The sequence below is a fragment of the Schistocerca nitens genome, chromosome 8 (assembly GCF_023898315.1).
Source record: "Schistocerca nitens isolate TAMUIC-IGC-003100 chromosome 8, iqSchNite1.1, whole genome shotgun sequence".
Classification (NCBI taxonomy): domain Eukaryota; kingdom Metazoa; phylum Arthropoda; class Insecta; order Orthoptera; family Acrididae; genus Schistocerca; species Schistocerca nitens.
The window spans coordinates 509,366,900-509,438,988 of NC_064621.1; positions in this window are offsets into that span (position 1 = coordinate 509,366,900).

Consider the following 72,089-nt stretch of genomic DNA (forward strand, 5'->3'; position numbering starts at 1 on the left):
CTGTGGTTATCATCATATTTATAGCGATTAATATGAAGAAATTCCATCATTATAGTTACAATTTACAGATTGGGAACATGATCATTTTCATTATTTAACGGCCGGCCGAAGTGGCCGTGCGGTTCTAGGCGCTGCAGTCTGGAACCGTGAGACCGCTACGGTCGCAGGTTCGAATCCTGCCTCGGGCATGGATGTGTGTGATGTCCTTAGGTTAGTTAGGTTTAAGTAGTTCTAAGTTCTAGGGGACTAATGACCACAGAAGTTGAGTCCCATAGTGCTCAGAGCCATTTGAACCATTTTTTTTTTCATTATTTAACGTGGTTCTAAAATTGCATGTTTATATCAGGACCGGCTACTCAATCTTGCAAATACACACAAACTCACACACGAAGTCATGCACGCAAAACATAAGCGTAAAATTAATCGTTTTACCACCTTCAAAATTAACTGCTTGTACATCGAACATCATTTCCCAGAGTTATTATTATACAAATGTGTCACTCACTAGCATTCTTTTAGAGCATGTAAACATATCAGTTTAACTCAAATCAAATCTGTTTGACATCTTATGGGACTTAACTGCTAAGGATATCAGTCCCTAAGCTCACACACTACTTAACCTTAATTATCTTAAGGACAAACACACACACCCATGCCCGAGGGAGGACTCGAACCGCCGCCAGGACCAGCCGCACAGTCCATGACTGCAGCGCCCCTGACCGCTCGGCTAATCCCGCGCGGGTCAGTTTAACTATACAGCAAAGTATGACTATATTTAATATGACTCGGTCAAGTGACGAGGAGAATCTAGAGCTTCTAACACCAAAATTAATCTTTAGGCGACGTGTTATCAGCTGTTCCTTACAAAAGACTCAACATAACAATTATTTCGGTTTTTAAAACTTGTGAATGTTCTTACAGGAAACAGAATTGTTTCGACGGCAAAGAAGTCCTGAATATCTGAGAATTTACAATAGCCATAACGCCAAATACGTATTTCTAATGGGTAATTCTTCGTTGCGTGACGTTTTACGGCAATTAAACTTTCTTCGCCTGTGAGTCTTTATTGACGTACGTACTGACTACATGTAGTGAGACGGTTAATTTACACTGAACGTAAACAGTAGCGGACTGAACTCTTGTCTGTGTTCAGCGACGGTAACATTAGCAGATTTTCTGGTAAACACTTTTCTTCTCTGTTGCAAAAATGTGTTCTTCCATAAACAAAGTATGTTCTCATAAAAAAATCATAATTTTCCATGTCTTTTGTATGATTTCTTTTTGTTACATTCTTTATTGCCCAAATTTCCACGGAGATAGTTTTTCAAAGACGTCATAATCTACCTTTTTATTAACATTCTGGAAACTTCGTATGGGCAGTGATCACTTACGCTCTAAGTGCAGGGATTACGGGAAATTTACATGAATTCTTTTAAGAGAAAAGGTGTATTATAATCGTAAAGCGTTGATTACATTTAATGAATGGTCTTTCTCTACACTATCCTTCGTCAAGAAAGAATGTCGCGCCAATCTTTCAGACCCAGTTATATCTGAACCCACAAAAAATGCAACCGGATATTGTCCGCATTTGTAAATCTACATAAGTAGAATTCTATCATCGTCTTCATAAATAACATCAAGTCTGTGTTGATTGCCTCCATTTCCCACCCGCAGAAACCGAATCAGGTTCCAGTGTTTCATTCGGTGGAATTGACAATAGTTACATTCTTGGCCATTCTTTTATTTTCATTCATCAAGTGAAAAACCGCTCGTATGTCGATAGCCATAGGCAAACTACAACGGCTTACTGAAGGGAATAACAACTTACCGTCTGTCACGAAACAGTTGCCCATGCTGTTTACACCAGTACTCTTTATTTCCTCGTACCACAGTAAATGACATGATTTTATTCGTTCTGATATACTGTTCTTGCTGTAAATTGTGTAAATTTGTTCGACTTGTTAGGTTTACTTTGGCCAACACACTCGACAATAAAACGCCGGAAGGCCAACTGATGGTATCGCATTGGCATCTTCGGGCCTATCTCGGTGAATTTGATCCTTGACCGCCAAATCAGTGTGCATCAAAACCCCAGTAAGTATATGTAAGATTAAATGCAACTGAACTTGCTTGTAATTTTTGCAAAAATATGATGCAAATTCTATCTTGTATCTTTCTATTATGAAGCACCAATTAGCTGTCTAATGACAATAGAAATATTCAATATCTTATATATAAACCCCTTTAAAATCCTGTGAACTAAGCCACGTTTCCCTTCTGGAAGTCTAGACGGCCCCTTCCCCTCTTTTGTTAGACCTATGAGAGTTAACTCCTCGTTATCTTAAGTCTTCCGTGTGAATAACGGTATGTTAGGTGTTAAATTTTCTTTTCGAAATCAACAAACTTTTGATATATTGATGCTGTCCAACTCTGTCTTCGCCTCAGTTTGCAAGATGATGCAGCATTTTCAGTAATTTACACTAGCTGTTACAGAAGATTTGACCTTTCTGTGGATAGCAGGCCTACTGTTGTAGCTTTCTTCAGTACCAACTTCGCTACCTCTGAGTGTATTGAAGCGATTTACCAACACGCTTCTTTTCCAGTTGTTTCTTCATAAATCGACTTAACTTTTCAATTCTTTCTGAGCAACCGCACCTCAAAAACTTAGCAAAGTTTTTCACTATGCTTACGACGCTGTACTCAGCTTGATATTTTACCTATTTCTAGATAAATGTATAAACCTCCCGTGCTAAAAAGAAAAATTCGCTTGTTGGGTTACGTTATCTCTACTTTTGCTTTGTTCAAAAATTTCACTTTTAACAGTAAAGATAAGACCTTTTTATATTCAATCAGTGCAATTATATCACGCAAAGTAAGTTACAAGGGGAAATTCTTGTCTCAGTAAGCCCCATCAATAGACTGAAAACATCTCTTTTTGTTCAGTTACTTCCATTTTTTCACATAATTCTGTTTACGTGAATAATATCCCTTTCAGCATTGATTGCATTTTACATGTGAGACGATCGATAGTCTACGTGGAAATAGTATGTAACAGAGTTGAATCATTTAAATTTGGTAGCTGCATAACTTAAGTTTAATTATGTTCGATACATGATTGTGTAAGGAAACATATGTATAGTGGCAAACGCGAATTGTTGTTGCGTCATTTGCCAGGTTGACAATATTATATATAGATTAATATCAACCGTCTTCGTAGCATAGGTCGCTAACGCAAGCCAGAGTAGTAGAATTCGATCTAGAAGTTTCTGGCTCGGGACTCTGGTTGTGTAAGGAATTTTCATCGCTGTTATTGTATTCGGCATCATTGGGATGTTCAAATGGTTAAAATGGCTCTGTTCACTATGGGATTTAACATCTGAGGTCATCAGTCCCCTAGACTTAGAACTACCTAAACCTAACTAATCTAAGGACATCACACACATCCATGCCCGAGGCAGGATTCGAACCTGCGACCGTAGCAGCAGCGCGGTTCCGGATTGAAGCGCCTAGAACGGCTCGGTCACACAGGCCGGCCAGTGGGAAGTGGTAGCGTTCCTGATTACCAGACTGAGTCAATATCTGGAGTTACGCCCTAAAGCAGTCCGCATTCTTTCATGCAATGAAGCCAAATGGTAATTATTTGTGATCCGTTCGCCGGGCGGGGACGTCAGTTTCGACGATCTCTTTAGTTTTATTCGAGCGGATCAAGATACTTGCCAGCAGTAGTAGTACTGCATCACTTGATGCTCGTCAATAAACACACTAACTCAACATAACACTGCACAGTCACAGGATACAGGTACATAAATGATATACGTACATTTCCCTCGAATTCTTAATTTATAGGGGATAAAATAAAGCGAGTTCTCTATTGCTCGGACACATATCAGATGACAGTTTTATGAATGGAAGGACATAAAAATGAAACAATAATGGAGAAAGGAGTGAAACAGATATGTAGCTTGTTTCCAATGTTATCCAGTTTGTGCACTCAACAAACAGTAGAGAAACGCAAGTAAAAATTCGGAAAGGAAATTAAAAATCTGGGAGAAGAAATAAAGATTCTTAGGGTGGCCGATGACAATGTAATTCTGTCAGAGATAGCAGAGGACTTGGATGATAAACTGAACGGGGTGGACAGAGTCTTGAAGAGACGTTATGAAATGATCGTCATCACCAAACCAAGAACAACAGCATTTTGTCGAAGGTGAGATAACGATTAGGGGATTACATTAGGATGAGACACAAAAAGTAGTAGAAGTGTTTTAGTATTTGGGCAGCAAAATAACTGACAGTAGTAGAATAAATTAGGATGAAAAATGCGCAATGGCAACAGCAAGAAATGCTTTTTTGGAAAAGAGAAGTATGTTAACATCGAATATAAATTTAAGCGTCAGTCTTTTCTGAAAGTATATGTCTGGAGTGTGGCAACATATAGCAGCGAAAGGCTGATTGTGAACAATACAAAGGAAACAGAGGCTTTTGATATGTTGTGCTTCAGGAGCATGCTGAAGATTTGATAGTTATGGGGAACTAATGACACGGCACTGAATTTAATTAGGAAGGAAATAAATGTGTGGCATAAATTTATTAAAATAAGAGATAGTTTGTTATGACACATCTTAAGGCATTAGGGAAACGTTAATTTGGTTATGGACTGAAAGGTGGGGGACATAAAAATTGAAGAGACAGAACAGGGCTTGATTACAGTAAATAGGTTCAAATGGGTGTAGCCTACTGTAGTGACGGGGAGATGAAGAGTTTTGAGCAGGACTGACTAGTACGGAAGGAAACATGAAACCAGTTTTCAGACTGAAGGTCACAGCAGTAACAACTTATAATAATAGGTCATCAATGGCAAACTGTCTCCATAAGCACCTTGTCCAAGGCAACATTAGAGGACTCGCAAACTTACTGCGATCAGTCGTTCATCAGCCCACACCCACATTACTGCTCTGGAATTCACAATTAAGTGTTTGCTAGAGGGTTCACAGTACCACTTTCACACTATTTCTCGCCGGCCGGGGTGGCCGAACGGTTCTAGGCGCTACAGTCTGGAACCACGCGACCGCTACGGTCGCAGGTTCGAATCCTGCCTCGGGCATGGATGTGTGTGATGTCCTTAGGTTAGTTAGGTTTAAGTAGTTCTAAGTTCTAGGGGACTGATAACCTCAGAAGTTGAGTCCCATAGTGCTCAGAGCCATTTGAACCACACTATTTCTCTATCGTTCCACTGTCTAACACCACCCATGTTTTTCCGTGCGAGCTCTGATTTGTCTTACTTTATTACAGTGGTCATTTCTGCCTACGTAGGTGAGAGCCGATGAAATATTTTCACACTCGGCGGAAAACGTTGGTGATTGAAATTTTGTGAAAAGATCTAGCCGCAGCAAAAACTTCTATGTTTTAATCATTACCAGTCCGGCTAGCGTATCATATCTGTGACAACGCTCCCATATTTTGCGACAACTCAGAACGAGCTGCCGGTCTCTGAACTTGCTCGAAGTCCTTCGGCAGTCCTATCTGGTAAGGATACCGTACCGAGCGACAGTTAAAAGAAGACGAGCAAGAGCAGTGTAGGCACTCTCTTTGCTAGATATTAGCATCTTCTAAGTGTTCTGCCGTTAAAACCGTAGTTATGGTTCGCATTCGCCACAACATTTCTGTTTGACGGATCCAAAATCAATAACCTTTAAATTGTATTATTTATCGTGTAACAGTAATTTAACGGACTTTTTATTAGTCGTACAGTGGACATGACCTTTTTTTTTTTTAGGGACCACTACACCATACAGATATGTTGACTAAATAATTTTGTAAATTGTATTGCTCTCCCGACGACTTTACTAGACGGTAAACAATCCAAGGGGGTTGTTCGCATTCTCTCCCAGCATTAGACATGCTTCAATTTTGGAACAACTGAGTGACGGTAAGTGAAGAAATTATCCAAGAATATCCAAGAGAGAGGAGTCGTTCAGGTAACCAGCTGTGCTATTTTGGGTGGCATGTGAGAGAATAGAATGGAGTCTTTGGCCGCGAGGTGAGCCGCACTGTGCGTCTTTGGCCGTAGATGGCGGCAGTCGAAGCCGGGACGCCCGGGGAGCGCGGCGCGGGCGGGTGCGGTGTGGCTCCCGGAATAGAGCACCAATAGAGTGCAGGAGATTTGCGCAACGAGACGAGCGCTCATGCGCGCGCGGCCCGCATGGCGGTGGCGGCTGCCGTTGCGAGTGGTCGCTATTCCGGGATTTGAGCCCCGGCGGGGTCGCTGCAGCTGCCCACACGGGGAGGCCCTGGCCCAGGAGAAAGCGAAAGGGAAAGGGAAAGGGCAGGCAAAGGGAGAGGGACGGCGGCAGGGCGCCTGCCGCTGTGTCAACACAAGGACTCTGAAGGGCTTCCCCTGCAGCGGCTGTCAGTGGCCGCACACCTAACTGAACACGGCCACAACTCGGGCTGGTGCCTAAGGGCCTGCGAGTGGCGCTATAGATTAAGACTTCGCGATTAAGGCCACACAAAGACCGGGAGAAAAATAATGCAACACCCTTAGCGTAGTACGTGTCGAAAGCTGCTTACTGTTACTCTTTTTTTGTCACCAAACCCATGTAGGGATCGTCGAAAGAAAGTGGGGTATTAACGGGCTTGGCGAGTGTAACTGATCCACACCGAGCGGCAATACTCTAGAAGAGGACGAACACGTGCAGTGTAAGCAGTCTCTTTGATGGATTTGCTGCATCTCCTAAGGGTTCTACCAATAAGACGTCGTCTTCGGTTCGCCTTCCCCACAATTTTCTATGAGACGGTTCCAATCTATATTGGTTTTAATTATAAACCATAGGTAGTGCAAAAAAGTGAAATACTGGTTCCTCAAAGGCCAATTGTTTTTATAAAACCTTTCAGTTACAATAATCACGTCATTATCACTGCAGAAAAGACCTATAATCGAATTGAGGCAAAATTTTTGTTAATAGTTTCGATTGCTCTTCAGCTCTGCAATATGAGCCTCTTCATACTGACAGTTTCTTATTCATTTTCTGAAATACGGAGTAGAAACTCACATACATAGTAAGATAAGTAAGGATATTAGACAATGAGCGTAATCACTTGAAAGTTTGAAAGATACTGTTCTGCTGACGTAAAAAGGATTTACTATTCGATATTGCAGTGGGTGTTTTATTCCGAATTACGATGCAATGTCCCTTCAGACAAGCTTGCATGTCCGAAGGAACGGGCACTGCGGAAATTACGGCCGTTATGAAATACATGAAACATATTCGCAGTTGCGAGTATGGACAACCATTATCTGTATAATGGACTGACGACAGTGAAAATTTGTACTGGACCGGGACTTTAACGGAATTTGCGGCTTAACGCGAGCGGTCGCGTTACCATTGGGCTATCCGAGCACGAATATGTCAGACTCAAACTTCCATATGCCGTCAACCAAGTATCTACAGCCAAGGCTCCTATATCCATTACGTATATTTTCCTGCAGGTGAGACATTGTACTTGAAAATAGCTTGTCCATTGTCGGCGGATAAATATGAGATTACAGTGCCTGTGGTATTCTGGTTACGACATGTGGAAGTTTGGTCTGGATGTGAGTCCTGCTCGGATAGGTTAATAGGTTAATGACGCCGGCACGGTATCTCAGCGCGTTCAGTCAGAGAGTTAGCTACCCGATGAAAAAAAAAAAAAAAAAAAAACCACTGGGTGAACAAAAACACTGGGTGAACAGATCAGAGATGAACTGGATCGGGTATCATGTCGTCCGCCCCGAAAAATTACAACGAATAATATCGAACGAAATGAGATTTTTTAAAAAAAGGCAAGGCGACCGCTCGCGGCAAGCAGAAATTCGGGTTCGAGCCCTGGTCCAGCACAAATATTCATTATCGTTATTTCATTATACAGCTGATGGTTGTCCACATTCGCAACTGCGAATACATTTCACGAATTAGCATTCTCTTCTTTGCCAGTAAAGTAAGAAACTAACGTAGTCAACACCTGTTGGGATACAGTAGTCAAAATGGATGACAACGTGAGCTGAACGCCCACACGAATAATCCCTGAATTAAGCTAAATAAACTATCCATATGGATGAAAATTGCTGAACCATTATCAGGCTTGGCAAGGCTCCTAGCAATTCGTATTTGTAACTAGAATCCCGTGTTATCAAAACAGATAGTATCCACGTGCTCTGAAGTGGTGCGGATTGAGGAAGAGAGCGACAGATGTCATCGTAAAAGCCGGCCGCTGTGACCGAGCGGTTGTAGGCGCTTCAGTCTGGAACCGCGCTGCTGCTACGGTCGCAGGTTCGAATCCTGCCTCGGTCATGGATGTGTGTGATGTCCTTAGGTTAGTTAGGTTTAAGTAGCCCTAAGTCTAGGGGACTGATGACCTCAGAAGTTAAGTCCCTTAGTGCTTAGAGCCGTTTGAACCGTCATCGTAAAATTAGCTCATTATCGCTCGAGTACAAATGCGTTAAACTTCATTTGCAATATCACGTATTTGATCTGGATGCAAACAGATGACCTGTGTGAAGTGCTACGTGAAGCCAACTACATGCTGCATTATTGTGTCCGAACCTTGGAACAAGTCACGAGCAAATGACAAGTATCGTATCTCGTTCAAATCTCTTTGTTTCGCGGGCGGAACCCTCGAGACATCGTAACCAACGATCAAAGCGTAGGCCCAATTTTTTTTGTGTACTATAAGCTTTGCAAAAGCATATGTCCTTGCTGCGGCAGACGTTCTGACAAGGCAGAGGAGTGGCAGAGATATACGCGCAGAAGACCAACGGACCACCGCTTGCTGCAGGACGAACGAAATAATGAAAGGTAGCGAAGTGTACAGCCACCTTCCAAAGTTTTCTTATTAATACGGAGCTGCACAACGCTTCAAACAAAAGCTTGGATCCATTTCAACATCTTGCCAACAGAGAGTCAATGACCATACACATTGTTTAACCCTAGAGCACTAAAGGGAGGAAAATATTACATTGTTACTAAACCATGGTAAATTTCACTACTCCAAATTTTATTGAAATAAAGTTGTATTTTACAGATTACGCACTAGTCAATTACAAGTACTAGATCTTCATTGGTACGTTACGTATCAAATAAGTACAAAATGTCCTTTTCATGCCCTATAATAAAAACTTTTACTACTCCAAATATTGTCGAAAAGAAGGTCAGAATTTATGTTATGCACTAGCCCCAAGAGTTTATACACACAAAATGAATAGAGAGTCTTCTGTTTTAGGTACTATTATTACAGTCTAAGCAAGGCCTAGCTCGGTGTTCAGCACACCTCTTTAGCAGTGGTTAAAAAAGGTCTTCGCCATTCTTCGTTTGATCGAAGGACAAAATGAGCATACTCCCTTGAAGTTGTTGTTGTCTTCACAAAATTCTGCATTGTCTGTGTCTTTATCACACGCTTCAACCAAATCACCCTGCATTTTAGTGAGAAAATCAAAGTCTGTTAATTTCAGTAGTACACGACGAGATTAGCATTGCAAATATGATATAAACTACCACTCATCTAATTGTGACTTCTTTATATTTCACCTAAGATGCCACACTAACATAAATTCTCAGCAATAAAAACAAATATGCCGACTATTATAAAACAGGCACAACATTACTAAACATTCGTAATATTTAGAAGAAGAGGGCCAGCATTAGCAAATCGCTGGAGTCAGGCAATAAATAATTGAACCTTTGTTAATAACGAGGTACCCAGGAGTATGTGTCGTTCATGTGTCAATACTGGCGGGATCCACAGAGAGATACCAAGTGCAATCGTAAATTTTACAAAGGTCTAGTAATCTTGGGTTAAGCTGGAGCTGCGTGGCCTTGTAGAAAGAAACATCTTATCTGAACACCATAATGCGCGTTTTAAACTGTTATATACTTTAATCTTAACTGTTCTTGGCACATGGTATTAAATTTCCAGGTGGTATAATGAATGGCAGCTTTCACTTTAAATGTGGATAAATGCAAGACATTGCCCTAATGGCCAATATCCGCACCATATCACATACTTTAAATATTTAAGGGTTATACGAGTAGACGATATGCAATCAAAAATGGTTCAAATGGCTCTGAGCACCATGGGACTTAACAGCTATGGTCATCAGTCCCCTAGAACTTAGAACTACTTAAACCTAACTAACCTAAGGACATCACACAACACCCAGTCATCACGAGGATATGCAATCGGACAACCGTGTAAAAACAGTATTACAAAACGTCAATGGCAGATATGTTGGAAGGATTCTGAGAAAACGCAGTACACCTGTAAATGAATGTGCATTAGAGCAACAAATTCTACAGGGTGAGCCCGTACCCGACCGACCGTATTTCGGAGGTCTTCCACGGAAATTTTCTGAGCATTTTGGTATCACGCACCCGTGGTGGCCAGTGGCTCTTTGCAGAGTGATAATTTGTTTATAGTTTATTCTGTTATCCAAATTGCCTGTATGTCTCTGAAAATCATCAGAACAATGGAAAACCCTATCACATGCAATTGCTTCATAACAGTGAAAAATTCTGTAATACCCAATCGCAAAAAACTACAACACAAAACTCGAAGTAACGCAACAACTATCAGATGGATGAAACAATGATGCAATATGATCGCTGTCATTGCGGGAACAACTCAACATAGCGTCGTTGCACTGCTGTTACATTGCATTCGGGGAACGTATACTCGAGATGCATATCGGCCAACTCTCCATTAGTACACCTGTCCACATTGCTGTTTATCACTATTAACGTTCAACTAACACTGCCGGAAAAACAAACCCAAGAGAGAACGGAGCAGTACTGAAAGCAGGCGTGAGGGCGAAGAGTATAGTCGGCATTAGTGCTGTCAACAGCAAGTACCGTGAATGAATGGCACAAGTTTGTTTCCAAATACGACACGCAGCGCATACCGTAGATATTTGCACTGTCGTGCAGATATTTTCTCTGCAATACAGATAAGTGGAGAGCAATAAATCAAATATAATGTAATTACTCTGTGACCAGCCATCAGAGACTACGGGGCGCTCATACCGAAGCACTCAGAAAACGTAAACCCTACAACGTCGGAAAAGTTTTCTGTGGACTTCGGGTTCAAGAGTCGGGAGGAAAGATACATGTTTCGAGGAGTGATAGTATATGTTATTCTGAACAAAAAACTTCAAATGAATATATGCCCTTTTCTTAACCGTATCCGACATAGAGAGATTTGAAATCACGAGTATCAGTCGCGTATCCTTTTTCACCAACACTCACATGCGAATATAACCAAAGCGACATTAGGCTATGTAGGTAACTTTTCTGAAACCACGCGTTTTTCCCACATACATATTGGCTTAGTGGGCCCGCTGCTTCCAGCAGTAGGGTTCCAATATGTCTTCACGGTAACTGTCTTGTACACCAGTTGAGCTGATGCTATTCCACTTACGGACATTAACGCCACGTAGCGCTCTGTATGAAAATCACTGGCTGTGCTCTGTGCAGTCAGTGGCTGGTTGGCATTGTTGTAATACTCGCCATTGTAGTGTTGGGCGCTGGATGTTAACAGCGCGTAGCGTTGCGCAGTTGGAGGTGAGCCGCCATCAGTGGTGGATGTGGGGAGAGAAATGGCGGAGTTTTGAAATTTGTAAGACTGGATGTCATGAACTGCTACATATATTATGAATTTTGATGACTATTAAGGTAAATACATTGTTTGTTCTCTATTAAAATCTTTCATTTGCTAACTATGCCTATCAGTAGTTAGTGCCTTCCGCAGTTTGAATCTTTTATTTAGCTGACAGTAGTGGCGCTCGCTGTATTGCAGTAGTTTGAGTAACCAAGATTTTTGTGAGGTAAGTGATTTGTGAAACGTATAGGTTAATGTTAGTCAGGGCCATTCTCTTGTAGGGATTTTTGAAAGTCAGATTGCGTTGCGCTAAAAATATTGTGTGTCAGTTTAAGCACAGTCATGTATAATTTTTCTAAGGGAACGTTTCATAACATTTTGTCGGAAACATCAGCCAAAAGACTCCTTACTATATGAAACTTTTCGCTCGCAATTTACAGGGTGACAATAATTGAACTATATGAAAAGGAACGTAAATTAGTTACAACCTACGGCATGCACACACTTATTCGATATGTAAACCTCATCACAGATATTCGGATTTAGGTTATGACATGTCCGATATGATAGCTATCAATGGCAATGATGTGGCGCACACGAATAGCGAAATTTGTATGACCCGCTGAAGTGTCGGAACATCGACTTGTCGATTACCTTCTGAATGGCTGCTTCCAGCTCAGCAGCGATTTTGGGGTTATTACTGTACACCTTGTCTTTAATAAAGCCCCACAAAAAGGAGTCGGATGTGTTCAAATCCGGAGAATATGGCGGCCAATCGATGCCCATGCCAGTGACCTCTGGGTACCCCAGAGCCAGAATGCGTTCCCCAAAGTGCTCCTCCAGGACAACAAACACTCGCTTGCTTCGATGGGGTCGAGCTCCGTCTTGCATGAACCACATCTTGTCGAAATCCAGGTCAATTTGGATAACGGGGATGACATCATCTTACAAAGCCTTCAAGTACTGTCCGTTAGTCGCTGTGCCATAAAGGAATATCGCACCGATGATTCTGTGACTGGACGTTGCACACCACATAGTCATCCGTTGACGGTGAAGAGACTTCTCGACTGCGAAATGTGGATTCTCAGTCGCCCAAATGCGCCAGTTTTGCTTATTGACGAACTCATCCAAGTGGGCTTCGTTTGTAAACCAAACCATACATGCGCATACTAATTTCCATATGCCCCGCCGCAAGCCGTTCAGTTTGAACGTCTTAATGCAAACTGTTTATAAGTTATGACGATTTTATTTCATATAATTCAATAATTGTCACCCTGTACATACGTGTGTTCCAGTAACGGACCGTACGTATGAGCTCATATGAGCAGCACAGACGCTGTTTGCAAGAGCTGCAGAATGCACTGCAGTTGTCTGTGGACTTTCTGAACATATTGTATGAGGAAATATACAAAATTAAGCCAAACATTACATCACAACGTAGCATTTATCCTGTACCCCACTGTTTTCATCAGTTTTCATATCACGTTTTTTTCTTCAGAATCGCTATACTACCATCCCTCCTAGGTGTACCCTTCTATCTGATTTACCTCGTATTTTTTTTAATCATTATGCACTGAGGTGACAAAAGCACGTATAAGATGACGCTAGCATCGTGAGGGCAGTGCACTAGCGCAGTTCCCGAGCACGGGATCCCGGGTTCGATTCCCGGCGGGGTCAGGGATTTTCTCTGCCTCGTGATGACTGGGTGTTGTGTGTTGTCCTTTGGTTAGTTAGGTTTAAGTAGTTCTAAGTTGTAGGGGACTGATGACATAGCTGTTAAGTCCCATAGTGCTCAGAGCCACTAGCGCAGCCGTCATTTTCCCTCAGGTGAGTCATGTGAAAAGGTTTCCGACGTGATTATGGCCGCACCACGGGAATTAATAGGTTTTGAGCGCGGAACGGTAGTTCTAGCAGGGCGCGTGGGACACTCCATTCCGGTAATCGTTGGAGAATTCAGTGTTCCGAGGTCCATAGTGTCGAAAGTGTGCAAAGAATACCAAATGTCAGGCATTACTGCTCACCACGGACAACGCAGTAGCCGACGGCCTAACAACCGAGAGCAGCGGCGTTACTGAAGAGTTGTTAGTGCTAATAGACAAGCAACAGTACGTGAAATAACAGCAGAAATCAATTTGGACGTTCGACGAACGTATCCGTTACGGAAATTCGGCGAAATTTGGCGTTAATGGCGTAGCAGCGGACGACCGACGCGAGCGCCTTGGTTAAACTCCATGACATCGCCTGCAGCCCCTCTCCTGGGCTCATGACCATATCGGTTTGATCCTTGACGACTGGTAAACCGTGGCTAAGTCAGATGAATCCCGATTTCGGTTGGTAAGAGCTGATGCTAGGGTCGAGTGTGGCACAGACCTCACGAAGCTGTGGACGCAAGTTGTCAACAAGGCACTGTGCAAGCTGGCGGTGGCTCGGTACGGTGTGCGCTGTCTGTAGACGGAATAGATTGGGTTATCCGGTCTTTTCAGCTACTTGAAGCCATTCATGGACTTCATGTTACCAAACAGCAATGGAATTTTTGTGGATGACACTGTGCCATGTCATCGGTCCACAAATGTTGGCGATTGGTTTGAAGACCATTCTGGATAGTTCGAGCGAATGATTTGGCCACGCATATCAACCGACACGAATCCCATCAAACATTTATGGGACTTGTGCACAAAGTCCTGCACCAGCAACACTTTAACAGTTATGAACGGCTATTGAGACAGTATGGCTCAATATTTCTGCAGGGGACTTCCAACAACTTGTTCTTTCCAAGCCAGTTCGAGTTGCTGCACTACAGCGCGGAAATGAAAACGCGACACGATATTAGGAGGTATTTCACGACTTTTGTCACCTCTATATAATGTGCCTGGAAGCGTATGCTTTTTATAGTGCTGTACATTTTTATCTCTTCTCTTCCTGACGGACGGTATTAAATTTCGACTCAGTGAAATCATGGCAGCTGTCTTTAAATATAGGTAAATATAAGACAATGCCCTCAGGCCTAACGGCCAACTTTTAGAGGACATCACATTGTTTAAATTTTTTAAAGTACTACTAAGATGTGACATGTAATGGAATGAACACCTCAAATCAAAGTTCGCTAAGGTGAATTGCAAATTTAGATAAGCTGGAGGAGTTCTCGCAGAGTGCAGTTCATCTGTAAAGGAAATTGACTAAAAAGAGGTAGTATGGTCAATTCCAGAGCATAGTTCCAGTCTTTGTAGTCCTTATCGAGTTGGCGTGACGAAAGACGTCGAAAGAATTCAAAAGCGTGCTGCCAGGGCCGTAACGGATACGTAACGTCCATGAGAATGGGTAACAAGTGTGCTCGGGGAAATTAAACTGGAATCTTTTGAAAAACTGCGACGTTATTATCGTGAAACCAAGTTGGGTAAATGCAAAGAACCGGTATTTGACGAAGACTGCGTGACAGTTCTGCCGCCACTATCAAGTATCTCGCATACTGATTACGAGAAAGAAAAAAAAAGTAAGGACGCCTACAGACGCACACAAACAGTCGATTTCCCACTAGTCGTTACGTATCTGGGATGAGACAGAAAAGCCGGCCGAAGTGGCCGTGCGGTTAAAGGCGCTGCAGTCTGGAACCGCAAGACCGCTACGGTCGCAGGTTCGAATCCTGCCTCGGGCATGGATGTTTGTGATGTCCTTAGGTTAGTTAGGTTTAACTAGTTCTAAGTTCTAGGGGACTAATGACCTCAGCAGTTGAGTCCCATAGTGCTCAGAGCCATTTGAACCATTTGAGACAGAAAAGCGCTAAAAATGGTACGAAGTACCGTCCGCGAAGCACTACAGTGACTTCCAAGGCATGTGCCTAGATTTAGATCTAGATAACTGAAAAATATACATCTACTCTGAATATCGGTTCTTGTGACTTTCTTGCTAGATTTTCCTAAGATATTAGGCGACTCCATTTCGAGCGGTTGTCAGTGCGTATTCTTCAGCTTTGAGCGACACTCTTTCGTGAGGCACAAAGTCCTATACACATCAGCGCTACTCCTCCGTGGATACTCCAGATAACATCTGTTAGTGCAACTAGCTGTTGATCCGACGCTAGTGTGGATCTCACAGCTCTACAGGCTACTTCGAATATTTACGAAGCAGTACTTTTTTGAAGCAATATTATTTTTAAGGAGAAGCAGTACTTTTTTGAAGCAGTATTATTTTTAAGGAGATAGTCCCTCGCTATGGATATAAGAGTTGCGGATGGATGCCGGAATACTGCCTTGCCGTCTTGGGCAAGGTCTAGCGCAGGGGGTTTGCCATTGCCTTCCTCCGACCTCGCATAAGCTATCAGGTTTTTATTCGTGTTTTGTGAATAACGGATGACTGCTATCACATTGCATTAGTGCAATGAACAAAGTAAAACCCGGTGCCACCAAGTAACCTGCTCCTTTCCAGTAGCACCAAAGGGTTCGCCTACATTTCCCCATTTGACACAATCATCTCTAACCATGCAATTACCATGATTTCACGAGTCACCATTCAGAAGTTTGTATTGTAACTCAGGATGTTGCTGCAAAAACTGGTGATCAGAAAGTAGACGCCACCACCTCTCTTGTCCTCCGCTTGCCGGCCAACACTGACAGTGAAAATTTGTTCGATCAGCAGAATTCAATCGGGCTACTTCCGATTCGGATGCTACTTCACGATCTTCACTGCGGACTTGGGTTCTACTAAATAAATTACGCTTCCAGTGATGCAAAAACACTTGAAGAACGTTAAATGGGATGACCGCACACCCGTTTTAAACGACGTTTCTTTCCTGATGCAACTCTCAAATCTTCTCGAGGAAATCAACTTTGAAAATTTTCGCGTGTCAGTATCATCGTAAAGTAAGGTCTGTTTTTCAACAGGCTGTTCCGCTCTGCGGTAGGATGCTTGTCTGCCAAGTGGGCAGAATGATTTCGAATTATGGACAGTGTAAATTTTTAAGCAAAGTTGCATGTTCTGCGATCATTTCTGTACATAGTAAAATACATGAATACGAAAGAAATTACTTTATAACGTTTTTTCTATTAATTTTAACAATCTTTTATAAAAGATCGATAGTTAAGAATTTATGTTTGCAGTGAATACTAGATTTTTTATGTGATGTATAATTATAAATAATAAGATGTGTGTCTTTCATAAAAATTACGATATGTTTGATTAATTTTATGTTCAAATGACGTAGGTATTCGAACTGAAGTACAAACAAACAAAAATAATGGCCAAAATGTGACTTGAACCAGTGATCCAGCGATTACCAGTCTCGAACGCTACCAATTTTTTTCCATCTTTTTGTATTTTCGTTTCACGGAAATGCTCGTAAAACATGAGCCTTTGTTTTAAGATTCACATTGGCCGGGAATAGAACCCAGGCTGCCCTCTTGGCAGGCAAGCAAGCGTTCTACCGTCAAAAAAATCAATCTCACTTAACAATGTTAAACACGCACAGAAAATTTAAAAATCGAATTTATCGAGGATTTTTTAGAGTTGCGTTGAACAGCTGTATGAGATTGGTGTTCAAAATCCAGGCTTCACGTACCATAAATAAAAAAAATTCCATTGCCATAGTGTCTCCTTGTCAGTCACACTGTGATAAGTGTTGCTGGGATATGATCGAGAACATTGGCGCATAGCTCTTAGAAAGTAAGTCATACTTGAGCAGTTATAAATGTCTTTCCAATCGTAGTAGACAAGACTCCATCGCTTACAACAGAGAAAAGGAGTCCGTAGGATATACTGTACTTCTCCGAACATTCTGTATACGTAAACCATTCTCATTACTAACGGTAAGGTGGGACAGCTAATCACACCAATTCTTCTGTAATCATTACAGTACGTATTTCATTCTCCATGCAGAATTTCTTTTGCCCAGGAAGACATAACTCTACACTGAGATACCTGTATTTTTCAGTCCTGTCCTAGGTCTTGAATTTATAGAGCTCTCCTCTGGTTGTCTCGAGAAACCTGGCGGAGCTCCACTAGAACAGTACTGTTTATCATTTGTTGTGCTTATTGACTCAAAATTTGGCGATACATGTCTCATAAGTATTTCACGCAGCGTAAACTAGCAGTCCGTAGCGTGCTGTTACTGGCATAAAGTAAGACATTGTGTCTTGGTGCACTGAAGAGTATTCCAGTATTTGTAAAGAAAATTCCAGTTAGACGCATCAAGTTATGTGAAGGTTCACGTTCCATAACGACCTCAAAGGATGTGCTCCACACTATAGCCACAAATTCATTGCATAGAGCAGTAAATATCGGACTAAACATTTTTAACAGTTTATGTTATTCTATAATATTAAGCAAAGGATATTTGCACTAAACATGTGAATTGCAATGCTGAGTTTTTTCTAGATTAAACATGTGAATTGCAATGCTGAGTTTTTTCTAGATACATTACCGTCAAATAAATGGGATTCAAACAATTCATTTTTAGGAAATTTGATCGATTCAGGAGTGTCAGAATAAGAGTACGATATCAATGATTGTTTACGGACCGGTCGCGATACTGTAGGGCAACGCCGGTTTCGTCACTGAGAGGAGAACGTCATGTTTTACGTAAACGGTTGTTTCGTTAAATCTCCTTAGCCGAATTCTGAAATGTTTCAGAGGACACTACCACGCTTTATTCTTTCCCTTCCCTTCATGTAGCAGTGCTGCGTGAATACATTCCTTACACTTTCATAACTGCGAGTGACTTAGAGCCATTAAAAAAATTAACGTTTATTAATGATATTTTTTTATCTAGCGCGTATGGTGGTGTTTGTCAGTTCTGAAAATTTTATACAATATTTAGTTAAAAGCTTTGTTTAGTCAGGTGGCTAAATGGCCAATGCCATTAATCGCACAGTCTTTCGTAAAAGATATCATTATTACCAACTAGGCGTCATTATCATCACTGCCGGCTTCTTATCCTCTGTATGCTGCACTTCCACTCGCGAAATTTCGTTTGTCATTTCCTGTGAAACACGATACTTCTCTAGATGTCAGGGCTTCGAATTCAGCAAAGCAAAGACAACTTTAATTTAGCTGCATTTGTTGATATCAGATATGTACGCGCAACAAATTTGATTGATGACACACTGAAAATAGTTTTTTCTCATTCAATCAGACACCACAAAGGTCACCACGTGTCATTAAAGGCCACCTCGCTAACTGCGTACTTTCTAACTACGAATGACCAGAAAATATGGCACAAAGTGTTTGCTTGCTGCCTGTTATCTAGATTTTCGTGTAACAATGTCTGTAGCTACAAGTGTTGAATTTTTCGAAGATTCAGTGTTATCGTTAAATGAAGTAATATTATTGTCAACAGGTAGTCAATTTTCAGAATGAAAATTTCAATTTTTGGGACGAAAACTTTCTTAATTCTGTCGTACGCAAACGAATGTAACTAAACAGAACATTATCTAAAAATACAGAAGCATGGGAATTAAACTTATTTATCGTTAATAAATCATTCAGCAAGTGTAGCAAAATGGGTAACGAAATATAAAACAGACACAAAGCAGATCTAAATTCAGAAGTATTCCCATGATGTTAAACAAGCAGGAACAAAACCATACTTTGAAACCACACATTTAGCTGTCGCGTTCTTTTTCACAGTTCGGTTTTCGTGACTGTGGACCACTACGATACTGCCGCATCAAATATATTTTGCAGTGTTTGAAAATTGTATTGTAAAAAGTACTACTTTCTGTTGTTCGCTTTAGTGCTCGTAGACACACAAAACTGCAGACAAGATTACAAAATTATTCTAAATTTTGTTCCACTGCATCACTGGAGGACCATAAAATTAAAATCGAATGATGTACTTCATCTTGATTATCGTCATGTCATTGATCATCTATAGCTCTCGTTTTATCCACAATTTATTCGTATGAACGTGAAATGTTACAAGAGCAAGGCGGATATTTTTCAATATAAAGCGCAGAGTCTGGTTCCACTCAACGCCGAACAAGCATTCTTCCAAAGTAGCTCTCCGGGAGCGGTTTGCAGGTCTATATCATTTACAACGCGAATACAAGGGGCTCCATTTTACCCAGGCATATTATGACAGCTACACAATTAGAAGCGTTCAGCTACTGCGTTATTACTGTCTCGGTTACCGTGTACTACAACTATAAATACATCCAAATATTTCGTCGTCAGTTGAAGTCTAGCAACAAGTACTGAAAGTCTCTTTTCTTGAATGAATTCACTTCGCTTCCGCTGCTTGAAAATGACCTCTCGCAGCAACAGGTATTCTCCAGAAAAAGCTTCAAGGACTATCACGAACATACGCCGTTATTCTAATTGCTAATTACTGTCCGTAAGAAAAGATAGCTCACACCAGCTACACGTAGTTTCATACATTAATCGCCCATTTTTTGAATGACACACGAAGAATTAAAGTGGCGAAAGTAATTAATCCAAGAAAGTTAAGTGGCCAATCTAAATCTCTTAGAAAATGAATATTAATGACAATAAAGTTATTTTTAGTACCTATGCTGGACTGTTTCGACACCTTGTCAACAATTACACAATAACATTACCATCAATCCCTATTTTCCCCTTTTGTCTCTGCGTTATCAGACCGATAGTACTTCTATTCGTGTTCAGGCACATGTTATTCCATGCTTGATACAATTTCGCATCCATTTTTCTCAGTAGTTAGCGCTCACCAAGATGTTTAGCAGCACATATGATATTTCTGTTACCGTAGTTACAAGATGAACTATAAAAGACCCCAACAGAACGCACTAGGAGTCTGAATACGTCTTTCTTTTTCAAAATAGTAAAAAATACTATAATTCAATACGTGTATTCAACAACCTTCACTCAACTTCCTCAATTTCTGATCAAATTTCGTTTATGCTGCCTGCTTGGTACATTTTCGTGTCCTAGTCATGTCATCAGACACCACTGCCTAGACAGCAGGGTACCTCAGAACACCATATGTCGTCTCTTCATACACTATAGACTATTTTTCTCGTTTATCACGTTGTAGACCCGCTTAGTTTTTAACAACCATCAAGGACTTGGCATTTCAGATACTTCTCGCCTCTCACCTTGCGTTACTGATAATTGAGATTTGAGTTTCGTACAGCTCTAAGAAAGAGCTATACAAACAAGTTGTTTAATGCGGACCATGCCATGAATTTTTAGAATAAAGGCTGCCATCAGTTTTTTACAAGTTATTTATTTGCAAATAGCAGATTTCTTGTACAGTTAATGCTGTGTTATCTCAGACTTCAATCATTATCTGCGTGCCATTCTTATTCATATTGCTCGTAGCGACATTTACCCCTGCAGAGAATTGTTACCTAAGCAACATGTTCAAAGCACCCAGCATTTTGTCAAGAATATGCGTACAGTTCTCTAGAAACGAACAAACTTTCTATGTACTTCGCTCCAATGTGTGTATTCCATTCCGCATTTTAATCCCTCACGGTACAAATTAAAGAGGGGATATACATGAGATTTCAGTTGTATCACTTAAAGGATATTTGTGATCGCTACAAGGGAATCATATATACTGGCCATAATGTACAATGTCACCAGACGTAATAACATGTTAAGCGTTAACAATCAAAATCTCAGACAATTATTTTACCCTAAACATTTATATTCTTAAAATAACGTCGGAGCTATTTACGTGAAATTCCTGTATGTCATTTATCGACGCACTGACTTAGTTAAAATTGAGGACGAAGAGTAACTGCATGAGAACCATATGATCACCTGAGTAAATTTGCTTACTCGGTCCTAGCAGCAACTGACATTAATTGAAGATACATGGGTAACCTAGTAATTATATAAATATAATGTGAGATATAGCAAAGTGGTACCCCGAACGACAGAACATGTGCTAGGGATCGTATGTTGAGTAGTATTTCAATCGAGACAGTTCTTACAGCGGTTAAGACGTTTAAACCCCGTTAGCCTATCCTGTGTTGGGTTATCCATGGCTTCCGTAAATCAGGTGAGCTCGAAAGGTTCTTGCAACAAAACGTCGCGCTGCTAACCTACCTCCGCTTGTTATAATTTAGATTCCTCGGAGACTTGATAACCAACTTCAGGCGGATAACAGGAAGGAGCCGTAATCGAGGCCACAGTCTATGCGACCACGACACATACCGGCTCTAAGGTCCCGTCTCCAGTGACCTCGCTACCTACATGAAAACAAGGAAGCGATGGCCACCAGGCATTTCATTAATGTTTACATGGCCGAAATCCTGAGATATAACTATTATTGGTACAGACGAAACGGACGACTAGAGGTGAATGAACCAAGCAACAAGTAAATAATTCTAATAAGCGTAAGCCCGGAATTTTAGAACATGTATTTTGCTCGCGTATCATGTCATTTCTGGAAACCCAGAATCTACTCTGTAGGAATCAACATGGATTCCGGAAACAGCGATCGTGTGAGACCCAACTCGCTTTATTTGTTCATGAGACCCAGAAAATATTAGATACAGGCTCCCAGGTAGATGCCATTTTCCTTGACTTCCGGAAGGCGTTCGATAGAGCCTACGGAATATCAGACTAGCTGTGTAGCTGGATTGAAGAGTTTATAGCAAACAGAACACAGCATGTTGTTCTCAATGGAGAGACGTCTACAGACGTTAAACTAACCTCTGGCGTGCCACAGGGGAGTGTTACGGGACCATTGCTTTTCACAATATATATAAATGGCCTAATAGATAGTGCCGGAAGTTCTATGCGGCTTTTCGCGGATGATTCTGTAGTATACAGAGAAGTTGCAGCATTAGAAAATTGCAGCGAAATGAAGGAAGATCTACATCGGATACGCACTTGGTGCCAGGAGTGGCGACTGACCCTTAACATAGACAAATGTCATGTATTGCGAATAGATAGAAAGAAGGATCCTTTATTGTATGATTATATGATAGCGCAACAAACACTGGTAGCAGTTACTTCTGTAAAATATCTGGGAGTATGCGTGCGGAACGATCTGAAGTGGAATGATCATATAAAATTAATTGTTGGTAAGGCGGGTGTCAGGTTGAGATTCATTGGGAGAGTTCTTAGAAAATGTAGTCCATCAACAAAGGAGGTGGCTTACAAAACACTCGTTCGACCTATACTTGAGTATTGCTCATCAGTGTGAGATCCGTACCAGGTCGGGTTGACAGAGGAGATACAGAATATCCAAAGTAGAGCGGCGCGTTTCGTCACAGGGTTATTTGGTAAGCGTGATAGCGTTACGGAGATGTTTAGCAAACTCAAGTGGCAGACTCTGCAAGAGAGGCGCTCTGCATCGCGGTGTAGCTTGCTGTCCAGGTCTCGAGAGGGTGCGTTTCTGGATGAGGTATCGAATATATCGCTTCCCCGTACTTATACCTCCCGAGGAGATCTCGAATGAAAAATTAGAGGGATTCGAGCGCGCACGGAGGCTTTCCGGCAGTCGTTCTTCCCGCGAACCATACGCGAGTAGAACAGGAAAGGGCGGTAATGACAGTGGCACGTAAAGTGCCCTCCGCCACGCACCGTTGGGTGGCTTGCGGAGTATAAATGTAGAACGTAGATGTAGATGGAACCAGATGGTAGGCGCTTCTGACCACATCAAGAAACTTATTATCTAGATTTCAGCATTTGTGGTTTTTCTAAACCACTTCACATTTGTTGCAGGATGATTCCGTCAAGAGGGTGCATAACGATTTCCTTCTGCATCCTTGCCAAAAGTGCTGGCGCTCTAAAATGACCCCGTAGTGGGCGTGATGTTATGTTCCGTCATTCCTGTCTTTCACGGAAGGAGAGGGATATATGCTGACCGTAAGAGGAATCTCTGGAGAATGGTGAGAGCGTGCAGACCGCTTTTGCGGCTGGAGGCGCCAATGACGAGCGCGTTAAGGTTCCGGCATGGGAGAAGTACTGGAACTCAATTTGCTGTTAACTAGCAGAGGCTGCGGGACGGATGAAGTCAGCGCGCCCTTCTGACAATTCCGGGCGCCATCTCTTTAAGCTAATACGCCGTTCATCTTCGGTTCGCCGCGGCCGCAGTATTGCCGACTTGTGCCCGGTAACTGGAACGTAATATCTTTTAATTGGAAACGGTAACGACCGCGGTATTTCACGTCTGCATAAATGGGCCAGAACCTCCTCCTCTCCCTCTTTCTTTATTTTGTGGGAGCGGGAATAATGTCGGCGGCGCCAGGTCTGCAGACGCCGGCGTCGCCGCAGCTTCCGGCGCCGGCCGCCCGCTTCCCAGAAACGCGATCGGGCCGGCCCGCGGTCCACGCTAATGCGCCCTAATTAATAAGCTAATTAATCCGTTAATGAGACGCAATCAGGAAATTGAATCTTTGTGTGTATCCGCGGTCCCTCCGCTCGCTCTATCTCGGGCACGGGGCGAGACGTGGCCGCGATACCATCGCTTTATTTCCAAACACACGGCTAATAAGTTGCGCGGGCAGAGGGGAGTCCGCGCGGCGGCGGTAGGGCCCGTAACGAGGGCGGCGATAGCGGCGCTAGTTTCACGCCGGATTGCGGCCTCCGCGTTTCCGAAAAAGATGCTGCGCCGCGTAATGGCGCGTGGCTAAGCGGGGCTCGCTTTCATTCCGGCCGCAGAGCTGGCCGCGTCGCGATTGCCGTTAAGATTGGCCTGCCGGCGCCGCTGCAGTCTTCGTCTGCCTGCCGTGCGTGCCCGGCCAGCGGGGCAAACGCCTGCCTGCTCCCGGCAGCACGCGATGCGCTCCCGCCGCGCTACCGTGCCTCTACACTGCCACTGCTCCGGAGGTCGACTCCACCCCCCCCCCCTCACCACGGCACGGCTCCCACTTGTCGACTCCTACCTTGCCCCTGATACGTACTCACAAATGATGTACGATGTACGTCAATCTAAAGCCGTCGGTATTCGAACGTCATCGTTGAACGGGAACGTACCGAGTCCACTGTACTGCTGAACGATCAGAACTGATGTCGGTATACGGTCAACCGAAGTGTTCCGTGTTGGATTAGCCGAGCGGTCTGAGGCGCTGCAGTGATGCACTGTGCGGCTGGTCCCGGCGGAGTTTCCAGTCCTCCCTAGGGCATGGGTGTGTTTTTGTCCTTAGGATAATTTTAGATTAAGTAGTGTGTAAGCTTAGGGACTGATGACCTTAGCAGTTAAATGGTTCAAATGGCTCTGAGCACTATGGGACTTAACTTCTGAGGTCATCAGTGCCCTAGAACTTAGAACTACTTAAACCTAACTAACCTAAGGACATCACACACATCCATGCCCGAGGCAGGATTCGAACCTGCGACCGTAGCGGTCTCGCGGTTCCAGAATGTAGCGCCTAGAACCGCACGGCCACCCCGGCCGGCTTAGCAGTTAGATCCCATAAGATTTCACACACATTTGAACATTTTTTTTTTTTTCGTTCCGTGTTCGATACCCGGTCGGGTCAAGTTTTGTCCGCTCTGGGACTAAGTGTTGTGTTGTCCTTACGTAACTGACAAGGAAATCGTCTCCAATACGCTATCGTATCGTTACTGAGATGGCTAAATGGGTACAACGCGAAAGACAATACACTGAAATAGGAATAAAAACGCGGTATACCTGATCACAGCACGCTTCAGTTGCAGCTGTCGGTTGTATATAGGGTTGTCAGGTTGCGAGGTGCCGGGGCTAGTAGTGTATTTATCACTAAATTCTACTAGAATCCACATGTGTAAATCATGCTCTAAGCCCCCCCTATTCTAACTCCGACTTTTGCTGTTGCACAAGGATAAAAAAAATACGCGAACTGACTCTAATCAACCCTGCTAGTGGAGTAGAAGAGAGTTTGGCACCTGCAGTAATTTAATTTGATACATAAGTTAAATAAACAAAGGTTTCATTAGCATAGTGAGGAATGATAGGGTTGCTCTATTGATTAACAGAATGAAAGTTCTGTTCAAAATAACAATATGATTTATTAAGATTAAACACAGAATAGTAAAAGAAACACAGCAAATTTATAAAACATCAAATTGGCTAAAATTGGAGATTCATACAAACACTATAAAGGTGAAGTTGTCCCTAACTTAGATCGTGAGGTTTAAGACGAAGTGGTATGTGGAGCCAATTCCTTTCCACTCAAATCTCAAGAGAGACACACAGCTAACCCAATGGTAATTGCTGTTACTCGAAACTGAACAAAGTTAGAAAAGGATGAACAGGCGCGCTCTGCTGAGCTCTGATTATCACCTAGGAAAATCCCTATCTGCCGGTGCTGCGGACGTACATTACCAACAGTCTTCTTTTCTCCCAGAACACGATCTGGCGTACCGCAGGCGAGGGCTGGCTGCTTTGACGTCCTCGACCGAAAAAGCGACTGCTGACCCCTCAGAGCACCCGTACAGGCCGAACACCGAACATTCCCGCCCCCACGACAGTGGCCGTGGTTACGTTCCAATCAGCAACTCGAAAACCGGCGGAAATTCCACTCCATTGCCGGAGCACTACCATTCCACCAATGGAGATTCTTGGCGCCAATTTCTGTGCTGATTTTGCAGAAAGTGCGGGAATTTTCCCGCCACAACTGCGTGGGTACACAAGTCATTCCCACGCCTCGCTGGTAGCCCGCCAGAAAGTGTTTTCGCTAAGCTTCTGCGAAGCAACGGAACCACCAGCCCAGCCGCCACTTCCGGCTTTCGCGGCCGCGTCTCCTGACAATGTCGGCGTCCGGAGAGTATTCACTCGGCCCCCACACCTGTCAGCCTACCCTTTCAAAGTGAGAAGAGCCCGCCTGTCACTGGACCACCCGGGTGGCGAGAGACGCTACATGGGAAGTCCGCGTGTGAAGGAACAACGGAACCTCCACCGCATGCAACTAGAGAGGAGAATCGTAAGATAGAAATATGAGAGGGGGCTCATGCCACCTCTCATTGCCCCTACGCCATTTTAGATTGTAATTGGTGAGCGGTTGGCTCACTTAGGAGCAAGGTAGTGAGTCAATCGCCCAAGAACAATCTTACAAAGTGACTCCACATGCCGCACTCTATAAAGAAAATTACTGCAACTGAAAAATGCAGCTCATAGAGGGAGGATTATTTATGATGTAGCCAACTTCACCTTCTTAATATGGAACACTAACACTCACATCACACATCCATACCCAGGGAGCCCCTTCCAAACACCGATTCACGCAGACATTCACGCTCTAAACATGGCCCGGGCATCTGAGCCAAATATGGAGCAGTTTATTCTTTACAATCAGAGTTGGAGTGCTCCGCAATTAAATGCCCAAGATGTTACAACAATTTTAATCATTAAACTAACCTGACCTCACTCACACATGGTAATATTTAAGTTAACAATCTCTTTGTGAGTTTTCCGAATCTAGTTACAACCTCCGATTCATTCTGTCTCCCTGCAGCAAGAATAACCTTTACAAAATGTTCCCTGAACTGATGGTCCATTCACAATGACAGTGGTGGTATCTGCTTCAGTTTATGGGGACTTCAGGCACACTGTTAGCATACACACAACAATAAACACAAAATACAAAAAAAACATGATGTGGAGAACAATACAGTAATCTGTAATAAGAATTACAGTGTAAAACACAAACGCATACAAGGTATAACATACATTACAGAAACAACATAAGAGAAAGAAATTTAAGAAAAACAAAAAAAACAAGGTTCATGGGGCATCAAATTGTGCGTGCACATTGCACAAAGTTCACGACTGTGCTGAGAATGAGGCACTAAATCACATTGTTAGAAATATCCGTGGCACTTCACTGATTCCACTGTACTGACATCACATAAGGCTAAACGTCGGTTGTAGTTGCTACGTTGTGGCAACAGCAATAGGGAGTTCTGGAGTGTCTGCAGTACGCTGTTGAGATTGTAGTCAGACCCACGCATATGATCACGGCCGTATGGTAGGAAGACACAGTGATAGGCTCTCCTCACGTCGATTAATTGTCTCTGAGGTCTACTCGTTGGGATACATCACTAGTCTAGGTCTCTTCTCTCGCTGGACAGAACTTTATGTTTCCCAATATTGCAGTTCGACGAGGGATGATGGCACGTGGAGTGACTCCACAAGTGTGTGAGGTCATCCATACAGGATCGAACTAGGAGCGACTATTGTTAAAAACTGCTCTCTAATAGAGAGGAGAAGTAAGACATGAGACCATACATTTGTTAGTGTGGCACGATACTGCTTTGTGTATGCAGATCGGCCAATGCTAGTGAGTTGTAAAAACCCAAACAGGTGAGTATAGAGCGTCCCTTTCTGTTCTGAGGCACATGAGGCGCAGGTTCTGACACGATATGTGATCTTCTTCGTGTACTCACGACAACGTGGTCTGCCGCAGGGAATCCCTCCAAGCGGCTGCCGCGTCCGGAGAGCTAGCAGGCTGTCGCGTGTCAGGGTCAACGGCCAGCCCCACTTTCGCTTGTAGCGGGGCGAGGGTCCCGTGTAATCCCTCAGGTAGGCAGCCGGGTGACTGTCAGCGTGTAGGACGGGACGCTCGCCCTCTAGCAGGTAGCCCAAGACCTCTTGTTTTTGCGCTGGCTGGCCTCTGCATTGCCACGATACCCGTCATCTGCACAGTTCTGACAAAAATCTTAAGCCTAACTTTTTCCCATGACCTTCTATGTTATAATAAATTTACATAGTGATACATTGATGGTCTGTCATTTCAGACACTCTTATTTCACTTTTATAGTTATTAATCTATGGCAATCATTATAACATCTAATCTAGACATGGAAATAATTTATTTTGATATATGTGTAGAGACTGATCTCAGTATGTACATGGTGTGTGATAACTGATGCTTTATAATGGATGAACAACTAAATGTGCGGGCCCGCACTAATATTACTATTAATTATATAGATCGACAGTAGACATGCTTCAAGAATTAACTACCATATCCCAACGATCTACATTCTACGTCTTTTAATTAAATTATGTTGTTATGCAGGTCTAAGTTTTACTGTGCTATAAAGAACATGCAACTACGCTACTTTCGCTCGCCCGTCGTCCCTCCATCTCGGGTCTGTGGTTTGGTGACCTGAAAAATAGCAACTCAACAGGCGCGCGCCACACTTGTGGTAGAAAACCCCCACAATATTAATCTAGTTATTGCTAAATCCTACAGTTAACTTATCCTAGTATCGTACTTTCCCTTTTATTTATTTATTTATTTATTTTATTTATTTATTTATTTATTTATTTATTTTTTTTTTATTTACCTTATACAATACCCTTACATAGTTCCTGTTACGCTGAGATGTCTTGCTGCTCGCCGCTATTGACGACAGTGATGTGCGCGCCGTACGACATGACCTCCGAGTTTTCATTACGCCTCACTGAAACTCCAGAGACTGGGTTAGCCATGGCTATACACGACAATAAATTTATAGTTGCAACTTCCTTCTCTACGTGAAGCGGTTTTCGTGATCAAAGTACACCTTTCCAGAAGCAATGTAATATGACCAAGCCAGGACTGGTTCCTGTTGAGGATTCAGACACCCAACACACGCCAGCTACACAGTATGTCACGAATATCCAAGTACAATTCCTTGGTGATTCATCTGTGACAAAAACGAGCAGCACGCTAAATCCCCAACCAGCACATTAGCATGGTAGGCTTTTATGCCCTCATTTCTCTCGTCTAGGGCACCATTAGAGTCAAATGCTCACAGGTTCACCCCGACTTGCAAGACAACGATACCGGCGCAGCTCTGCAAAAACTATACTGCCCATATTCACCCTCGAAATCGCGCAATATACCACAATCGTGCAGTGCACTGACGCGTGCCTGCAAGCATTGGTATGAACGTCTCACGAACTGGTTGTGGCCGCTATGGAGCGTATCACGACCTCTCAGAACGCTTCTAAGAGCACGTTCTTGTATGCGCCCGTTTGTGCGACGTCTCGTCACTCATCCTTATCCCTTAACATGGACACCAGATAGGAAAGGACTAAAACATTGCTCATGGAAAGGTAGTGTCTCCTACTCCATCGACATTGGAGATCGCAAACATAAACAAAAAGAGGATAGCAGCAGTAAATTCTTATGCAAGACAACGCAGCGTGTTAACACTTTAGCAATCTTAATCTATTAATGCAACGGTTATTGTTCCCCGAAAAAAGGTTCATATCTTTGCCTATTCTACTATGTACATTTCTTACACTACTACTATTCCACGAACTTCTTTGTGTGAGAGAAGTGGTGGAGTCCTATGGACTAGCGTCAATCCCTTCTTAGACTCCCCCTCCTCTGACGTGTATTAGGATTTGGAGGTCTAATTTCTATCTCCCGGTTCTCCTGTTGTCCTTGATTTCGCTCTCTCCAATTACGGTCGCTTTGCCGTTCGTCATTCCTCCTGTCCCAGATTCCTTGTCTAGATTGACCTTGTTCCCTAACGTTCTCGTTTCCGTGTCTCTGGTTTCCATAACCTTGACTTGCGTAACCTTGATTTCCGTAACCCCGGTTTCCTAACCGACGAGCGCGATTATGCGATCTGTTGTCGTCTGCCCTTGCTGGCCCGTGGTATTTGTTATTTTGCGCCTTCTTCCTGTCCTTTGCGTCTTGTTTATCGAAGACTACTTCGAGTTCGCGCAATAGACTCTTGAATGCTTCTATGTCAGATCCACACTTCCCGACAAGTGTCTGTTGATACCTAATAGGCAATTTGGAAAAGCAAAATTTAATGATTTCTCCGTTGCTATATGGACTATCTAAAAACTGATTCTTCTTGAGTAAATCATCAAAAAATTTGGTTGCGTTCCTATGCCCGGACACTTCCAGTTCAGGACAAAATATTATTTCCTCTTTAATCCTGTCTTGCGTTTCCTTTGACCAGTAGGTACGCAGGAATGCACCAACAAATTCCTGATAGGTCCGACACGTCGCTGCCACACCCCGCATCTTTTCCGCGGCTTGGCCTTCGATGTGTCCACACATGAATTCTAATTTTGCGTGGGTTGGCCATGATGACGGTAATGAATTAGTGAACTGCGTCACCCAGCTCTTCGGATGCATCGACCCTCCATTATCTCTGAACTTCTGGAATTTTAGTATCGACAGGAAGTGATTGTGATCAAAATCCTGTCTGATCCTCGCACTGGTGTTGTCACTCGTTTCCGATACTTGCACGTCTGCTGAGTGTCCTGTTCTATCTTGCTGATAACTGTGATGTGCTACCTCTGTATCACAGTGGAAGTGGCTCTCAGAATTCACTCTCCTAGGTGGGCTATAATTATTGGAGCTATTACTCGCTGTTTCTGCGTGTGCATTATTAGTTCCGCACTCTGTCACTGGGCTAGAGCACGGCGGGCTTTTCCTCGGAGACACACTCCTGTGTACTCCATCATTGGTATCCGAACGCGCAGTGCTCGTGTGCCCGTTTCGCTCTAGTTTCGCTATCCGACTCACTACTTCTTTCATTCGTTTCGTGATGTTCGTAACCGCAATATTACCTTGAGTTTTTAAGAATGCTAGGGATTTTGAGTGGGATTGTGTTGTACGTCGCAAGCGCCCTGCGAGTTTAGAAGTTGCTTCCGCGACTTTCATTGCCCCTATTGCTGTTGTTTTGGCCAGGCCTGCTACTTTTTGTGCAGCCATTGACATTTGTTTTGCTTCTCTACATTCTTTCTTTATTGTTATTAATTCCCCACGAATTTCCTCTATATGCGAAATTATTGCCTGAGTGTCCTTCTTACGCTGTTCGTCAGCTTCTTCCTTCTCCTTCTTACGTTGTTCGTCAGCTTCTTCTTTCATTGATCGTAGGAAGCTCAGTATTGGGTTAATGTCATCAATTTGATCCTCGTCACACATGGGTGATGTAACTCTGGACACCTGGGCGCTAGAGCTCTGACGTGGCCGAGCTGGCCCCTGTCTGCTCTCGTTCGTTTGATTATAAACTTCTGCTACCGTCTCGACCTGTGTGACTGTCTTTGTTTCATCCTCTACCTCACTATCATAATCACGGCCGCAACGCTGCTCTAAGATCGCGTCCAAATCACCTTCCTCATCAATGACCCTGGCGTCCTGTCCTGCTAAAAATGTGCCCATCTCATCTCCGAACCTATTCCCGTCAGTAAACTGCCACTTATCCATTATGCTATTCTCTTTTGTTTTAGTTTCGCTCGCTGATAGTCGTGCCTTACTTCTCGTGATCATTCATAAAAAAAAAACAAATTTATCTAAAATTCACAATAAAATCATCTACTCCCAATATTTTTCGACATAGACACAAAATTTTAACAACGCTGTTGCAACGCTGTAATTACAAGCACAATTTGATGTGGTCCAGAAACCGCACACAAATCCGACAAAGTGCGATGTGGTACGGACACCACATCAACGAAACACAAAAAACAATGAACAAAAAAAATATACACTGAAAACAAAAACTGTAATCATGCGCCGCTACTTAAAACTAAACGCGGAACTACCAGAAAAACTTGGGTATTAATCAATAAAAAAATTAGAGAAAAAAAATTTGAATGTTCGTACTAAGAATACTGTTTGTTAATCAGTGATTCTCAGGAAAGATCCGAGGCTAAGGGTCGCCATATTATGCGAGGTGCCGGGGCTAGTAGTGTATTTATCACTAAATTCTACTAGAATCCACATGTGTAAATCATGCTCTAAGCCCCCCCTATTCTAACTCCGACTTTTGCTGTTGCACAAGGATAAAAAAAATACGCGAACTGACTCTAATCAACCCTGCTAGTGGAGTAGAAGAGAGTTTGGCACCTGCAGTAATTTAATTTGATACATAAGTTAAATAAACAAAGGTTTCATTAGCATAGTGAGGAATGAAAGTTCTGTTCAAAATAACAATATGATTTATTAAGATTAAACACAGAATAGTAAAAGAAACACAGCAAATTTATAAAACATCAAATTGGCTAAAATTGGAGATTCATACAAACACTATAAAGGTGAAGTTGTCCCTAACTTAGATCGTGAGGTTTAAGACGAAGTGGTATGTGGAGCCAATTCCTTTCCACTCAAATCTCAAGAGAGACACACAGCTAACCCAATGGTAATTGCTGTTACTCGAAACTGAACAAAGTTAGGAAAGGATGAACAGGCGCGCTCTGCTGAGCTCTGATTATCACCTAGGAAAATCCCTATCTGCCGGTGCTGCGGACGTACATTACCAACAGTCTTCTTTTCTCCCAGAACACGATCTGGCGTACCGCAGGCGAGGGCTGGCTGCTTTGACGTCCTCGACCGAAAAAGCGACTGCTGACCCCTCAGAGCACCCGTACAGGCCGAACACCGAACATTCCCGCCCCCACGACAGTGGCCGTGGTTACGTTCCAATCAGCAACTCGAAAACCGGCGGAAATTCCACTCCATTGCCGGAGCACTACCATTCCACCAATGGAGATTCTTGGCGCCAATTTCTGTGCTGATTTTGCAGAAAGTGCGGGAATTTTCCCGCCACAACTGCGTGGGTACACAAGTCATTCCCACGCCTCGCTGGTAGCCCGCCAGAAAGTGTTTTCGCTAAGCTTCTGCGAAGCAACGGAACCACCAGCCCAGCCGCCACTTCCGGCTTTCGCGGCCGCGTCTCCTGACAATGTCGGCGTCCGGAGAGTATTCACTCGGCCCCCACACCTGTCAGCCTACCCTTTCAAAGTGAGAAGAGCCCGCCTGTCACTGGACCACCCGGGTGGCGAGAGACGCTACATGGGAAGTCCGCGTGTGAAGGAACAACGGAACCTCCACCGCATGCAACTAGAGAGGAGAATCGTAAGATAGAAATATGAGAGGGGGCTCATGCCACCTCTCAAGGTCCAACAGAGAAAATCCCGACTAAGCGCTATGTATAGCCGGACATTTTACCCTAAAACCCGGACTACCAATTTTAAATATAAATACAGTTCCGTGCGGTTAAAGGCGCTGCAGTCTGGAGCCGCAAGACCGCTACGGTCGCAGGTTCGAATCCTGCCTCGGGCATGGATGTTTGTGATGTCCTTAGGTTAGTTAGGTTTAACTAGTTCTAAGTTCTAGGGGACTAATGACCTCAGCAGTTGAGTCCCATAGTGCTCAGAGCCATTTGAAATACAGTTAGTTCGGTATTTCCAATCGTTTATTAATAATCAATTACAGTCAATATTTTGCTGGAGATCAACCTTAAACATGCTTCAACTAAAAAACAATTAGTAAACGGACTTACAATATGTCAGTAACGATACCGACTATGTCTTCTTTCTAAGACACCCGTGTTATTGTTGTGGTCCTCAGTCCGAAGACTGGTCTTGTTGTGTCGGCAGAAGAGCCAACACCGTGTTACGAGAGGAGGCCGAAATGCACGCGTTTTAGCTCACGCAGGCTGGCGTGAGGAGGGAAGAACTATACTAACGTGAGGTCTGGAACATCACAAGGAATGAGAATTCAGAAAGCGGACGTAATTAGTTTGATACTTAACTTTAATCCATTAATGATGAACGTCGCTCTTGACGGTACATGATTCGCAATATTATCTGTTCAGAATACATTCTAGTAACTGAATATGGCGCCTTGCTAGGTCGTAGCAAATGACGTAGCTGAAGGCTGTGCTAAACTGTCGTCTCTGCAAATGAGAGCGTAAGTAGCCAGTGAACCATCGCTAGCAAAGTCGGCTGTACAACTGGGGCGAGTGCTAGTGAGTCTCTCTTGACCTGCCGTGTGGCGGCGCTCGGTCTGCAATCACTGATAGTGGTGACACGCGGGTCCGGCGTATACTAACGGACCGCGGCCGATTTAAAGGCTACCACCTAGCAAGTGTGGTGTCTGGCGGTGACACCACAGCTCTGATGCAGCTCAAATGGTTCAAATGTCTCCAAGCACAATGGGACTTAACATCTGATGTCATTAGTCCCCTAGATTTAGAACTACTTAAACCTAACTAACCTAAGGACATCACACACATCCATGCCCGAGGCAGGATTCGAACCTGCGATCGTAGCAGCAGCGCGGTTCCGGACTGAAGCGCCTAGAATCGCTCGGCCACAGCGGCCGGCTCTGATGCAGCTCTCCATGCTACTCTATCCTGTACGAGCCTCTTCATCCCCGAATAACTGTTGCAACCTACATCCTTCTGAATCAACTTACTGATATCTCTTGGTGACCTTCCGCGATTTTTACCCCCGACATTTCCCTCCAGCAATAATTCGATGATTCCTTGATGTCTCGGAATGTGTTCTCTTAACCGCTCCCATCTTATTGATAAGTTGTGCCACAAATTTCTTGTCTGTCCAATTCTATTCAGTACCTCCTCATTAGTTACGTGATGCCATCTAAGCTTCAGCATTCTTCTAAACTAAAAGTTCTTCATTAAACAAAACAAACAATTATCTATTGTTTTGGTACGGAAAATGAAAGGACATTCAGTAACTTCCGTCATTTAAATCGCATCTATAAAGAACTACCAACAATCTGTAGTCGAGTAGTAACATTTCTCATTTTTTTTCGTGGCTCTCTTCAGATGACAATTTTAAATTACACAACAACAACAACTACTACATTTTTGTGGCTATCTCAGTTTGCACTATATTACACTCTGTTATCCACTAGACATCTATGAAAGAAAACACTGTTTCGATATTGGTATAAATGATCTGGAATTGCAAAGCAATACGCTGCTAATGTCAATAGTTTCGAATAAAATTCTTCAGAACGATGTGATTTGAAATAAACTGTCCACACTTCTCCGAAGCCAAGAGCATTTCAAATCCACTGTCATCATTTTTCTTTTTTTCTTTTTTTTGCCCCACAAATTTCGTGAAATTTTGCCATTGATCACGGAATTTACTGTCACTTATTTTTCTAGAATGCCATCGGATGGTATATCGAGATACAGGGTGAAGAAACATTCGTGCACTCGCAGCACTACTCCTCACATATTAGCAATACAAAATTGTCTCTCACATAATTTCGTCCTGCGCGTATTTTGGGCAGTAAATGGATGTTAAAGATTGGCAATCCGGTAACGTTGTAATAACGTGTACGGTAAGTATCTCTCTCAGGACATAGAAGTACTGCTGTGCATTTGGTGCAGTAGATAGTGTTTTGGGTTAGCATGCAGGAAGTCGAGGGTTTGAGTCTGGGTCGAAGCTTATTTTTTTATTTTTTTTTATTTGCTTAAATTAGTCTGCTTGGTGCGGTATCTGGCGTCTTAATCGTCAAACAGCGATTACAGCGGGGCCTTCTACAAAACAGTGTCAATTACGTACAACGAAAACAGAAATGAAAATACAATCGTCTATCATTGGACAGCTTTTAAAGAAACCTTTCGCACGTCGTGGACGCGAATTGTTTCGCACCACTACATCTACTAGATACCAAACTTGTTTTCCATATACCCTCCCCCAAAGGTCCCATCGATTAACCTCCAATATAATTCTTGCCATGTTCACGTCCATTATATTCCGTCCAGTAGAGTTAGCAACGTGATCTGCAAATAATTTCAATGGTACCATTGGGGAAGGGTACACAAAAAACAGGTGTGGAATCTAGTAAGTGTAGTGGCGCGAAACAATTCGCATCCACGACATGCAAAAGGCTTTTTCAAACGCTGACCAATGAAAAGGATAGTACTTCCATTTCTGTGTTTGTAAAACGTAACTGCAAATGTTTTCTAGAAGACCCACTGTAATCGCTGTATGACGATTAAGACGCCAGATATTGTACCACGCGGACCACTTAGCAAATAAAAACAAATAAGCCTCGATCCAGAATCAGACCCTCGACCTACTGCTTGCTAAACCAAAGCGCTATCCACTGCACAGCACTCTACTAACTGCTGACAGAAGTAGTTACCATATCTGTGATCACAGTGTTGCCAGATTGTCAGTCCTTACGTCCATTTGCTACCCAGATTATGCGCAGGATCGAATTTTGTGAGAGACATTTTTTTATTGGCATTGTGTGAGGAATCGCGTTTCGAAGTCCGAGTGAGAGAATTTTTCATCGCCTGTATATTTAAGGTATATCTCCTTACTCCTCTATACACTTATTCCTCGTTCTTATTTCATGACGCAGTTGTGCGTTCTCTGCTTGATCGCGAAAAAGTTTAACAAATGCGGGACAAGCCGGAATTACACGTACTTGGCCGGGCACGACCGTGAAAATCTGGAGATGTCCGTCTAAAGCCGAACGCGTTGTAACGCCATCGGTACAGGGCTCGCATATCACACTACTAGTCATGTTGTTGTATCCATAGTATACATAAATAGAAACTTCAATACCCATGGACATGTTAAATGGCAGGAAAGTATAATGTCCAGTCAGTAAGGACATCGGCTTATAAAAGATCTATTACAAATAGAGCAATACAAATTTATAATAGTCCTCCACATAAGATAAATATTATTTCATCATTCTCAGTTTTTTGGAAAATACTGAGGCCATTCTTACTTGAGCATCATTCCTGTTCAGCAGCGGAAACATTACAATATGTGAACTAAAAACTTGAAACATGAAAGAACAAAATATGCAACTGCAAGAAGCGCTAGCTGTCTCGTAGATCAAGCCAATCGAACAAACTCACTCCTCAAAACGAGAGCACTTATATTTACATAACATCGAATATTATGAAATATACTTTTTATTAAACTTGTAAGAAAGTTTCAGTATCATGTAGAAAACGCAAAAGCTAGTAAAACAAGTTATGAGTGTAGTGAGCCGGGTACCAGCAACAGGTCACCCAATACTTTACATTTATACAACTCTACATATTGCACTATACCGATCACGACTGTTATATGACCGTCCTTTGCATCTTACAATCTCCTGAAAGCTTTAGTCGTAGATATGTTAACTGAAAGATTTAAATCTAGATATGTTATTAACTGATATTTAATTACAACAAATTGTTTTAAGAACATTGCATTTCTTATGGATCCTGAGTGTGCCGTCGTCTTGAAACGGCATACTTTCATAATACGCAACTTACAATAATCCTTTAACCACCAATATGACGTTTTCCATCATTTTATTACAGCGAATCAGACAATTAACACTGGGTTTTCGAGATACCGTCAATCTGCTGACTCTTAGAAACGACATATGTACATATGGGCTTCAATTGAAAGCCAATATGGCGTCCCGCGACGCTGTACTGAAGAGAGATGATACATAGGCCTATGTGGCGTAGGTGGCGTTCTTGTACCTCACTAGTCAATGGTGAAATGCATGTTCAGAGTACCTGTCATGCTAGATATTGCTCTAAATTGTCGGAAAGACTCCCCATCATGCTTTTTTCACACTATGACGTCAGAAACTTGGCACGCTAAATACTCAATGTTTGAATGCACGGTCCTTGTTCCGACACCTTCAACTCTACTGATACGTTGACTGCCGCACGCTTAATCCGTCATCACACGGGGCGAGGCAACTAACGTAGGCTTGCTCGCTGACGGGATATACAACACCTAGAGAGAGAGAGGGGGGGGAGAGGGAGGGGGAGAGGGAGAACGCCATCGGCACACTGGACGAGCTAGTTAACGTGATTTTGCGCTGTCAGCGCTCTCCATCGCCAGTAGTCGGCTTCACATATTATAGACGTTATTTCTACTAATTTAATAAAAAAGTCTCACAACCTTTTTACAAAATGCGATAGTGAAAAAAAGTCTAGATATGGTGGGATATGAACTCGTTTTTCGGGGTTTCGTAACATCGCACTCTACCAATTACTCTATGCTGGAGTTCTGCAGAGAGCGATCTTGTGTTTCATATTACGGCCTTCTCAAGGCTGATACGCTATTAATCGACTTTTAATTACAACGAATCTTCCAACGTCGACACGGTCTTGACAGTCTTCAATGTGCTATCGCTTTAAAACGGCGTACTTTCGCAATGCACAAGTTATAACACGAAAAGAACTAAATCAGAAAAATTTTTAAGCACCCATATGACGTTTCCCGTCATTTTACAGCAAATGGTACTAGTAACACACGTTCTCGACAGATTCGGTGTGCTGGTGCGTCGAAACAACATATATTCATAGGGTGCAAGCAATAACATGAAAATCGCCAAATATGGGCTTCAACTGAACACGACAAAAGAGCATATGGCGTTTCGAAAGTTCTGCGTGTGACGCGGAGAGCGTTCTTGCTTCTTATTGTTTCTCCTTTACATAGAGCGTTGCCGAAATATCGCAGAACTTATTTTGTGTTTCACGTGCCGGAATGGCTCCTCAACGTGAAACAGCGGAAAGCGACGTCACAAAACTCGTAAAGCGCACGTCAACGTTGGCTAACTCGTCCAGTGGACAAAGTCTTAAGGACGCAGAATTGTTCGCAGAACTTGACACGTGCGGTGCCAGCTTCACGGGTACAGAGGCTTAAACCGTCCTCGACACGTGCAACGTAACTAGACGAGGAGCTAGTGACGTCACAGCGTGCATTTACATCATACACTACATAGCGAAGCATCAAATGAAGGATCTTCCATGTAAGAATTTTGCCTCGTGGAGAGGAACCTGGCCAGTGAGATGCGGCATCTGTTTTACATCACAAGCAGACGGCATACAGTCTGGAATTAAACGCCGTAGTTTTTGTGTCTTTTGTTATTTTAGAGGGTGGGATGAATAAACCGCTCGGATAGCCTTGTGTGTTAAATGGTCGCTTCTGAGGCGGGAGGTGTGTCAGCCTGCATCGAATCCACCTTGAGGGTTAAAGGCGAACCTAGATTTGGTTTTTAGAAGTTTTCTACATTCCTGAAGGTGAATGCTGGGCTGGTACCCAAGCTCCGCCTCACTTGCACGGTTCGCAAATCTTTAGAAAACGTCTATTCTCTTTGAGATATATGACGCTACACGCAGACACATATTCCGTCCCATATGATAATGTGGTGGCGACGGGAAGTGCATCCGGCCACCATTAAGCAAGCGAAGCCAAATCTGTAAATATACTTATACGGATATGGCATCTGTTCTTTCGGATATGTCCGAAAGAACAGACACCACTGATGACCTGCAGCCGTCTAGAACGAAATTAGAATTATATGTTAATACCTTAAGCTGCTGACGGGCGTTGATATACATGAACGGGGACAGGTGAAAGTGTGTGCCCCGACCGGGACTCAAACCCGGGATCTCCCGCTTACATGGCAGACGCTCTATCCATCTGAGCCACGGAGGACACAGAGAATAGTACGACTGCAGGGACTATCCCGCGCACGCCTCCCGCGAGACCCACAGTCTCACCTTATATGAACACACACTACATTCGTAGTGTTCTAGACGGCTGCAGGTCATCAATGGTGTCTGTTCTTTCGGAAATGTATGTAAGTATATAGTTCTGGCAGTTCCGGCCATGACCTTCCTCTTCTGAGCGGATGCACACGTATTACCCGAACTCTTACGAGACTTGGTAAGAATCTCATCCAGGAGTAATGAGTGTGTTGGGTAGAGACACTACGAATGTAGTGTGTGGACGTATCAGGTGAGTGTGTGGGTCTCGCGGGAGAGGTGCGCGAGATAGTCCCTGCAGTCGCGCTATCCTCTGTGCCCTCGGTGGCTCAGATGGATAGAGCGTCTGCCATGTAAGCAGGAGATCCTGGGATCGAGTCCGGTCGGGGCACATATTTTCACCTCTCCCCGTTGATATATATCAACGCCCGTCAGCAGCTGAAGGTATTAATATATAATTCTAAATCTGTTAATAGCCGTACCTACCCTGCGCCGTTGCCAGACAAAAGCACAAAAGAAAGACAAACTGTATGAATATAAACTGTCTGAAGGCATCAATACATTGAGAATCTCACGAAAATGCGACGTTTCAGCAATTAAAATGACAGGATACTAGATTTTGGTGGTTAAACATTTCCCTAGTTGTTGCTTTTAATGTTGTAACTTGTATGCTATGAAAGTATATAGATCAGTGCTATGATACAATGATAGTCTATTAAAAGCGCGTCGTTTTTGGTACAGTTTGTCATAGTTAAACATCAGATAAGAAAATTTTTAGATAGAGTCTTTAGACAGGGTATACCGCATGCGAAGGTCTGGTTGCCATGTTGCAGCTGTAGCGTCGTAAGCTGTGAAGAGGAAGGTACCACCTTAGCGTACACCACCTTCCAACTTTTTGTTTATCTTGTGTTTGGACCTTTCTTATTAATTTAATAGAAGTATTGTCTGCAATATTCGGTGTTATTTATTATAAATAATGCATTTGCTGCAGTTCTTGTCTCAGATGCCAGCAACTGGACTATTTCCCTAATGGCCAGAAATCCTAACGTGACCGCTAGTCAATGTCAGAAAGTTAACCCCAGTTAGGCACTGGAAGTTTTTGCTATTGTGTAAAATACATATACCTATCTCTTGGTTTTGTGTACTGCCCCAGGTTTGTATTATTCCGATAAATATCTTTTTCAGTTGTGGTCAGCAGCTTCGAATAAATCTCCTCATCCATTCAAATGAAATAACGAAGCGAATCTCGGTCTTGAGTTCTCTGTGATGAAATACGTTACTTCACAGTGACGTTAGTCAACGCAACATCGAGAAAAGGATATTATGCATCCACACTATACTTCACTCCGTCCGAACAGGCCATGAAGGCCCAACGGTACCGACCGGCCGCCGTCTCATCCTCAGCCCACAGGCATCACTGGATGCGGATATGGAGGGGCATTGGGTCAGCACACCGCTCACCCGGCCATACTTTAACTATACTCAATTTAAAACCGAAATTAGATGGGGATTCGATAGAGTTAACGAATAACTTCTAGTGTGCGTCTCGATCGTTGAGCAACTTTATGTAGTGTTCCTCTGCCAGCAATTTGCTGTTCAAGCCATCGACAAGTCCAGAATTGTCTTCGCGATTTTCTCCGCTCAACTTCGACGATCGTTAGCAGAGTGAACACAGCTATTTTACTTGCGAAGATTTTCGTAAAGAAACTGTGCGACTTTCAGGCGATATGCAGCCGAGAACTGTCGGTGGGGAGCGCTGCGATCGCAAACCACGATGAGTAGTACGTTCTGTGAGAAGTAGCAGGCCGTTTCGAACTGTGCAGGAGTCACGCCGGACACCACGTCTGAAGTGCTTCGCGATGATAACCACGTCTCGTGTGAGGACGGCTTTAGAGACATGCAGGCTCACTTTCGACGTGAGAACGTCTATTCACCGTCGGTCGGACCATCTTGTGTGACAAAGCACCGTCAGATTTGAATCTCTAATAACTACGAGACTAGTGATCCGTAAACAGTGATTGAGTCGACAACGGGTGGATCACGTCTGTACGTGCTTCTCGCCCGTTATTTGTTTGGCGTCTGACGTCGTCGTACCAGTGTAGACGCATGCGCTTGATGGTTACGAATTAGTTTTGTGTTACGTTATAAATTGGTGTAGCGTGGAAACGAGCCTTTCTCGGACAATGATTCGGACCTCGTTGTGAACAGATTCCGAAGAACTACCAGGGCCGAAAATGAGACGATAAGAATCTTCTCCAGAATATGAGTGAAAATCGGAATTACGCAGAAAATTATAGAAAATGAAAGATAACGTCTCGTATGACCCTTAAATATACTCGGAACTATAGAGAACGCAACTCAGAGGGGAACTCGCACCAAAAGAAATCTAAAAGGTCTAAAAAGTCCAGTGTTGAGAGAATGTGAGAGCTACGAAAAGGTCCGGATCTATCGGCCGTATGAGTGCACAGTACGCCTATTACATCGAGCCCACAGAAGCTCATGTCACGTGCGTCTGTAATCCGCTTCAGGTGCTTGTCCATTTCATGAAAGACGAATGTGCTGAGCGTACCGTCTTCATCGATGATACTGCGCACCGCTAAACATCCCTCAATACACTGGTTCGACCTCACTAGCTCACAGACCCTTGTTACATGCGATTGAATAGTGATTCTCCGTAACCACTGTATTAAATATATTGATAATTAAATTACATATTAATGCGAAACACTTGTTGTGATTTTATCCCGACGCGGACGCGAACTGCGCGTACAGAATTTTGGCGCTTCTCCTTCTTTCCTCTGAGGTGGGAAGAGCGGGCTATTGCTATTCTATAGTCTGTTTTGTTCCTTTTAGCCACTGGGTTACATTTAACATTTATTTAATGTTTATTGGAATTTTATTTTTATTGTGATTGCATACAGTCCTAATTTATTCACTTTAAGGTAATACAATATAACCACTTTATATAAAAAGATTATGAGAAAGGTAAGCGAATAACCAAATGTTTTTACAGAGCTAAACAATTACAAATAAATATAAGTTACAAATTGATATATATAATTTATACTTATATTATCTGTTGGATGTATTCCAGTCTCTGTCTTTCCCTATAGTTTTTACTCTGTACAGTTCGCTCTAGAGCATATCGCTCACAGATTGGGTACACAGTATTCCACCGCCTAGATAAAATGACACTCTGCTGTTAGACGGAGCACGTGGCTATAAAACATGGACCGTATCAGTGGTGAGTAGAGCCCCTGCAATTGATAGGATAGCGTCTAGAAAAAGATGGAAGAAAAAACGCACAGAATTGTAAGCGCTCATATAGAACAGTCCCAAATAATGTCGAAACACAATTTTTTTATAAACAGCAAATATACCAAACTAAATTTTTCCAGTAGGTGAGAGTACGCTGAACGGGTTTTTGTTATGCGGGTATACTGCAATTTTTTTATCTACCAGTATACTGAAGCTACCAACAGTCTACTAAAAGAAACGCGTAGCAAATTTTCTTGATATTGAGATTTTTATATTGTAAAATGTGCTGCTGTCTTCAAACTTAAGGTAGAATAGAACAACGTATAGTATTAGTAGAGGTTATATGCCCTTGTCTTCTTCCGACCTTTTAACATACTTACCCAGTCAGTTATGGGAGGGACTTATAGTTTAACGAGGACACCAAAGCACAGTGTTCCTTACTATTTTTCACGCACGACATCTTTGTTAAGGGTGAAAAAAGCAATAAGTAAGAGAAAAAAATCCCAGGGCCTGCTTAGGATTGTGGTCGGACAGTTTTTCACTAAGCCACCGAGCAGCATATTTTGAAACAATGTTTGTAGTGATACTTTTACCCATTAAATGAGGTGCTGTACCAAATCCTAAAATCAAGAATGCAGGTGAAGTACAGTTAAGTCCCCACTTGTAATCCAAGCGGATCTTTGACGTCCTGGAAGTGTGATTCTTCTAGTTTACTATAATGTGATAAGTTTCACTGGTAACATTGCGTTATACTTCTGCAGAGCTCTCAAATGCTGTTGAATAAGTTCATAGTTCATTCTAAACAAACCATAGTTGCCCCAATACCTTTCTAGGAATAAAGTTAGGAGTAACACCTACGCATTAAAATAGTAAAAAAATTTGAATCGATGTGTTCAACCCTTTATGATATGTGGAGAATGCCCTCATTTTTTCACACAACACTCACTTTAAGAAATGAATCGATATTTAAATACACGACTTGTAAAGTACATGGGTAACTTGAGGAAATGACACATTAATGAAGTTTCTAGAATATCACAATTATTCCGATTCAATTAGAGAAGGGTATGTTCACCTCCAAGTAGTGGTAGCTTAATAATGAATCAGTATAAGTGGGGTAATTATTCGATGGTCCTAGTCGGTTATCTATATTTAAATTGCGCTTCAAATTTTCTGGTTACTAAAGCCAATGATTCAAAACGTCTGGTCTATATTCCTCAGCAAAATCACGTTTTTCGTGCTCTGCTAGAAAATATTATCTCGTTACTGGTCTGCATGCTATTATACTTGTCTCTAAAGTAAGTCTTAAACCTACATTACAGTAACGAGTTTGTTTGCGTGGCCATACTCCGCAGCAAGTACAGAAACACGTGTTTTGTAAATAAAAAAGCCCTTTCTTGCTGTCTTTCTGCAGCAAACAAAAGTGGTTTTTATTTACAAAACAAGTACTACTTTACAGTTCCTGCTCTATAACACCATACTTTTTTTAGCATCCCTCCTATCAAGTAGTCAGAAAAGAAACAGATGCAAAAGATACAGCAACAATGATTGTCTCATTTTGCATATGTACGTTGTTATCGAGTTTTTCAATAAACCAATACTCCGTTTACAAAAGTAGTTACATCAAAATTTAAACGTTACTTATTATGTCATAACTAGACAAATTAAATAAACCATACTTACGTACAATTTCTATATAGTCACAGGAAATAAGTGATCGGTCCCAGGCTGTTAAAACCGTCCCTTGTTTTCTACCAAATGTACGCAATCAATTTACAGACCAGTGTACCGATAGCATAGACTAATATGTTCGAAACAGTACCACAAAAACAAAAAACTCTTTTAAAGCTTGATCCTAATGCCAGAAGAAGATCGTCATACAAGTTGCAAAGCGTTAACAGAAATGAGCATCAGTACCACAGAGAAATTCCTTTAAATGAAGCTTCTGGACGATCCTTTTGAAAACTAGAGCACTACCCTTAAAAAATCAGGGTTGTTTCTCATACGCAAATCACTACACTCGGGCTTATTTCTGAAGAACATGCTTTGTTATAGTCACAAGGACGACTTGTCAGCTGATATAAACTGCTTGGTCTATTAAACTATAACTATAGATGAAACGCTTGAAGAAATGGGAAATCAGGTCATGATATACGAGTAGGTTCGTGCCAGTAGATCACAGTGCAGGAGAAGTCACGTGACACTGCAAATATTTTAAAATTCTCTTTATTCTGGAGTACATTACTGAATGTGCCTTTAAACCCACACGAGGAATACTGTTCGGTTAATATCTCACTAATCTGCTAATGGAGCATTATGCTATGATAAACAGTACTACTGCCACTGATTGTATTCCACTGGATCACTAGGATTATGAACTAGTGACCTCAATATCATTTTTTCCTGTGGGATGTTTTTATGACATTAGATAACAGGCACGAGAAGTACAGTCCATTCCTCACGCGCAACATGGTAATTAGTGAGAATCAGGAGGATTATAGTTTAATATCCTATAGACAACTATTCATTTGAAACTGTAAACACGTAACACAAACTGAATTGGAGATAGATACGGCCGTAGGAAACATGCAGGTGTTATTTAAATAATTTAAGGGAAAATGAAGGTGTGGATGGTTAGACGGATATTTCAGTGCAGTAAGGTGATGGAAGAAATCCTTCAAGGGCGACTAATGGGAGACGCAGGTGGTTCAGTATTCATGCTTAATATCCTAGTGATCATAAATTATCGGGAAATTAACATACTTTTTAAAGCACTTATATTAGGCAACCGAGGCTATTGGAGTTAGAATTAAGAAAAACGGAAAATATGTGTCGGGTTTACACTTAAATCGAAGCAGAAAGGTAAATTACATAATCAACTGTCCGAACGCACAGGGCATAGCGGCAAAATGTAACCAATTAGATTCTAAAATATTACAGTTGCAATGCAGCATTAGCAATTGTTTAAACCAAGTATTCTGATATATTCTGCTTTAGAACTATTTCATAATACCTGCTCGGGGTAACGCTTTTTCGTTATATTCTGTAAATTTTGGAAAGCTGTAAATACATATATTTACATCGTAACGTGAAACAGTCCACATAGCATACGTCAGCTCCATATGTACGTTCTTTTGTGCGGCCATTTTTAATTTTAGCGAAGCCGCTACCACGACGATGATTTTTTTTTATCATGTTTCCGATTATATGGGAATAGCACGTGGAACACTATTCCAGTAATGACCGGTGAACAATCATACAGGAAACTTTAATCGTGTTAACAATATCAGCAAATACGGCGGAATGTTTAGGAAATATACCACTCATTTAGCGTTTCTATGAAAGCGAGGACGACAAAATAGCATTTAAGTGGAATTTAACAAATCAGTTCAGACTTACTTAAAAGAATGCGCATCAGTTTTCTCCCTTTCTGTAAGAAAATCAAGTCGTTCTTTTTTGTTACTTTGTTTCTTCCGTAGTCCTTATGCATAAGAGTTTCTGTAAATGGACAGATATCTTCAACTGGCCACAGAGTTTTTAATACTTCGCCAAAAAGTTGCCCTCTTTTTCTGTAATCATGGGATTCATTTGCGCTCAGCAGGTGAAAAATGTATCAATACACTTACAGCAACAATTATGAAATAACTGTTTCTCGCGATACACTAAAAGATGAACTCAATAAATACATTGGAAATTGGTTAGAAATGTAAAGAAATTTCGTTTAAAAGATTAAGAAAATTATTAAACAAGGGCGCGTTCATATTTGCCTCTACGGAAGGCTGTATGGAGTGCATAGGGCCTAACAGTTCAGCTTAATACGCATGTTAAAATAAAATGTATTGGCGATGAATAAAAATGTAGATTTTTTTTAAACGTGCTGAAGTAAGACGATAATACTAACAACGCTGTAAATGTATGTTTAGTGCCCTACATGATTTCAAAGCAAAGTGATAAACTTTGTGAAAGCTGTTAAAATTGTTTTCTCTGCCTATTAATTTGGAATACGAAAGAAACAATGTTTTACGAATTACTTTATTATACAAACGTCACAATAAGTGATTGTTTTAATGGTATCAGAATTGCAGTCCAGTCTAAATCGCGTGTCGCGAACCAATCACGGTAAGAACCAGGTAGATGCTGACCCATTAGTAGCCGTGTAGCTTGAATTCCCAGGAGCTGCTCCATCTCTTCTTCACTAATGACCTCTCGTTAATATTCAGACGAGATTCTGATTTTAAAACTATTTATTCTTCCAATTTAAATTTCCGGCAACTCTTGTTTTTCCGTGGCTCCACTAAGGACACTGCTTAGACGAGCTTTTGTCTTATCTGGAGCAGTGTATCTCCTGAGACATGCGACTGGTTTAGGACTGTCATTAAACAAACTGACGCGACACTATTCGTCAGACTAAGGTGTGGACGCATTTAGACCGGCGTTTCCACTGCTCGAAAGATCGTCGTAGTTAGATTTCTGCTGGCTGTGTAACAACGTGAACAAGAATAACTTTCATTACCAGATCACAAATAAGGGTACAGAAGCAGTAGAATCAGCATTCTTTATACATCAGTGTCTAACATTAAACTAATAGTTAAATATTATTGTATCATTCAGTATCTCATTCAATGAAGTTTGTTTTTGCAACATAGAATAAATAGTGGTATAACAACACCATCTACGTATTATGACACGTACATTCCCTGCTAATTTTTGTCAGACGCGTTAATTTATCATGAAAACTATCTACGGCAAATGTATTGTGATATATCGGTGGATTTTACCGGGTTTATTTTCTTGAAATGGATTGTACTGCCTGCAAGTTGCGACAACTGCTATTTGCTCATACGCTCACGACATTTCAACATGATACGGACACACTGCTTCAGCGCCATGGCGTAAGACATCTACATACTGGCTGTACATTACACGCTGTTTGTCACGCCCAGAGAACATGCTGCTTGTCATTAGCCCAATGCTTAGACCAATAGTAAGTAAACTCAGTAGCGAACCGCAAGAAGCACAATACAAAACATGCTGCTTGTCATTAGCCCAATGCTTAGACCAATAGTAAGTAAACTCAGTAGCGAACCGCAAGAAGCACAATACAAAACGCCCCTCTTGTACCCGCATAGCACTGGATACCAATACGAGTCTTGCCACTTTGATCGAGACTTCACGTGATGTACCCAAATCATTTTACTCAAATATTGCCACGATTCCTTGAACAAACGTATATTTCTTTCTCAATTCGACCTTGTCCAGTTCGGTAACTGCCACGTTTTAACGGGCCCAGACTACACGGAATGTCAAATAGAAAGAAAGACCAGTTTTATATTGAAGGAGACAGAAGTTTAGATTTAAAATTTAATTTAAATTGTGAACCGCAACGGCTGGGTTCTCAGAGTCATTTTGAACAATACCTTATATCACAGACCTCTATCCCAGTAATCTCACCATAAACTTCAGGAACTTGATTGCCTTCACTTGTTCGGGGAAATGTGAGAATTTTAAAATGATGGTGTAAAAACATAATGAACTCGACAGTGGCAGTTTTTTACGCTTAGTACTCGAATAGGTGTGTTCTTAACATATGAAAAGTTTACCTAGACAAGTACTTCGGGACACAGGTTTTAGTGTCAACTAAGGCATTTACTTTTATATTTTGTTTTTTCTTGATTTCCATACCTTTACCATAAACAATGCACCTTGTAAAGAATTTACGTCTTCGCAGAAACTGGAGTGTCACTTTCCTATAATTACTTCTACAATTATCTCAGGCGCGATCAGAAAGTTTCCACTGGAAGGCCGTATAGTCCACCGTCCGTACACCAATCAGGTACTGAGGCTATCATCCCATCGACTTACCAGGGTGAAGATACCCGTTTGGTAAGGCACCGTGTCCACCTGTGTGAAGAAGTCCGTAAGTGCCTGCTACACGTCGTCATCCGACAGGAATCGTTGACCCATGAAGGCCTTTTGTAAGGAACCGAAGGCGTGATAATCGGAAGGGGTGGAGATCGGGACAATAGGGCGGGTACTGGAGTGTCTCCCATTGGAGGTGGCATAATTTATGCTTTACAACATTTGCAACATGGGGAGGTGCGATGCAACAAATTCGGCGCACCGTTCCACAACGGTGGTTTACCAATGTATGTCTACCGGTGTTTGTCCTCCGGCAGCCAAGAAAGGAATAACAACACGCTGGTCCCATTTGGACGCATCTGATAATAACTACGGCGTAGTTCACCTTTCCCCAATTATCGCTCCCACGTCGGACAGACACGAATGCTACATTAATCCCTTGCCCACATTTTGGTGCTTATATACCCCCATCGGAGTCGCGTTCACTGCATATACATTGCAGCAACGACCCCAAAGGAAAACCTTTTGATTGCCTCTTATAGTTACTGGAGAGCAGCACAAAATACACGACAGTAATCGGTACTCAACTTCTAAATCGGCTTCTTCAACATTAGTTTACTGGCAAGTTTCCAAATGTTCGGAATAGCACGATGTTAGATTTGCGTTACTACTGGTTCATGAATTATGTGGAATGGAATACATACCGCAGTCTGATAATATCCGCAATACAGTACCAATTTCACATTCTATCAGAGAAACATTCAAAAGTTATTTTTTTATATGTAACAGTTCCTTTTCTAATAATATGTTCAGTTGCAATCGTTTAAACGTATACGGAGTATAATTTTTCTGTAAAATGAAAACATTAACTATTGCTCTTTTTGGTCTGCATTAGCGCGCTACTTTTGACAGCTGTTATACAACTTCGCCTTACATACTGTTAGTACTATCCTACACGAAGAGAATACACCGTCTGTGTGTGTGTGTGTGTGTGTGTGTGTGTGTGTGTGTGTGTGTGTACGCGTGCAGGCAGTCAAATCGTTGTGCTATGTTTGTGAATTTGTGGCGTTGTACGCTTACGCTGCTCGTAAAGTGATAATGCATGTTGCAGTACTTGCGAGAAAGATGATCTCAGTCTTTCCGTCCTGCAGCCCATAAATCCCTCTTCCTCTCTGACAAGATGGCTGGGCTTGTGGCGTCAGATGCTTTACGGGGCGAGCGCTTGAGCTGTGACACAAACATATCAGAGTAATACTGTTCTGCCAGATTGATGCAATTGCCAATCCCTGACAGGGTCATATGAAAAGAGCGAGTAATATAAATGACGTCAAGAGAGCAGATGCATACATAAAAACCCTGATGAAAGTTTTACTGACTACGGCAGGAGAAGATATCGTAAGGTACTTGAGACCTCAACAAAAAGAAAAATCCACGTAGTGGCAACGTCATTCCTTCGGCGGGAAGTGTGTGTCTTAACCCGTAAAAGTCTTTGTTGAATGTAATCTAGGCGGCTGTGATGGCTGCGTGAGAAGTTTTACGCCCGTGTCTGTGCTGAGTTTTTGTTCCAGTTAGTAGGCTGTACGGGAGGATTTTAAAATAAAAAATGGAGAAGATTGTAAATGAAGTGGAAGAACAGAGAGGTAATGCTAAGACAGATCATGCAGAAGAGACTGGAAAGAAACTTGATGTTCATAGACCTTGAACAAGCATTTGACACAGTGCTAACACAGCTATTGTTAGCGGCGCTGTGATTAGAGCAACTGCCAAAAATTTTTGTAAGAAGTATCGTAAATCTCTACAAATCGCCATAAAGTGTCATTAAAGTTAGGAACTAAATTTCTAGAGAGCCCTTCAGAATAATTATTGAGCTGACGCAAGGATGGTGTCTGTCTTCCACTCTCTTTAAGATGTACACACATCAAAAAATGTTTTGCATCACCCCAGTTGCCAGAACTCCTGAAGACAGACGTTGTCTGTGGATACTGTATCACAGACACAGACCCTTTGGCTGTTTAGATATGTCACTAAACCCGCCCAAGCCGGCCGCTGTGGCCGAGCAGTTTTAGGCGCTTCAGTCCGGAACCGCGCTTCTGCTACGGTCGCAAGTTCGAATCCTGCCTCGGGCATGGATCTGTGTGATGTCCTTAGGTTAGTTAGGTTTAAGTAGTTCTGAACAGTCAAAGGGTCTGTGTCTGTGATACAGTATCCACAGTCAACGTCTATCTTCAGGAGTTCTGGCAACTGGGGTGATGCAAAACATTTTTTGATGTGTGTACATCTTAAAGAGAGTGGAAGACAGACAGCATCCTTGCTTCAGCTCAATAATTATTCTGAAGGGCTCTCCAGAAGAAAGGATCGGTTGGTAGGACATAATCTGAGGCATCACTAATTTAGTATTAGAGGGCATCGTGGAGGGTAAAAATCGTAGAGGGAGACCAAGAGATGAATACACTAAACAGATTCAGAAGTATGTAGGTTGCAGTAGGTACTGGGAGTTCAAAAAGCTTGCACAGGATAGAGTAGCATGGAGAGCTGAATCAAACCAGTCTCTGGACTCAAGACCACAACAACAACAACAAATGGTTCAAATGGCTGAGCACTATGGGACTTAACTTCTGAGGTCATCAGTCCCCTAGAACTTAAAACTACTTAAACCTAACTAACCTAAGGACATCACACACATCCATGCCCAAGGCAGGATTCGAACCTGCGACCGTAGCTGTCACGCGGTTCCAGACTGTAGCGCCTAGAACCGCACGGCCACTTCGGACGGCCAACAACAACAACAACAACAACAACATGTCTAGGGAACTGATGACCTCAGATGTTAAGTCCCATAGTGCTTAGAGCCAACTGAACCATTTGAAAACCGCCCAAAGATGTAAACAACCATGCATGACCAGCACCTATTAGATGGAGGGGGTCCGACAGCCGATCAGTTCCAGTCATTCCACCAGAAGAAGATACACAGCTCGTGTTGTCTGTAGTTCAACCATGCCTAGACGGTCAATGCCACGGTTCGATTGCGTCCTCATTGTTACTTTGTGCCAGAAAGAGCTCTCAACAAGGGAAGTGTCCAGGAGTCTCAGAGTGAACCAAAGCGATGTTGTTCTGATATGGAGGAGATACAGTGGCAGGAACTGTCGATGACATGCCTCGCTCAAGCCGCCCAAAGGCTTGGATGACCGCTAGCTACGGATTATGGCCCGGAGGAACACTGACAGCATGCAGCGCGGTAAAGATGGGCCCAACAACATACCGAATGGGCCGCTCAGTACTGGCATCACCATCTCTTCAGCGAGGAGTGTCGCATATGCCTTCAACCAGACAATCGTCGGAAACGTGTTTGGACGCAACCCGGTCGAGCTGAACGCGTTAGACACACCGTCCAGCGCGTGCTGCAAGGTGGAGAGGCCCTGCTTTTTGGGTGGCATTATGTGGGGCCGACGTACACCGCAGGTGGTCATGGAAAGCTCCGTAACGGCAGTACGATACGTGAATGCCATCCTCCGACCGATAGTGCAACGATATCCGCAGCATATTGGTGAGGCATTCGTCTTCATGGACGACAATTCGCGCCCCCATTGTGCACATCTCGTGAATGACTTCCTTCAGGATATCATCGCTCGGATAGAGCGGCCAACATGCTCTCCAGACATGAACCCTGTCGAACATGCCTGGGATAGGGCTGTTTAAGGACGACGTGACGCACCAACCACTCTGAAGGATCTACGTCGAATCGCCGTAAAGGAGTGAGACAATCTGTACTAACAGTAGCTTGATGAACTTGTAGAAAGTATGCGACGACGAATAGAGGCATGTATCAATGCAAGAGGACGTGCTACTGGGTATTAGAAGTACTGCTGCATACAACAATTGACCACCACATCTGAAGGTCTCGCTGTGTGGTGGTACAACATGCAATGGTGGTTTTCATTAGCAGTAAAAAGGGCTGAAATGATGTTTATGTTGACCTCTATTCCAGTTTTCTGTCCAGGTGCCGGAACTCTCGGAACCGAAGTGATGCAAAACTTTTTTTGATGTGTGTATGTGCAGAAGGCAAAGAGCTTACGTACATGGTTAGTATCCTATGACACCTTCCAAGATGTGATTGAGATTTACAACAACGTGCAAGGCAGAGAAGGGCAGCTTCCAAAAATTAAATCCTGTACATTGGTCCTCATACATGAGTTTAAATGCTAAAATACATTTGCAAAAGTCGAGTGTGGATGCAATAACAAGGTATGGGAGCGAGTGCTGTGAACTCACAGAAAGAAATGGAAAGAAACTTTGAACTTTAGAAATGGACCACCTCGAAGAGGATGTAGAATTCACCGACTCGACCACGTAAAAAAGGAGGAAATAAGAGAATTGACACAGATTGATAATATAATTACGTATAGAGTAAAAGAAAGACAGCTAGGGTGGCATGGGCATGTCAAAAGAAGGAATGAAGGCAGGTGGTCCAAGAGTGTGTTTTCCTGGCAACCTCCTGGAAGGAGAGGAAGAGGAAGACCGTGGACAGTGTGGGTAAGTGGTATCCAAGAAAGCAACGGAGAGAAGGGGAACAGAAGAGGATGAGGAAGCATGGCGAGATCGAGGCGTCTGGAGATCGAGATGCCGAACGCGGCGATAGCTGTTAAGACCCTCGCAACAACAGGTGGTAGTTTGCGTTGTAGCTGAAAGAGACTGGAGAGGATGAAACCCAATGGCGGCACATAATTCGCTCCTTTCGAATAGCGTCAAGAAAGTCTGACATACGGATCGTCATGAACAGTATCATGCATCCTTAATCCAAGAGAAGCTGCTGAGGGATCTGGAATTTTATATAGCGGAGTGACGCTAATAAAGGAAGAAATGGAACAAAAAATATCTTATGTGGACATATGGCGAGAATTGCGTTCTTAGGTAGGTACACCCACCTGAAGATAGAGATCAAACATCTTTGACAGTGTATGTTTGCTGACTGAAAGCACACATGAGAACAGACCGAGGACGTGGAATTATTCTGCCTGTTCTACTGTTTTAGCTCCACATTCAAAAGCGCATGCATGGTGCATACGCTATAGGGTCGCCGTACGGGGGCGAGTATGTGTCAGGGAAGGTCAATAAGTAATGCAATACATTTTTTGTCGGCCAATTTCGGTTGGAAAAATGCGGAATTTGCTGTGGGATATCGTGGAATATTCTTGTTTCAGTGACTGTAGCCTACAAAACGGCGTGTGTAACGGAGGTGGTTCCAGGCAGAGAGCTGTCATTGACTGCCTTTCGATGGAAAACGAGAGCATCACAGATATTCAGAGCCGCTTGCAGAAAGTCTACGGAGAACTGGCAGTGAACACGGTGAGTCGTTGGGTGTGGCGTCTGTCATCATCGCAAGAACGTCGCGGAAATCTGTCTGAACTCCAGCGCGCCGGTCGGCCACACACAGTTGTGACTCCTGCATTTCTGAAAAGTGTAGACGAACTCATTCGAGTAGTGTGACACACTCGTACACCAGTTGTGGTGTGTGTATTGTGTACTGAACCGGGGACCTAGAAACGACGGAGAGGCTTCGTCACGCTGTAGCCCTCAGTGTTTCACATCCCCACAACAGTCCACCCACCTCACCGCCGACCTACACAACCCAGGGTTATTGTGCGGTTCGACCTCCAGTGGACTGCTTCCCCCCCCCCCCCCCCCTTGGGGAACGTGTCATACCATATCTGCGTAACCCCAAATGTTTCCGTCGTAGAGTAATTACGGTGTACGCGTACGTGGAGACAGTGTTTGCGCAGCAATCGCCAACATTGTGTAACTGCGTAACCGGACTTTTACAGTAATCCGCCGGGCGGATTCGTGCCGTGGACCGGCACACCTTCCCGATCGGGAAGCAGCGCGTTAGATCGCGCGGATAGCCGGGCGGGCCTAGTTGTGGTACTCAAAGCTGTGTGCCCGCTGGTTTCCTCGCCGCCCTAACGGAGGATCATAAATAATAAACAGCAACAAAGGACCATCGTGGCGGAATCACTTGCGCGTTACAAGGCTGATCGTGACAATTTTTTGGTGTTCATTGTCACAGGCGATGAACCATGCGTTCATCACTTCGAACCGGAAAAAAATGGTTCAGATGGCTCTGAGCACTATGGGACTTAACATCTTAGGTCATCAGTCCCCTAGAACTTAGAACTAGTTAAACCTAACCAACCTAAGGACATCATACACATCCATGCCCGTGGCAGGATTCGAACCTGCGACCGTAGCAGTCGCGCGGTTCCGGACTGCGCGCCTAGAACCGCGAGACCACCGCGGCCGGCTGCTTCGAACCGGAAACAAAACTGCAATCCAGGGAGTGCCTTCAGAGCAGTTCACCTGGTGAAAAATGGAGTTTTGTGGCCAAAAGAGTGGACAATAATACCGTGCTTTGGAATCATGAATAAAACCAACTAGCTTTCAGAAAAAAAGTGTTGCATTAATTTGAACACCACTCGTAGGTAATAAGGCCTGCATGCGTTGTGATATGGAGAGCGGCAGTTGTCATGGACAACATCACTGCCCTGCTGAGAGTGAAGCTAAAAGTCTAGTGTAGACAGAAATTCCCACTTGTCTAGTGAGTTCTCAGGTGTGCCCCCAATCATTGAAATCTACAATGTCAAAGCTCGCTTATCCCCGCAAGTCGGTGTACTTCCCTTGGAACGGATTCCCAGCCATGTGTCCACATGAAAATTTTTTGCTCCTTATCTTGTCAGAGATGGTTCCTGCAGTTTGTCCCGTGTTAGGCTAGGTGCTTCAGTCCGGAACCAAGCGGCTGCTACGGTTGCGGGTTCGAATCCTGCATCGGGCATGAATGTGTGTGATATCCTTAGATTAGTTAGGTTTAAGTAATTCTAAGTCTAGGGGATTGGCTCTGAGCACTATGGGACTCAACTGCTGAGGTCATAAGTCCCCTAGAACTTAGAACTACTTAAACCTAACTAACCTAAGGACAACACACACATCCATGCCCGAGGCAGGATTCGAACCTGCGACCGTAGCGGTCGCGCGGTTCCAGACTGTAGCGCCAGAACCACTCGGCCACCAGCGGCCGGCTAGGGGATTGATGACCTCAGATGTTAAGTCCCATAGTGCTTAGAGCCATTTGAACCCGTGTTAGGAAAATCAACCCGTATAATCACAATGTAATACTGTCTAACCGGTGTCCGTGTTCATTCCTGATATCTACTAGGTTAGAACATATTTAACAGTGCCGTTAACAGAAAGTGGAGTATTTGCTTTCAGACGTCGGCTCGTATATGGCACTACACAATTTGCAATTTTCTGTAGATTTTCTCTAAATAGCACTGTCCTTTTTTATGTATTGATTACTTCACTGCTGTCGCCACTTCGCACTGACTGGTTCGGGTAAACGGCAGTTACAAGGCGTTTATAAATTAGTTACACAAAAGTAACCTTTAATTCTTATAAGGGCAAATAACTTACAGAAATGTTTGATAGAGCGTTGAAGCAGCGTACCTTCTAGTTTTATTCCCTCCTAACACTGGTAATTCCCGACGTTCCCGCTAAGTGAGATGCGCGAATGACTTACAACAACAGTCATCATGAAGTCACATAACGGTACAGAGCTTGAGCAGTGTTGTTTACGGTTTCGTGAAGGCAAATCCGTTTCTACAGTTCAGACATTATTCATACTAAGTATCGCAAGCCACCACCTCAAAAACATAATCTAATGCCTCCACTGCAACAGATATGCGCACAGAATTTACAATGGTGTGCCACCACATTATCATCGTGAAGTTGTCTCGTATCTCTGTCGGAGTGTGCCGACTTGGAATAATATCCTTGTGACCACGATCAGCTGATTTAACCCCAATGGACATCTGTGCATAGGGTTATATTAAAGACAGAGTACTGGTTTCTCCGCTTCCGGGAAACGTCGACGAACTGCGACAACAGATAACACAAGCAGCTGCCACCATACATAAAAACTTGCTTCAGAGGATTTGGTAGGAAATTAATTACAGGTGGGACACTTGTAGTGTTACAAAAGATAGCTGCATTGAAAATTTATAAATAAAACTTGAAGGTATACGGCATATATCGCTGAATCAAACATTTCTGTGAGTTATTTACCTTTTTCCCAATTAAAGGTTGCTGTGGTATAACTGACTTATAGACACCCTGTATATTGCTCTTCATTAGCGTAATGTAATTTAAAATACTGTTAAGAAGCATGAACGGCAATTTCTGTTGATGACATTTCGATAAAAAGCGTAGACAGCGATGACGTGGCTGGTGCTGTGATATCGATGTAACAGATGGCTGTTGTTACACTTGATGGTCGAATCCCGGCAAGGGTAACGGTGGGGGGGGGGGGGGGCGAGAGTTAGGGAGAGGGAGGGATGAAGAACCAAATGAATGGCACTCACACCGAGTAAGATTAATAGCAAAGATAGTCAAGATCCTTCGAAGAGCGGTGCGTTAATTCACGAGATCGTTTATATTGTGCTCAACAAACTCCAGCGGCAGACGCTACAAGTGAGGCGTTGAGCATCAGATAGCAGTAACTCCGAGGGAATGCGACCTGAAAAGAGTCGGACAACATATTACTTCCTCCCACACACGTCTAGCGAAGTAGCGACAACGAAAAAATACGAGAAATTAGAGCTAATACGGCTGTTTACCGACCACCGTTCAAATGGTTCAAATGGCTCTGAGCACTATGGGACTCCACTGCTGTGGTCATAAGTCCCCTAGAACTTAGAACTACTTAAACCTAACTAACCTAAGGACAGCACACAACACCCAGCCATCACGAGGCAGAGAAAATCCCTGACCCCGCCGGGAATCGAACCCGAGCGTGGGAAGCGAGAACGCTATCGCACGACCACGAGATACGGGCGACCACCGTTCTTCCGCCCGCTAATTGAACAAGTAAGGTAGCGGTACAAGATGTACCCTCCGCCACACGCTGTCGGGCGGCTTGCGGAATATAAATGTAAACGTAGACACTGTGCCGGTGGGTGGAGGTGGATTTTGAATATTAGGGAATGTGCGAGAAGAAGGAGGGAGCTTCAATAGGGTGGCGTCAGGATCATGGTTTTTTTTTGGAAGGGTGGGTAGGACATTGGAGCCCTGACGTAGGGACAGAGTAAAGGACAAAGGATTACCAGTGGAAAAACGCTCCTATCGGAGTACAAAAAGGCAAATATGCTATTCTTTATTATAAGACTGAAAAGTGGGGTACCAGCTGCCTCATACTACCTTCCTCAGTACCTTTAAGATCTTTCCCAAAAATTTTGCCATACGAACATATTCGCGGTCTTTTTAACATGCAGCTCACCCCTCACTGCCACAAGCTCCCCTAACTGTAACTCAGTAACAGTCCCTAGTTCACCGCTGTAAGCTGCTCATACTCATTCACTTCCACTAGTCCATTCTCACTCACTCATTCAGTCTAACTCATTGGCATTGTTTCTCAGCGTGTCACTGTTCCCTGTCTCACAGCCACAATCGTTCTGTCCTACAAATGCTCTCTCACTGTCACTGTCTCCCTCTTGCTCTCTCTTACTGCTACTATCTCACTCATTCCTTAGCGTTGCTGTTGTCTCTTCTCGCTGTCACTATCTCACTCTTCCTCATTTTCAAAGACTGTCTCTCATTATCACTAGCTCTCACCCATTTCGACCTTCTCCTCTTTATTCCTCTCACTAGCAATGTCTCCTTCACTCTTTCCTAGCACTGTTCTGTCACTGTCAAGTACGTTCCATTGTCACTGTATCCGTCCACTGTCTTCCACTATTCACTACTCTTCCACCTCTTTCCCATTGCCCCTGCCTTCTTGTCTCTCAACATAAAAAGTGCGAATATATTTTGCGTGGCAAAATATTTGGGAAAAATTTTAATGGTGCTGAGGAAGGTAGAACGAAGCAGCCGGTAATCCCACTTCTCAGTCAGAGTCTTTTACTAAACAGGAGCATATCCGCTGGTTTCATTCTTTTCCCTGCTACAGCTCGGCATGTTACTAATATGAAAGAACTTTGTGGGACGGTAAAATTTTGACAGTTTATTTATGTGAAATTGAAATAACGCAGAGCTATATATAATTTTGCACCTCAGATCGGATTTTATTTGCATGTGCTTCGGTAGTACAAAACATGGAGTTCTCAGAACCCTTCTGGTGATAATGGAGACACTTTACAGCATATTTTTCCGTGGCGGATTACGTGCTTATTTTACATGTACAAGTAGGGTAAATTGTAACCTCTTTATCTCGTAAACTGATAATTATGTCCAGAAAATTTTCAGGATTGTTCGAGATTGCGATCTTAGGGACATATCTAAAAAATTTCAGCCATTTGCTGTGCGTAGGTGTCTTAGAATCCGCGGCTCGGTTTAGGTACCCGAAAACTTATTTTTTTGGCTTTTCTCACAACGGCCGATGAAGTACGTGGTGCCTCCATAAGCCCCTTAAGGCACACCGTAAACCACACCTAATCTAAAAAGAATCACCTGATTTACTGCATTTCCCTAAGCTGGAGGAAGTATGTAGTATTCAGACTTTTACCCTATACTGAAGGATAGTTGCAGTAAGACGATCCTTCTATTGGGTATACGAATGATCTCTGTCTAGCCATAATACTTGATCTTACGTTTCTGTCGCCAATAGAACCCGAGATATGTGCTACGACTATTGATAGTTTAAAAAAATATCGGGAATCCGATGTATCGATATTAAAAAAACATCAGTATCGGCTCTAAATATATCATATATATACCGAAGATCGATATATCACCGGAAAAATATCGACGTACCATCATATAAAAAATCGGCTACATATTGTAAATACTGCCAGTTTCAGAGCTGTATATTTAAGTATTGATTTATTGTTAGATATTTCGTACATCGACAAGCTAGCTGCCTTCTTATCCCACTTAGAGTAAGTATTGAAAGGAAAACGTACATGTTCACCCTTGGCCATTACACTTTTCTCACAATGGTAACTGCATGTAAGTGGCAAATAAAAGGTGACCGATGGGTCCGTCGTTCGGTTTCGTCATATATCCAATTTGACCAGAACATCTCATGTCGATTTCCCTGTTTTTTTTTCCATTTCTGGAAGCGCCAGGAATCTAGCAATTGTGTCAAAATTGCGTGGTGAAGTTAAACGTTGCAGTTTTTGTTAGTAGCGCCGAGCGCCGAGCGCCGAGCGCCTATTACGTCATTTCCCCTTTCAAGTCTGCACCCACCGCAGAGACCAGTCTTGTCATTTAGATTTTGGTTCATCATTTCCAGCAACTGTTTTCGAAGAACGCCGATGTGAAGAACTAGCACATTAGTTGCATTAAACTTTTTTTTTTTTTTTACACAAATGTTGTGGTATTTATTCACATCGGAAATCTTGTTACTCTATTCACACCTACATTCCCCAATGCAATCGGACTACTTCTCTGTGTCACCTATACTTGCTTCAGACAGTCAAAGAGAAAGACTGGAAGTGATGAAAGCTCAAAAAGATTATGACTCCTTCACACAATAAAAGGAAAATTATGGTTCAAATGGCTCTGAGCACTATGGGACTCAACTGCTGTGGTCATAAGTCCCCTAGAACTTAGAACTACTTAAACCTAACTAACCTAAGGACAGCACACAACACCCATCCATCACGAAGCAGAGAAAATCCCTGACCCCGCCGGGAATCGAACCCGGGAACCCGGGCGTGGGAAGCGAGAACGCTACCGCACGACCACGAGATGCGGGCGGAAAATTATGTTCTACTGCAGTTTCAAAACAACAATTTCAAATATTTACCAAAAATTGAGAAGAAAGGTACAATATAAAATAAAAACGTCAGCACTCGACATTGCCCTTTCGATATCGATATATTGATATTTGCGAAACCCGCCAGGGTAGCCGAGAGCGCTAACGCGCTGCTTCCTGGACTCGGCTAAGCGCGCCGGCCCCGGATCGAATGCGCCCGACGGATTAACGACGGGGGCTGATGTGCCGGCCAGCCTGGATGTGGTTTTTAGACGGTTTTCCACATCCCGCTAGGTGAATACCGGGCTGGTCCCCATGTTCCACCTCAGGCGCGCAGACATCTGAACACATTCGCACTATTCCGTGGATTACACTCGACGCAGACAGTTGGGGTACACTAATTCAGCCCCGGGGGGTACGGGGTGGCGGCAGGAAGGGCACCCGGCGGCCACTCCTTAACCATTAATATGCCAAATCTGATTAACGATGGCTGACCCTGCGTAACTGCGGGACAATGCTCAAGCGATAGAGATAGAATAGAGAATATCCCGAATCCCCGATACATATCGATGTTTTTCGTATAATATCGATATAAGACATTTTATCAACAGTCGTACTATGAGCCCCGAAAAAAATCCCGTTTTTTTATGTGTCACGTACCGATAGTTGGTAGGATGGATAGACACCAGTACAGAATACTGAGTCAGGAAGGATAAGCCTTTAAAAGTTTCCTTGACACAGGTGGCAGAGGGTCTGCAGGTGGATGGAGAGGCTGATTGTAAACTAGTGACGGAACAGTAGTGTTTTAGTTTCGAATTCCCGAGATGTGTAAGGTTTAAGGAGATGTTGCTGGAAAACAAGGAGTGGAAGGAATCTAATCAGTAGGCAGTCTTTTTTTTTTTTTCAGCCGATTTGCGAAACTGCTGAGGAAAAACCACTGCGTAGAGCACCACCGAGCTCTGGTGCCTCCTTTCGATCAGTGTTTGCTCCTGTCTGATCTTTTGCGAAGAGGAGAGAGCCTGTCGCTGCGGGCAGACAGGCAGACTTTGCAGCTGAGGGAGGTGTAATTAGGAACAGCAGACGTGGCTGAGCGGGCGCTGCGGCCGGCAGCGTGCAGTGCCGTGCGGTGGCTGGTGGTGGCGTGCGGCAGACAAAGGCGGCGGGCGGACCTGTGGGTGAGAGAGAGGCCGGCCGGCGGCTGGTGGCTGGCGTCGCGCTGCCGGTGTTGCGGGTCGCCGTAATAAATACTAATTAGAAGGGCAGCGGCGGCCGCGGCGGTAGCCGTGAGGGAGGGGGCGGGTCACGTGCTTAGCCGCCGGGGACGGGGCACCGGCCGTAACTCGTCCGTCGCCGGCCGATGCCTCCAGCTCCACCGCTGTGGGTGCCGGGGGCGCCCATCCAGTAGGAAGCTCACATTTCCATTTCCTTATCGCGACTCCAATAAGAGTAAAACACTATATGAAGACGTAATAACTTCTTTTCGGAACATCCATAACTGCTGCAAGAATTTTTCATTATGAATAAATCCGCTCCAGTTGTAATTGACTAATCATTTATTTGGATAAATCAGGATGTAAATCCCATCTTCAGGCGTAATCAAGTGCCTGAAGAGGGATTTCCATCATGAAACCCGCGTCGTGTGGACGATTTTAACCAAATAAATACGATTTTATCCAAATTAATGATTAGTCAAATAAATGATTAATCAAGTACATCTGGAGCAGATTTATTTATCATGTACAGTATGAAGACTTATCTCATTTAAATAAGCGCCTGAAGATGGGATTTTCATCCTGAAACCCGTGTCGTGTGTACGATTTTATCCAAATAAATAGGATTTTATTCAAATAAATGATTAGTCAAGTGCCGGCCGTGGTGGACGAGCGGTTCTAGGCGCTTCAGTCCGGAACCGCGCGACTGCTACGGTCGCAGGTTCGAATCCTGCCTCGGGCATGGATGTGTGTGATGTCCTTAGGTTAATTAGGTTCAAGTAGTTCTAAGTTCTAGGCGACTGATGACCTCAGATGTCAAGTCCCATAGTGCTCAGAGCCATTTGAACCATTTTCTTTAAACTTCCTGGCAGATTAAAACTGTATGCCAGACCGAGACTCGAACTCGGGACCTTTCCCTTTGGGCAAGTGCTCTAGAGGAAGTGACAGAGCACTTGCTCGCGAAAGGCAGAGGTCCCGAGTTCTTCGAGTCTCGGTCCGGCACACAGTTTTAAGCTGCTAGGAAGTTTCATATCAGCGCACACTTCGCTGCAGAGTGAAAATATCAATCTGCATTTCTTTTATTGGTTAGTCACGTACAGCTGGGGTGGATTTATTGATCATGAACAGCATGAAGACATAGTTAAATCTTCCTCATAACAATAAAAACCCCGGTGAGATATAGGTTATGCAAGACAGCTGACTTCGAACAAATTTGGCATAGCAATGCTAACAAGGGAACCTCACATATTGGCTCCCTTCCATTTCCTTCATACTTACACAACGTGAAGGTCAGTTCCCAGACATCGATTTTCTAAAGCAGTAATATGCAATTTAAAAAACAAAGCGCCTTTGAAGGTTACAATATTTCCGAACGCCATAGACTAACAACATTTCTACCGCGAACATTCTTAGAAGAGTGAACCAATGCATTGATTCCTCCTACGAATATCTCGCTAAAATAACATGAAGGGAAAGTAGAGAGATTCCAGCTGAGACGCAGGCTTGCCAAGAATTGTTATCCCCGTGGGTAATTCACGACTGGAATAGGAAAGGCTGGAAGTGACAGTAGGAAACAAAGGACCCTCTGTCACACACCGCAGTGCAGCTTGCGAAGTACAGATACAGAGGATATTTCGAAGTATGTTAAACTAAAAAAACGGTAGTGAAGAAATTAGTGAGATTACTTGCACAAGAAAAGTTTTCGAATATAAAATAGTGTACATTAAAAGTTTTATCTAGCTGTAATATACGTTCAGCAATTTTTCTACCCGAAGCTTCCCATCGACTCTTCACTTTACTTACTCCGTTTAATGTCTTTGCGCCTTCCTGTCCGAATCTCAATAAAGGAATGAATTTTATGATGTCACTGTTGTCGTGCTTAACAGAGCTGAAGAAATAAACAAGGCAAGTCAAATTCAGTCACTTACTCAGGAAATGAGCGTTGGGGACAGAGGTGGAAATTCCGCACCGCCATCCAGGCAAACATCCCAGTAGAAGTAACTTGCCGTTCCCTTCCTCCAACTTGTTATGAAGTGTCGTGTGTATCTCGTGTAGTGTAGATGACTGTGACAGCCGTAACTGTATTTACAGCACAGCGTCATGTCTTACCTTTACGCAGCCTACTGCTCTCGGATAGTAGCAAAGAGAGCCGCCGAGCCTAGCGTCCGTCTGTCGGACGGATCACCGTCAACATGTCACATGTGGCTGGCTCTGAGCACTATGGGACTTAACATCTGAGGTCATCAGTCCCCTAGAACTTAGAACTACTTAAACCTAACTAACCTAAGGACATCATACACATCCATGCCCGAGGCAGGATTCGAACCTGCGACCATAGCGGTCGCGCGGTTCCAGACTGAAGCGCCTAGAACCGCTCGGCCACACAGGCCGGCCATGTCACATGTCATGATTCCATGAGATTGAGTGCAGCCTTTAGAAATTTAGTCCATGAATTTGATGCAGAAAATGATGACTAGTATCCTGACGCATCCAACTCTACTCCTGCAGGTCAAATAATGACAGTGGAAATTGTTCCAGTATAAGGTCAGAAACCTGCTACCCCGAAATCGATCACCGCTACATAGACGTGCGTTTACTCCCTCGGCTACAAGTATTCTTCTTATTTTTGGTTTTTAGTGCCTCCTATCTTTCCTACAGTTGTGCCTCGCGCTCGTCATAAGCACGCCTTCGTCGAACTAAGGGTGTACTTGTGAAAATTTTCCTCGCGGAAATTCTCCAAAACCGTCGTAGGCACTAAGCTACATATTCGAAAACTCGACTTCGTCGTGAAAAGAAAGTAACCTCTTCAATCACAAAATATTTTTGTTGAAAAATAATGGTCTTGTTGGAGAACAATAAAACTATTCATTGATAGACAATGAATCCGATCGTTGGACCAATAAATAAATAAAAAATAAACCTGAAAGGTTATATATACAGTTGTTCATTGACAGAAAACATGTATATGATCTATTGCTGAAGATGACTAGAAATTAACACTAAATTCTCTTCTTTGATACAGCAAAACAAGTTTCTAGTCACGGCTGTCACTTAAGTCATCCTAATTTGAATTTCCTTCGGTTTGATTTTCAAGGAAAGTCACCTCTCCGATTCTAAAAAATTCCAAGTACGTAGAGGTGAGCAAGGAAGAATGTTATATTCATTACTTGGCACAAGAAAAACCAGTGTTACGTAATCTCTCGAAGACGTCCCGTTTGCGTTGTTTATTTGCATGTTGTGATGCCGATTTTTAACTGTCAATTTTTACTGCTGTAGACACAAATAGAAGTTATTCTCACAGACGTCAGACGACTTCTTCCTCTAACTCGCTTCTTGCAATATGCTCGACTATCCTGTGTTCAGTCAAAACGCTTCATTGTTCCACTCCTCAGAACGCTGCAGAAATGGTAATTTCCTTTCTTAATTTCCACGGGAGAAGCGCTGACTGATCGACGTAGTCGAGCTAGCTTACACACTAAAGCGTTAGCATAATATTTGGTTTTAAACTATACTGCGAGGTCAACCTAGTGTAATGCTGAGTACTTGCGCTATTTTATGCAGCAGCTAATAAACAGAAGACGAAGGCAGTTTAAGACTGCTCACTTTGAGCTGTATATATCACTGTTTTCATTCGCACCTGAATATTTTGGAACTGGGGGTGGGCGCTTACGACTGATAGTGACGATGCATTCAAAATCTAATCCCACTGCGTGCACCGTGACATGGAAGAAATTTTATGAAAGCTTGGCAGATAGGAGGAGAAAAATCCGCGAGAACTGAATTATTATTCTAATATTTTTATTTTAAATTATTAGAGCTATTTGATAACCTGTTTCATTCATATTCTGATCCATTAAAAAAAATAAAAGATATGCTAAGTCTGATGGTACAGAACTCAAAATAACTCTGAGCACTATGGTACTTAACTTCTGAGGTCACCAGTCCCCTAGAACTTAAAACTACTTAAACCTAACTAACCTAAGGACATCACACACATCCATGCCCGAGGCAGGATTTGAACCTGCGACCGCAGCGATCGCGCGGTTCAAGACTGCAGCGCCTAGAACAGCTCGTCCTCTCCGGCCGGCGATACAGAACTAATTTTAAACAAATACAATAGTGCATACAATATCCACTGCAGTTGCAGACAATCCGTCAGTCTTATGTGCTGTGCGCAGCGTCCACAGGTCATTTATGATGTCAGCCCTATGAAGGAAAGTGGGACAGCATATTAGGAGGTGTCGCCTTTTATGTGTATGTGGTGCATCAAACTGATGGAGTCATTTTGTTAAAGCAAACAAGTTACAAAGATAAAATTATGTTCAGTATATAAAGGTAAAACTAGAATGAGTTCACAGCTCACACACATTTTCTTGAGTCATCACTTCGGCCGGCCTGCTTACAAGGGAAACTGCCCATCTCACCCTCTCAGATTTAGTGGTAAGATGGACCAGGGGACAGTCCGTCAAAAACGGAACATATATCAAGCATGACAACAGGAAGAAGATGTACTGAACTGTGTAAAAAGAAACAGTGTAAAATAGAAACAGTGAACGGTCCAAGCTCAAGATGTGCAACATCGACCGAATTTAAACAGCCATTTTACCTCTAAATCTAAGGGGGGTGTGATGGGTACTTTCCCTTGTTGATGCTACCAGTGCGATGTCAGGGCATGTCACTAGTTATTCAGAATTATTCTAAATGTAGCTGTAACTCTTGTTTTAAGCTAAGTTTCCTTTGTCTTTGTGGTCATAAGATGTAACTGCCCACATTATAATAGCCTAGAGACCAAAAATTGGAAATTTGTGGTAAGATCTTATGGGACCAGACTGCTGAGGGCGGCCGGCCGGAGTGGCCCTGCGGCTCTAGGCGCTACAGTCTGGAACCGCGAGACCGCTACGGTCGCAGGTTCGAATCCTGCCTCGGGCATGGATGTGTGTGATGTCCTTAGGTTAGTTAGGTTTAAGTAGTTCTAAGTTCTAGGGAACTGATGACCTCAGAAGTTGAGTCCCATAGTGCTCAGAGCCACTTTTTTTTTCTGAGGTCGTCGGTCCCTAAGCTTACGCACTACTTAATCTAACCAAAAGTAACTTACGCTAAGGACAACACACACACTCATGCCCGAGGGAGGACTCGAACCTCCGACAGGGGGAGCCGCGCGAACCGTGACAAGACCAAAAACTGCCGTGGAAATAAATATCTTTTAATGTAGCTGGAACCGCTATTTAATCAAACTGATAACTGTATCTGCGGATGGCCAAAACAAATAAGAGGTAATTAAAATGAGTACACTACGGTCTATGTTTATGGGCTGTGGTAGTTCTGTTGGAGTTGTAGAATCACCCTTGTCTAGATGTTTAAGGCAGGGCTGACGGCTCTTATCAAAAATTAGTTCATTAATACACCACTGCGGATGATTCACCCGAGTCCACTGATTACCAGTCAGTTTTTACTTTTTTATTTTATTATTTTTTCCACCCAAAGTAGTGCAATGACATCGCGTATCGGGATGGCGTCACTCGCAGGAGGACGTGGAACGCGGCACGTACCAACCTGCCAGACATCACTGCTCACTCTTAAGAAAGCGCCATGAATGCCTCAATAAACATGCTCAAAACCGCCTTATGGGGATTGATGTTTCTTGTTGTGTTCATCGCTCTGAAAACTTCACTGATACAGTTCTCCACGCTAATCTGTGTTGTGTAATTTTTTCCATACCTGTATAATTACTGTTACTCTGTGGCATAACGGGTAGTTGCAGATTACAATTTCAAAGTCGTAGGGTTCGATCCGCAATGCAACATAGAATTTGTGTCTGTCAATCATCACTGACTTCAGCTCTAGCAACGATTTATTGTGAAAAATGCTAAGCTACACCATGATTCGGAGTCTGCGGTTAATCTATAGATTCCCCTGCTGGTGTAAGGTAGGTCGGAGGAAAGAAAAGCCTTACTTCCTCCAATGGGACCACGCCCAGCAGCAAAGTGCTCTGGTCTTCAAACCAACCTGTGGGTTGAGAGCAGATTCACTTTTTCAGTTTAACTACTGCACCCTACATCCATTTCAACCTGCTGACTCTATTCAAGCCTCGATCTATCTTCAAATTTTTACCCCTCAACGTTTTCCTCCATTACTAATTTAACTGCTCCCTTACGTATCATGTCGAGAGATATCAAGCGGACCCTCCTTATAGCCAAGTTGTGTCACAAATCTCTTTCTACACATTTAGATACTGTAACTTTTCATTAGCTACTCGATCTACCCACCTAATCTTCGGCATTCTTCCATAACACAACATTTCAAAAGCTTCTACAGGATGTACATATAGTTCCGCTATCATTTCAATAAAATCGTAACCTTGAAACTATTACAGACTGGGCTTCGTAGCTTGTTATAAAACGTTTAGCACCTCTCAAAGAGATTTCTGTGAAGCCAGAACGTCAGTGTGTGTACCATTTGTCGCTCTTAGAACACCATGTACATGTCTGAGCTCTGCCCATCAATTCAGCATCAACAGCTCTGATTGCTTCATCGATTCGTGCACGAAGCGTGGCAATGTCATTGACTGATGCTGTGTACACGCGATCCTTGACGTAACCCCACAAAAAGAAGTCTAATGGCGTGACTTCGGGAGAGCGCGGGGCCATGCGACGGGACAGCACGACACAGCTACTTCCGAGAAAACGTGTCATTCAGCACATCATGTACTTAGAAACTCCAATTTGGGGTGCACCATCACGCTGAAAGACGATGGACTGCTGCAGTACGTCGACCTGTGCCAGCTGGAACTATTCGAACATGTCCAGCTAAACATTTCGCGGTACGGTTTTATCTACAAAGAACAATGGACTTATTACTCTATCGTACACTGAACTTTAGGCTGTCACAGATGCATTCATGTGTGTTGTGTGCATTTTCAAATTCTAATGTTGTGTCTATTCGCATGTCCAGAAATTGTGGAACATTGCTTCGTGTGAAAACAGGCACTTTGTCAGCTTCTATGGAACACGCGAATGCATACCGCAGAGGACGATCGTTTGGCTCGAGTGCATGGACCACTCGCACTTCATTCTCAAAAAGGACTAACTGCTTAAATAACATTTTACGGGCAGTTTGTCTTGTTTCCTGCAATTCGCTTGATGCATAAAGAATTAACTTCTGGGAGCAGTAGTTTGCAGTCTGCCAACATATGCCTGTGGCGCAAGGGGACGCCCACTTCGAGGAAGGTTTTCGACACTGCGTGTCACTTTAAAATTTTTGAACCACCTCGTTACATTTTGTTTTTGCTGGTGGTACCTTCCCATACAGCCGATTATTTCGCAGTACCGTTGTCACAAATTTGAGTCCTCCGTAGCAGATGATACATTAGGCTTCTGGTCCTTTCCCATTTTGACGCATTCGAAGTCAAATCTATAACAAAAGATAAGGGACATAACGCTTTGAGAGCTGTTAAACGTTTTGCAACAAACCACTATGCTCTCCTTGTAACAGTTTTAAAATTATCATTTTTTTGAAATCGTAGCTGGACTTAACGGACACTCTGCATTTTCGCCTCGTCTGTTCATCATACGTGTTTTACTTGCATAGGAAGCTACATTGTACATAAATACTTCCAGAAGGAAACTTCCTAACACTTAAATTTATACTTTATATTAATGTATTTCTCACTATCAAATAAGCTTTTGATGCTATTACTGGTCTGCATATCACATCCTCTTTCCTACTGACATCCTCCATTATCTGGTTGCTAAATAGCAAAACTCTTCTACTGCTTTCAGTGTCTCAATTCCTAATCTAACTGCCATTACTTAATCTGACTTAATTCAGTTACACTCCATTACCCTTACTTTACTTTTATTAATGTTCATCATATAATATCTTTCTGAGACACTATCCACATCATTCAACTAATGCTCGTTTGGCATCTCTAAAAGAATTACAATTTCACTAGCAAACTCTGAAATTTTTATTTCTTCACCCTGAACTTAAATTGTCTTTCTGAATTACTTCTTAGTTTCCTTTACTTTTTGTTGAATGAACAGACTGAATAACAAAGGAATCAGCTGCAACACCATTTCAATCCCTTCTCAATAATAAAAATAATCAGGTTATACATATAAAGCACAATGGATGTTTGTATGTCTGGGATCTCGGCCCATAACTCTAGATCGATTTCAACCAAATTTGATACATAAACAGGAGGCCTCATGAGTATCAGCACCATGATGTTTATAGCCTCGTAACTCAAATAGGAGCAGATATATGGGGAAAAATATGTTTTTTTTCTAGCTCCTGGCATATAGGCTGCCCTGCATGACAGATATCTTGTGGCAGTAGTATCGGCCTGCTTTATTAAACTGTATTGCTAGGGCTACACATGCCAATGTGCATGACTGAGGATGGGTCAAGATGGATAGAGGCGAGGATGGACAGTGTGAGGAAAGGAGTAAATGGGCAGAGAGAAGGGAGGAGGGGAGATGCATGAGGTAGTTGGAAGGTATAGAGAGGCAGTGGGCAGGTGGAGAAGGAAGAAGAGGAGGTGGAGATGGAAAGAGAGAGGGGAAGAGGATATGATCAGTGAGATGGGGAAGACGATATGATCAGAGAGAGAGGGAAGAGAGAGAGAGAGAGAGAGAGAGAGAGAGAGAGAGAGATGGAGGGAGGGAGGATGGAGGGAATGGACAAAGTGAGGAGGACGAGGAGATGAAGTGACAGGGAGAGCAGGGAGATGGACATAAATGGATGAGGTCGGAGGATGAAATGGACAGACAGAGGGAGAAAGAGGTAGACACAGAGAGGGGGAGGAGGAGGAAGTGTGTTCAATACATGTCGAACACATATAAGGGTGAAGGCATGGGGCAAGGGCTTGTAATAATAACAATAACAATAATAAATGCGTGTGACTCAGTGTTACGGTGCATGTCTAGCAATTTGACGACACTTCGGCAACAAGGGAAGCGGGACCACCAGTTTAGTATAGACCCTGATCCGCACATCGTTCCTGGCGACTCTTCACGTCGTTGAGAGATGGTTATATTAACGGAAGGCAAAAAATTTCTGTAGTCCGACTAGTACTCGATCCCGCAATCTCTCGGTTTCCCGACTGTGCTCCACCACAACACCGCCATGCGGAACATTCGCTTCTGAACCATTCGTTCTGTTTCAAGTCTTTCAACTCTTAGAGCCGTGGTCTAGTTTCTGCACAAGTTTTAGATAAAATCTCGCGCCCTCTATTTTACCCTGTTAGCTTCTAAGCTCTGAATAGTATATTCCCGTCGACATATTTAACAGGCAATTTTTTAATCTACATTTGCTATAAATGTAAGTTTTCCTTCCTTCAATATAAACGTCGTACGGACTGTATTGCTCCGCATCATCCCAAATTTTGCCAGAACCGAGACTGGTCTTTCCCCAGACTGTTTTCTACCAGTTTTTCCATCCTCGTGTACATAATTCGTGTTAGCATTTTCATTCATTAGTTGCTAAACTGGTCCCTTGGTAACATTCGCATCTGTCGGCACCTAGCTTTACTGGTAGTGGGAATATTACATTTGTTTTAAGAGTTTGAAGGTATTTGCCTGTGACACAAGCGGCATTCCTGGAGGGTGACGAGTTCTATACTAGACGTCGGTTCTCGTGGTGACTTGCAGACACAGAGCGGAGATTATCTCGTGATCGGAGACTGTTGTGGTAGGCTTGTTGTGTGCAGCCGGCGCGAGCACAACATTGGCCCCTCCCTTCACCCCTCCGGCACGCTTACGAGGCGGCGCCGCTCCCTCCCTCCGTGCTCGCCAGCCGCCGCTTAATGACGTGACAGACGCAGGCGGCAGACACGGCTAAGAAAGCGGCGAGGCCTGCCCCGACAGGCCGCTTTCTCGCGGCCGACGTACCGTAGGCAGGCGGGCGATCTCAGCCGGCCATCCCTTCACCGCGGGGCCGCCGCCGCCGCCGCTGGCTCTGCCGCTCTTACGTGATCGCCGTTTTTGCGTTCAGCGAACAATCGCGAGCGCCGTCACTGTCGCCCCGGTGAACGCTAGAAAGGTAGGAATGCGGGCACTCGGCAGCGCCGTCCCACGATCTTCACAGCGGTCTCGGCTCCGGCACTATTCCTCGCTGCCCCTTCCTCCGCTCGTTTCTATTTGATTCGTCTTATTTAGTGTCCGACAGCGACTCGGATTTCCCGCCCAGCCCTCGTATTTTTACGGAGGAAATGTCACAGATACTCTGGCTTCAATACGACGGCCGCAGCT